This window comes from Schistocerca cancellata, chromosome 2 (genome assembly GCF_023864275.1).
Source record: "Schistocerca cancellata isolate TAMUIC-IGC-003103 chromosome 2, iqSchCanc2.1, whole genome shotgun sequence".
NCBI lineage: Eukaryota > Metazoa > Arthropoda > Insecta > Orthoptera > Acrididae > Schistocerca > Schistocerca cancellata.
This window is the reverse complement of record NC_064627.1, coordinates 504,028,453-504,100,541: the sequence shown is the minus strand read 5'-3', so window position 1 is coordinate 504,100,541 and position 72,089 is coordinate 504,028,453. Positions and strand designations below refer to the sequence as shown.

The window sequence follows — 72,089 nt, the reverse complement described above, 5'->3', positions numbered from 1 at the left end:
AAGAAAACCAAATAGTATGATGGACGGTGGCTGATAAGGAGCTGCTAAGGAGCCGCTTAGTCGTAACGGGCGGAATTAGCAACATATCCCTACTGGTATGGAGAACGTGCTGGGACATTCGACTAAAAACAGAGAATTTGTGTAAACGCTACAAAGATCGTAGCATCTACATATATTCAGGCAGCCAAACTGGTCTGAAAGTTCTATCAGCCACTGCAACAAAAGCAAAAACCATTGCAGAATGCTACAGAGCCATTATAATGCAAGCAAATAGACAGGTGCAACAACTACCTTTATTGTACTGGAACCTGTCCTAACCTTCACTAAGGCAATGGTTAAATCAAAACTACGAAGCTGGATGAGAAGGTCGCATGTAGAATACTGGACTATGATCCGAAAACAGAAACGTAACAAGCTAATCATGGCAAAGCCATTTTCTAAGAGAAGTTCTGTAATGGTGGGCTTGAACAGCAGACAAAGTAAACTTATGACAGGAATAGTGACAGGCATTGGGAACATTAAGAAACACTTACATACGATGCGATTAGAGAAAAAAGTCCCTAAGAGTAGTCTGTGTGATGAGAATGATAAAACCGCATCACACCTGATCTTCCTGTGCGAAGTGTTGGAGATCAAAAGAAACAGAATATACGGTTCATCAAGTCCTGAATAAATTGTGCCTAATAAAGAAGTAGTAAATGACCTTCTACTATTCTTTAAGGGCCTTTCTAAAACCATAGAGGGTGAAAGCGCACAGTAAACTCTGTTTCGGTGAGGGCAACAGTGGGCAGTTCAAGTCAAATCAAATCAAGTGAATACGTTTACTAAAGTGATAAATGTAACGTCCTAGACAAAAATTATTCAAGAAAGCTGAGGAGATGTTCTGGCAATGTACATCAAATAGAACGTGAAATATTTTAACAATAGTGAAATGCAGGAAATGGAAAACAAATTAAAATCTCTAAATGCTCTCAGATAAATGATTTTCAAAAACTAATGAAAATAATTGTTAGATCTATACAAGAGATTGTTTACGAGCAGAAACGTTATGTGTGTATTAGGAGATGAGAACATGACTCCCTTGTTTTTGTAAAAGTACTGACTTGAGAAAGAATTAAATGATTCAAGCATAGATTTAAATTATAAGTTAAAAGTAAACTGGATGTTATTAAGACTACACGGGTCAAACTTGAAGAAAGACTTATTTTCTGTTTGCAAATGATTATGCATAGATTTATAAAGATTTTGTATAAGAGCGTTTACAGTAATCTACATCTGTCATTTGGATGGTGACTTTGAAAAGTAGTTGAAAGCGGGTAGTTGGTTGACCTTATAAAGTGGCCTCAGTTACACCAGCCCTCCTGCGCCATGTTGGTTTTGTAGTTCATCCGCCGTACTGCACTTGGCACTACATTCGCGGAAGTTGAATTTACGTACATCACTAACTGCGAGGAGTAGAGGTATCCAAACCGGCAAGTAGAGTGTCTCGAAACTCGCTTCAAGCACGAATTAAAACTTTTACCTTCTCACTAGCCTCTAACGGCTCATTAGTGGAGAAGAAAAACCCAGCAGAGGAGAGGCAAGGAGGTAGCACGTTAGGATGATAACTTTACTGCCGGATATCGTGATAGCGAAATTACGTGGAGTAGTATCGTCACGCAGCTGCTTTTTCAGAGTTATTGCGTAAATTGGTCGATTATACATCAACTCTGATAACTTTCGCACTTATCATAGCAACTGACGCACCAAACCCGACTGTCTACAGTAATTCTTTTAGCTTGCCACCTGCCAAAGTCCAAGAAGCGAACGGAGCGCGTTCTCGCTCTAAAGTCGGTATTGAATTTGTACTCACGTGGAACAAACATGGCAAACTGGACATGTTGCTGATGCTCTGTGAACGCCGATAGGATGCCGATGAAGCATCCAAGAGATAATTCTCTCATAGAGTTCCATCTGCAACTACGTTGTTATGCGATGAACAACGATCTCAAGAATCAAGTAGACTGAAGAGGTCGGCGGCGGGATTAGCCGAGCGGTCTGAGGCGCTGCAGTCATGGACTGTGCGGCTGGTCCCGGCGGAGGTTCGAGTCCTCCCTCGGGCATGGGTGTGTGTGTTTGTCATTAGGATAATTTAGGTTCAGTAGCGTGTAAGCTTAGGGACTGATGACCTTTGCAGTTAAGTCCCATAAGATTTCACACACATTTGAACATTTGAGGTCGGCGGTAATGGACGAAGACCAGTAAGAAGTGAGGACGAGAGTGTTTGTTGTAGTTTCAGTACACCACGATACTCACGTCAGCGTGAGACAAGTTGATGCAGTCATTGGTACCAGGCTTTACGGCCAACAGTACACGGTCACAAATTTTACTCTTAGTACAATCTAACCAGGGAGTGGCTTCAAACAGCGCATCGAGAAAACTTGTCGCTCCCCGACACCAACTATTTTACATCTCGTCTGCAGGTCGTTTAGAAGGGCCCATTGAACTGTACAATCAGAAAAACGGCATTTGTTCAAACATTTCAATTAAATGAATATTCCGCCACAAGAACACCCGTCTCAGCACACCCACTGACGTGTAGCTTGTTTCATTCACGCATAAAGCTGAACGTTTCTACTTCCTCAACTAAAATCGATACGGATTTTATTTAAATTGGTTTGTACACAGTTTAAGTACACCAATTACAAGGCAGAAAAAATATTATTCAATTTAAAAAGTTATAACTCGTCACTGAAACTCTCTGTAAAGTAACTAAATAAACTACGTTAATAACTCCACAGAAAGAGTAAAGATTCCATGTTTACCTATCGATGTAAATACACTCCTGGAAATGGAAAAAAGAACACATTGACACCGGTGTGTCAGACCCACCATACTGGCTCCGGACACTGCGAGAGGGCTGTACAAGCAATGATCACACGCACGGCACAGCGGACACACCAGGAACCGCGGTGTTGGCCGTCGAATGGCGCTAGCTGCGCAGCATTTGTGCACCGCCGCCGTCAGTGTCAGCCAGTTTGCCGTGGCATACGGAGCTCCATCGCAGTCTTTAACACTGGTAGCATGCCGCGACAGCGTGGACGTGAACCGTATGTGCAGTTGACGGACTTTGAGCGAGGGCGTATAGTGGGCATGCGGGAGGCCGGGTGGACGTACCGCCGAATTGCTCAACACGTGGGGCGTGAGGTCTCCACAGTACATCGATGTTGTCGCCAGTGGTCGGCGGAAGGTGCACGTGCCCGTCGACCTGGGACCGGACCGCAGCGACGCACGGATGCACGCCAAGACCGTAGGATCCTACGCAGTGCCGTAGGGGACCGCACCGCCACTTCCCAGCAAATTAGGGACACTGTTGCTCCTGGGGTATCGGCGAGGACCATTCGCAACCGTCTCCATGAAGCTGGGCTACGGTCCCGCACACCGTTAGGCCGTCTTCCGCTCACGCCCCAACATCGTGCAGCCCGCCTCCAGTGGTGTCGCGACAGGCGTGAATGGAGGGACGAATGGAGACGTGTCGTCTTCAGCGATGAGAGTCGCTTCTGCCTTGGTGCCAATGATGGTCGTATGCGTGTTTGGCGCCGTGCAGGAAGGCGCCACAATCAGGACTGCATACGACCGAGGCACACAGGGCCAACACCAGGCATCATGGTGTGGGGAGCGATCTCCTACACTGGCCGTACACCACTGGTGATCGTCGAGGGGACACTGGATAGTGCACGGTACATCCAAACCGTCATCGAACCCATCGTTCTACCATTCCTAGACCGGCAAGGGAACTTGCTGTTCCAATAGGACAATGCACGTCCGCATGTATCCCGTGCCACCCAACGTGCTCTAGAAGGTGTAAGTCAACTACCCTGGCCAGCAAGATCTCCGGATCTGTCCCCCATTGAGCATGTTTGGGACTGGATGAAGCGTCGTCTCACGCGGTCTGCACGTCCAGCACGAACGCTGGTCCAACTGAGGCGCCAGGTGGAAATGGCATGGCAAGCCGTTCCACAGGACTACATCCAGCATCTCTACGATCGTCTCCATGGGAGAATAGCAATAGCAGCCTGCATTGCTGCGAAAGGTGGATATACACTGTACTAGTGCCGACATTGTGCATGCTCTGTTGCCTGTGTCTATGTGCCTGTGGTTCTGTCAGTGTGATCATGTGATGTATCTGACCCCAGGAATGTGTCAATAAAGTTTCCCCTTCCTGGGACAATGAATTCACGGTGTTCTTATTTCAATTTCCAGGAGTGTATGTCTTTCACTTACTGTTATGTATGTTACAGAGAGTAACGTATCCATGACAACTTACTGCTACGTCAACAGTCACTGCAGAGCCACTGAGCCGAACGAAGCTCTGGTTATAGAATTGGAATTTTACTCGAGGCGGACTGGGTTCAAATCCCTATCCGACGTACCGTCTATTCGCGTCAGGAAAATAGCAGGATGTTTTCTTTGTACTTGTTACGGCAGATGTCTCCTGACCGTTGCTGATGTTACGTCTTTAATTATTGACATCGAATTACGTTAAACAATGACTTTCGTTTTCTATTCCCCCGTTGCCCCCTCATGTAGCGCCAATAGAACTTGGAGCACTCAGTGGTACTTTTGCCTCATCTGGAGGTTAAGCTGACAGTATCTTTGCGAAGTCGGAAAGCAACTGTCAACGCGTCTTCCGCGATCTACTCCTGAAAACAATAAACGCCCATGCAAAGCGCGGTATCGATGGTTTCTCTTTATCTTTGCCTAACTTGCACGAATTTGTGTACCTTACGCCCCATAGGGGCAGCTGACGGCTCGCCGGCTAAGTCGGGACGGTCAAGCTCGCGGATGAGAAGTGTTCTGGAGTCAGTTGGGACGTTTACACCAGTGATGGGATAGTCTGCTTGCTACATCATTCCACGTCGTGGCCGAGTGGCGTCAGTTCCTCTTGCGATGCCGTAGGGGTAGGACGTTGTCTGCTTCGTCACAGCACTATGCGTATTGGAAGTTTTCAGTTTGCGTGAGGGTTTGTACTTTGTGAATGTATACCCTAAGTCGACATCGTACGTCTTTTGTTTCCATGGCGGCCGCGTCTATTCCACTTAAAGGCACAGTGAGTTTTCCTTTCGGTAAGTGAACCCGTCATGTGCAGCCCAGTATTCTCGAAATCTACGACTGGTTGGTTTGATTTCGGGTCACACTCACCGAATTTTACATTTTCTTTGCTAAATTGTGAATCCCTTGAAAGTAAAAAAATTACTTCTTGAACTTCCCAGGCTCCTTTTCGGCACAGAGATGACTCAGTTGGTGAACGCTGAAGTTGAATACGCGAATGTTCGTGTATATCTGATGTAATTAAATTTTCCTTGAGTTATATTAGTTTCAACTTTATCTACGACAATAACAGAAGCTGAAGAAATGCATTAAAATTTATCGAAGATAAATATGAGTCTCATATACCTCAAGGAAAATTTACTAACGTTTGATCTATCTATCACCTACTCCTGAAGTACAGACAGGATTTCCCTATTACGTACAAGCCGGGGTGCTATTCCAATACCGGAGAGCTTCGGTAGTACTCACGATGTAAGAAGGGGAAAATAGACTGAACGCATGAATGGAAGTTTGTGTTAAGGAGGGCATTGGACTAGGATAGTCCATGCAGCTGTATTACCTATACAGCTACGGTGGTGTAATGGCTAACATATGTCAAATAAAAAAGGGGACTTGGGTTCAAGTCCCAGCTGTGGCACAAATGTAATTCATTTCTTCAGCTTTTATCATTACTGTAGAACGTTCGTGTGTTCAATTTGCCTCCAGCGGTAGATAACGTACCTTAAAGACGTTTTGCTTAAATAAGGAGAGATTAAAAACATTCACGTAGAACGGTGGTTCAGGCAGCAAAGACTTCAGTGTTACAGTTCTCCAGAAACGCAAGTGAAACAGAATATCCTGTCTCATTTACAACTATGCGGTTACCGTAAACGCGTTACAACTCGCATAGTGGCCAGTTGGGGACGTGCTTTTTGTGCAACGAGAATGGTCATCACCGTGTCAAGTGTCCGAGAAGTGTTTTGTTTTGTGGTCTTCTCTTTAACAGCGGTATAAGTTAACGATGGTGGACCTCGTCCCTAATGGAACAGAAACAAGGGTTGGTCAGTATTTTGTTAATGTAGGACGAATTTGAATTCCACTGCCACGCGGTGTAGCCGATCGGTCTGAGACGCCTTGTCACGCTCCGCGCGGCTGCCCCCGTCGGAGGTTCGAGTCCTCCCTCACGCACGGGTGTGTGTGTTGTCCTTAGCGTAAGTTAGTTGAAGTTGAATTAAGTAGTGCGTAAGCTTAGGGACCGTTGACTTCAGCAGTTTGGTTGCATAAGACCTTACCACAAAATTACCAGTTGAATTCCACTACCAGTGATCTTCTGCCGTTACGACCGAAGACGGGATCTGATGTGACTGTCCATCACACGGATGGGCAAAATAAGAGGTGCCGTACAACAGGGTGGTGATACTGCTGATGTCGTTTGCCCTGTGGTGCTCGTTCAATTTCTGCGCATTTTTCAACTGGATCCCTCCAGAGGTCGAAACGCTTCGTGTCAATTCCCTTGCCGCCTGCTCCGTTAGTTCCAGTTGCTGAGTCACGGCACCCTGTCTAGTACTCACGATAGCATCTGCATCTGCTTGCTCTTAGAGGAGCCGGACTCTGGGGAAGTTTCAGACGATTTGTCTCCGGCGACTCCCGGTTGCCGTCTGACTGTCTTGTTGACGTGGGCCAGTCGCTTTCGCCAGGGGTTCCTCCTGCGCAGACAGCTTCCGATTCACGGCAGGCAATGATGAACATGGATGTGGCGGCGGAGGATAACTTGGACGACCGTTGTTAACAACGAATGCAGCTGGATGGTGCTGTTGAAAAGAAAAAACAGGAACAAATGGTTCAAAATGGCTCTGAGCACTATGGAACTCAACATCTTAGGTCATAAGTCCCCTAGAACTTAGAACTACTTAAACCTAACTAACCTAAGGACATCACACACACCCATGCCCGAGGCAGGATTCGAACCTGCGACCGTAGCAGTCCCGCGGTTCCGGACTGCAGCGCCAGAACCATTAGACCACCGCGGCCGGCTAAACAGGAACATAAAGGTACGACAGGAGAGGCACTTTCTCCCCTCCGTCAGATATGTCGATAGTTGCAGTGATGGATTACGGCCGCCGAGGGTGGAATGAGTTGTTTCTTTCCGTTTCCACCTGTTCTTATTCTGACTGATGGCTCAAACTTACACCTTTATTACCCTAAACGTTAACAGAATTGAATCAAATTTACGTTAGGCTTCGTTGCGTCCGTTTATTTATGATTCCTCTGCTGATATAGAACTTTTGTTATGAGTTTTATTTCCCAGGTTTGCTCGTTCTGGATTTCAGACTCTATTTAATGTGGCTCCTGAATGCGCGACGGGTGCCGCCCTTTTCTTTCGCGAGGTTGTTCTAATTGCCGATATTCAAATACTTGATTCTGATAGGGAGATTGAGTACCATCTGTTTGACCTCACCTTGTTTGTTTTATACGCACCAACTGGTTCAGGTCAAGGAGAAGGTTGTCTTTTACACAAGATTCCTCCGTGTCTCACCGTGTTTTAAGTCATCACGATCGGTCCCCATAAAATAATTTTTTGTTGCGAAATGTGTGAATTACTCGTAGTTCATAGGATGCGCTTGTGTGAGGTGTGGGAGCAGAAATATTCCGCCTTGGTTAGATACACATCTTTTACCGCCATCTCTTGTAGCCGTTATCGACAGATTACATTTATCTGATGTTTATGTCATCGGATTCTTGTGGTTGATGTTACTCCCATTCCCTTTTCTGACCAATATGCTGTAGCGGTTACTGTAAACCTCGAACGGCAACCTGTGAAACTTTTTCGGCTGCACTGGGTACTTAATGTCTCCTCCATCACGGATAGCGCGCTGGATGATATGATTGGCGCCGTGCGGGATGGTTGCGTCCGATCCGCTCTGCATTTATCTTCACTGTTGGATTGGTTGATAGATTTAGCGAAGCCGAAACTCCATCAGTCCTTAATATCATACTGTGCTGCTCGAGAAGGGGCTTTAGAAAATTTACGAATTTTATTACTCTTTTTTGTGTGAACTGTATGAAAGTGCGGGTAACACCCCTCTACAAATCCAAGACGTTCGCCGAATTAAAGCAGAGCTGTTGCAGCTCATGCGACATCAGGTGGGGGTAGGAGAGAGGGGGATAGGGTTACCCGTGAATTCTAAACTTTTGTCGCTTGTTGAAGGGGAACTGACATCATTGTATCTCTTCCTTCGCCATCAGTCGCGACGTCGTTACTCCTTCACTACGTCTCTCGCGGATGCCGCACGTCGCCAAATAACTGCGCAACGTCTACTGTTCGCGCTCTCAACCAATACAAAGCGGATCTGCACGCAGAGAATATCAGTGTAAGAGATCCTTTCCCAATAATCCTCATGGAACCCTAAGGACCTCGCCTGCTCAGAACGTTAAATTTTTGACCGACTTTCAAGCAGATGAGGTGTTAGCTCTAACTGCTCCTTCTTCCTCACGTACATCACCTGGCCCAGATACCCTCACTAAGGAGTGTTAAGTCCACTTTTGCCCCTCTTGGGTGCGACGGTTACGGCGATGTTACACGAGTTCATGCATAAGGGGAACAGCGCCCGCCGACTTTAAGGTGGATAAAATAGTACGGATACCGAAAGAGTCTGGCCTTGTCACTATGAATTCTTTTCGTACTATCACGTTGCTTAATTTTGATTATAAAACTGTTGCTAGGGCAGTGAAAAGCGGGTCATCTTCTCTGCTGGCGAATGTGATTTGGCAGTACCAGAGTTGCCTTCCTGGTCGCTTGAGTTTGACTCCAATGGCGGAGTACCGAGATGCGATTTCAGCTGCGGCAGTCACTTCTGTTCATTGTGCCCTTGTTTTTCTGGATTTTAAAAAGACGTTTGATTACGTTTGTCAGAGCCATTTTACCCACGTGTATACATAATCGGTTTTACTCCTGAAACTTGTGTAGTTCTTTCCCACATATTTCTGGGCATCGGTGCGAAAATACTTGTTCATGGACAGCTTACTCCGCCGATCGGGATCAGTCGAGATGTGCTCCAGGGCAGCCTGCTTTCAATATCCTTACTTGTTATCTCTTTGGTACCGTCGCTTCACCGTTTCCTACCCTGAAGCGCCAAAGAAACTGGTATAGGCACGCGTATTCAAATGCAGAGGTATGTAAACTCGCAGAATACGGCGCTGCGGTCGGCTGTGCTTATACAGGGCTATTACAAATGATTGAAGCGATTTCATAAATTCACTGTAGCTCCATTCATTGACATATGGTCACGACACACTACATATACGTAGAAAAACTCATAAAGTTTTGTTCGGCTGAAGCCACACTTCAGGTTACTGCCGTCAGAGCGCTCGAGAGCGCAGTGAGACAAAATGGCGACAGGACCCGAGAAAGCGTATGTCGTGCTTGAAATGCACTCACATCAGTCAGTCATAACAGTGCAACGACACTTCAGGACGAAGTTCAACAAAGATCCACCAACTGCTAACTCCATTCGGCGATGGTATACGCAGTTTAAAGCTTCTGGATGCCTCTGTAAGGGGAAATCAACGGGTCGGCCTGCAGTGAGCGAAGAAACGGTTGAACGCGTGCGGGCAAGTTTGACGCGTAGCCCGCGGAAAATTGGCTCACGCCACAACTGGAGACCGACAGCGCCGACTTCATCTTTCAACAGGATGGTGCTCCATCGCACTTCCATCACGATGTTTGGCATTTCTTAAACAGGAGATCGGAAAACCGATGGATCGGTCGTGGTGGAGATCATGATCAGCAATTCATGTCATGGCCTCCACGCTCTCCCGACTTAACCCCATGCGATTTCTTTCTGTGGGGTTATGTGAAATATTCAGTGTTTAAACCTCCTCTACCAACAAACGTGCCAGAACTGCGAGCTCGCATCAACGATGCTTTCGAACTCATTGATGGAGACATGCTGCGCCGAGTGTGGGAGGAACTTGATTATCGGTTTGATGTCTGTCGAATCACTATAGGGGCACATATCGAACATTTGTGAATGCCTAAAAAAACTTTTTGAGTTTTTGTATGTGTGCAAAGCATTGTGAAAATATCTCAAATAATAAAGTTACACTCCTGGAAATTGAAATAAGAACACCGTGAATTCATTGTCCCAGGAAGGGGAAACTTTATTGACACATTCCTGGGGTCAGATACATCACATGATCACACTGACAGAACCACAGGCACATAGACACAGGCTACAGAGCATGCACAATGTCGGCATTAGTACAGTGTATATCCACCTTTCGCAGCATTGCAGGCTGCTATTCTCCCATGGAGACGAACGTAGAGATGCTGGATGTAGTCCTGTGGAACGGCTTGCCATGCCATTTCCACCTGGCGCCACAGTTGGACCAGCGTTCGTGCTGGACGTGCAGACCGCGTGAGACGACGCTTCATCCAGTCCCAAACATGCTCAATGGGGGACAGATCCGGAGATCTTGCTGGCCAGGGTAGTTGACTTACACCTTCTAGAGCACGTTGGGTGGCACGGGATACACGCGGACGTACATTGTCCTGTTGGAACAGCAAGTTCCCTTGCCGGTCTAGGAATGGTAGAACGATGGGTTCGATGACGGTTTGGATGTACCGTGCACTATTCAGTGTCCCCTCGACGATCACCAGTGGTGTACGGCCAGTGTAGGAGATCGCTCCCCACACCATGATGCCGGGTGTTGGCCCTGTGTGCCTCGGTCGTATGCAGTCCTGATTGTGGCGCTCACCTGCACGGCGCCAAACACGCATACGACCATCATTGGCACCAAGGCAGAAGCGACTCTCATCGCTGAAGACGACACGTCTCCATTCGTCCCTCCATTCACGCCTGTCGCGACACCACTGGAGGCGGGCTGCACGATGTTGGGGCGTGAGCGGAAGACGGCCTAACGGTGTGCGGGACCGTAGCCCAGCTTCATGGAGACGGTTGCGAATGGTCCTCGCCGATACCCCAGGAGCAACAGTGTCCCTAATTTGCTGGGAAGTGGCGGTGCGGCCCCCTACGGCACTGCGTAGGATCCTACGGTCTTGGCGTGCATCCGTGCGTCGCTGCGGTCCGGTCCCAGGTCGACGGGCACGTGCACCTTCCGCCGACCACTGGCGACAACATCGATGTACTGTGGAGACCTCACGCCCCACGTGTTGAGCAATTCGGCGGTACGTCCACCCGGCCTCCCGCATGCCCACAATACGCCCTCGCTCAAAGTCCGTCAACTGCACATACGGTTCACGTCCACGCTGTCGCGGCATGCTACCAGTGTTAAAGACTGCGATGGAGCTCCGTATGCCACGGCAAACTGGCTGACACTGACGGCGGCGGTGCACAAATGCTGCGCAGCTAGCGCCATTCGACGGCCAACACCGCGGTTCCTGGTGTGTCCGCTGTGCCGTGCGTGTGATCATTGCTTGTACAGCCCTCTCGCAGTGTCCGGAGCAAGTATGGTGGGTCTGACACACCGGTGTCAATGTGTTCTTTTTTCCATTTCCAGGAGTGTATTGTAGAGCTGTGAAATTGCTTCAATCATTTGTAATAACCCTGTATATGTCAACAGGTGTCTGGTGCAGTTGTTAGACCGGTTACTGCTGATACAATGACATGTTATCAGGATTTAAGTGAGTTTGAACGTGGTGTTATAGTCGGGTAGGGGCCATGGGACACAGCATCTCCGAGGCAGCGATGAAGTGGGGATTTTCCCATATGACCATTTCATGAGTGTACCGTGAATATCAGGAATCCGGTAAAATATCAAATATCCGACATCGGTGCGGCCGGGAAAACATCCCACAAGAACGGGTCCAACAACGACTGAAGAGGATCGTTCAGCGTGACAGAAGTGCAACCCTTCCGCAAATTGATGCAGATTACAATGCTGGGCCGTCAACAAGTGTAAGCGTGCGAATCATTCAACGAAACATATCAACATGGACAGCACGATTCAAAGATTTACACCTCGCCTGGGACCGTCAACACCGACATTGGACTGTTGATGACTGTAAACATGTTACCTGGTGGCACGAGTCTCGTTTCAAATTGTATCGAGCGAATGGACGTGCACTGGTATGGAAGCAACTTCATGAATCCATGGAATCTGCACGCCATGAGGGAACTGTTGAAGCTGGTGGAGGCTCTGTAATGGTGTGGGGCGTGTGCAGTTGGAGTTATATGGGACACCTGATACGTCTATATACAACCCTGACAGTTGACACATATGTAAGCATCCTGTCTGATCATTGCATCCATCCATGTCCATTGTGCATTACGACGGACTTGGGCTATTGCAGCAGCCCAATGCGACACCCTGCACGTCCAGAATTGCTACAGAATGGTTCCTGGAACACTCTCCTGAGTTTAATCACTTACTCTGGCCACCGAACTCCCCAGGCATGAATATTATTGACCATATCTGGAATTCCTTGCAACTTTTTGTTCAGAAGAGATCTCCAACCCCATCCTACTCTTACCGATTTGTAGACAGGTCAATTCCCTCCAGCACTACTTCAGACGTTAGTCGAGTCCATACCACCTCCTGTTGCGGCACTTCTACGTTCTCGCAGCGGCTCTACACGGTATTAGGCAGATGTACCAGTTTATTTGGCTCTTCAGTATACATCAATTACGAGGAATGACGCTTTCTGAAGCGATCCTCACACTTTGGGCGTATGACGACTTAGTTGTTCTTCTTTGTCGTAGTGAGAAGTTTCTCTTGTTAACGGCACAGTTAGGTAATTATTGTGGACTGTCTGATGCACAGCTGAATAAGGGTAAAAGTAAAATTCTTACACTTCGGTTCTTCTATGATGTTGCGGTTCCTTGTGCTACTGATGCAGAGCGGCATACGTCATTGGGGGTTATTGTCGATCGTTGCCCTCTCAAAATGACGACGCTTAACTGGAAAATTGTAACTGACAAAATCCTGGAGACCATATTGGAACGGAAAATGTCGAATCAAATCACTTTCAACCATCCAGTCAAAATAGGAGCCAGCATTCAGTGACTGGTATCCGTAGATTTCTTCTTAGACAGCGATCCCTTACTTCATCAGTTGCAGAGAGTTAGACCAATAGAAGGCAGTTGATGATCGAGGAGGAGATTAGTGTTTAACGTCCCGTCGACAACAAGGTCATTAGAGACGGAGCGCAAGCTCGGGTGAGGAAAGGATGGGGAAGGAAATCGGCCGTGCCCTTTCACAGGAACCATCCCGGCATTTGCCTGAAGCGATTTAGGGAAATCACGGAAAACCTAAATCAGGATGGCCGGAGACGGGATTGAACCGTCGTCCTCCCGAATGCGAGTCCAGTGTGCTAACCACTGCGCCACCTCGCTCGGTAGTTGATGATCGAAAGGATCACTGTGTTAAGTAGAAATCTTATGTTGAACAGCCCAGACCCTGCAACCATTTGTATAAAGATGGATTTACAGATACTGGAAGAGTGGCGTTAAGTTACAATTCGTCACCGTGTATCTCCTGGAAGCCAGTAGGGAACAATGTCAGCCTCACATTTCATTCTATGTCAAAAGCCTCTTCTTGTTACAGGGGTGTAAATAATTTGATCCCTACTAACGTCAGTTTGCATCAAATTAGGGTCTGTGACACGGACAAATATGGGAAATATGCTTTAGAGATACCATCCGGCATCGATTTATCTACTGTGGACATTTATCGAACTGGTATTGGCTCCAGAAGCAGGTGACATTCCTTACCAGATATATTGACACTGCCTACACCATCGACATTGTTCTGTGGCCTACAGCTTCTGTTTTTTCCGTGAACTGAGATGGGTAGAATAATGTGGCTGCATTTGGAACACTTGGTGGTCGCTAGCAATGGGGGAGGCGGTCACCTGGCTTTTCGCCAGTACACGTCCTCTGCATACTGTTGCAGCTGGCGGTTGCTCCGCTTCTCCCGCGTCTTGTTCCCCCGACAGTGGCTCTATTTCGTATCTCTTATAGAAGCCGTTAGTTTCATGTAATTTGTCTCTCGTGAGTCCCGGTCTATCAGCTGATTGTCTTGTTGACTTGAGTCTGCCGCTTTCGCTAGGCCATCCTCCTGTGCAGACAGTTTTCGATTCAGGGCTGGCAATGACTGATATAGATGTGGTGAATGATCCCACCACGTCGCCAGCGGGGGGAGGATTACTTCCCATGCGGCCGGCGTAGGCAACGAATACAGCCGTATCGTGCTGTTGAAAGGAAAAATTAGGAACTTAAGGGTTCTACAGGACCCAGCACCCTTTTCCAACATGCTCCAGCTTTTGCCATGCTCAACCACATAAAACAAGACAACTTGACTTAAAGTACTGGCAGGTGGGAAGAAAAGTGGAAGCCTGCTAGGCTCATAACCCAGAAATCCGTGGTTCGTAACCATGCTCTGCTAAAACTATTTTGTATTCATTCTTGCTATTGAAATTCTGTTCCAGTAGTAGCAGAGACCTTTCGCTATATTGGAGGAAGACCTTTCAGTTCTTCCTGACGAGTTTTTTAATTTTTTCCTAAGAAGAATTTTAAACCTTCTATCGCTGGCCGGAGTGGCCGAGCGGTTCTAGGCGCCACAGTCTGGAACCGCGCGACCGCTACGGTCACAGGTTCGAATCCTGCCTCGGTCATGGATGTGTGTGATGTCCTTAAGTTAGTTAGGTTTAAGTAGTTCTAAGTTCTAGGGGACTGATGACCTCAGAAGTTAAGTTCCATAATGCTCAGAGCCATTTGAACTATTTGAAACCTTCTATCAAGAGCATAATTTTTTAGAAGGAGAGGTTCTAGTTACAAAGCTGAGTTTCTAGTTTATTCCGAAAAGGAACTTTAGCTTTTTATGGAGAAGAGTTTCAGTGCTTTTCTAGTAGAGTTACAGTTTTTTGACGAAGAGCTTTAATTCACAAAGGTATGTCATTAATTACAAAAAGACTTGCACTCCGCTGCAGCTTTTCGTGTCATAGAAGTTTGTTATCTACCTGGTGTATTGTGGCTTTGTGAGTGGTTGTTCATCGTTGCATAATCTCTTGTGCTAATTTAAGTCTGTCTCATACTGCCCATGTTGATGCCACGTAAAAAAGTGCACTCCAAGCCTTGGTGTTAATTCGTGAAGCGCCTTAAGAAGGAAGTTATCATAAGTGGATCAATTTTGGGCACACGACGTGGAGGTCTATGAAACCGTTACTCCAGGACGATTACAGAGTGAAAACATTACTTGGCAGAACTTTGTGCTAAAATTGTATCTGCGGATCTCATCGTGAAATTGCATTCAACATTTAATTACAGCGCTTGCCATGGTTAATATTGCTCAAAATCGTTCCTCCACTTACTTGGCTTCCACCTGTCACACAGTATCCTATGCTTGCAAAGCAAATTGTTGTCGCGTTTTATTCATCGTTGAAATTCTGTTACTTGATTTACTTTTGGGACACATCGTGTATATTGCTTATATAGTTGTGCACAGGGTAAGACAGCGCTGAACGACCTATAAGTGTGCAACATTTTGAAACGTGAAACGTAGCAATCTGTGAAATAACTCGAAAAAAAAAATAGACGAAGGACCATGTCACATTCATTGCTCCGCGACAGCAAAATTTTCTCCAGCGTCATTGAAATGACCAATGATAGTTATTTGCGTTGTCCAGCGTGTGTCTAGGACGTGTCAGAAGAGCTGCTTGAGACAACTGTCATCTCCTCCACTTACCCTTGGGAAGCCATGTAAGTGCAGACACTCAACTGACCAAAAGATTTTCTGGAATTCATCGGGCAGTTCTCCCTATAGCTTAGCTCCAGAAAAACAGCTGGAAAATCACGTAACGCGTTCCATTAATTTTCGTTTTTCAGTTGATTTTCTGTGGTATGTCATTTGTTTCAGTTTTACGCTGTATAGAGGGTGTGGCTTAAATCCGGACAAATTTCAGTCATAATTTCCTGCCATATCGTAGTTCCGCAGGATGTCGCGATTGGCGTTCTTGAAAGCCATAGGCATCTAGTAAACAGCTAGAACCTCAAAATGGCCGAGGTGTTACGGGCAAGTGCGGAGTACAACTGAAGAGCCACGATTATCCAAAGCCTTCGCTCTGGGGATTCGCCCACTGAAATATTCAGGTTCTTCGGGTACCGGAGATCAATTATGTACGATATTGTGGCCATGTATAATGCTTCGTAGAAGTCTGGGGTTCACGTCCTAGGTACTGCCTCCAGTCAGGTTGATATCATGCCACCAAATTTCTTTGAAAAGGAAGAAACTGTCGCAAAAGAAGTATATCTGCAAGTTTTGACGAATCTGATGAAACCGTGTATGGTATCTGTGGCCTTGGGGAGACAATATGTGTTTCAACAGGACGGTGCACCGGCTCATATGAGCCATTTAGCTCAAAACTGTCTGTCGGGTAACGTTAATATTCTGGTTAAAGGAGTTCTGACCCCCGAATAGCCCGGATTTGAACGCCCTCAGCTATTACGTATGGGGTGTAGTGGAAAGAGTTACCAATAATACGAAGCACCCTGACTTCTCATCTCTCCGCACCGCTATCGGAGCAGCATTTGCGGATATGAACAGCGCTGTTTTAATGAGTGTGTGCGATTGCTTCTGGACGAGACTAGAGGCGGTCAATGCGGCTGAAGGAGGTTACGTAGAGTAATGTTTCTCTTGAAAGATACCACTACTTATATGTAAAAAGATTTTCATTTTAATTTGTATTTTGCTTCAGTAAATTTGCTTTTTAAAGAAAGTTTCATTTGTCCGGATTTAAGCGTACACACGGCGTCCAAGGACGATGGATCTATTCCGGGAAGTCGTTTCAGAAGAACGTTTATACTGAGGTATGCTCCGTTCTGAACAGATTCTGGGATAAAAAACTTTATTTGTTCGTTAGTTTTTAACCTAGCGCGCGCAGTTTCTATCTGGCACATACTTCGCCCGTGTTCCGAACGTCTGGGTTCTGAACATGTTTGTTGCCTCGATATTACTAGTAGGATTCACAGCCGAATTCCTTTTGATAAGGCTGTATGGGTGAGAATCATCAAAAATGCATCAGGGTGAAGCAACACGTAAGTGTTTCAATTTTCATTCGGTCACTAGTGATGTCACGCATTTTCACCGGTAATCCGGGGGTTGCGTCTTTGATTAGTAATCAAAACGTCCTGAGTCACAGTTTAGAACTTCGCCACTGCGTAAATTTTGAATAAAAATCATGATTGATGGTGGCCGAAGACTTCCGGCGCAAGAAGTCCCTCTCGTTATGCCAACGGCCTAATCAGATGGGACAGAAGAATGGATAGAGGTTCAGGGCACTCCCTTCCGCCTGGGGTGGGAAGCTGCCCCTAAATGACGAAAGAATCAGCAATTATCAACGGCATTAGGATGGAGAAGGTAAGAGACAACACTGGATTAAAGATACATATTGTTCATTCACAGGACATGTCGACTGTAATTGAAGAAATGTCGTGACGATCTCTCCATTGGCAAAAGATACCGGAATAGTCACACATTCAGATCTCTGGGAGGAGACTTCCGTGGGTGAGGTGGTCATGAGAACAAGATTGAATAAGCAACGAAAGGGTAGCGTTCTACGAGTCGGGGCGTAGGATGTCAGAAGTTTGAACGAGGTAGGTGAGCTAGAAACTTTGAAAAGGGAAACGCTATAGCTCAATCTAGGTATAATGGCAGTCAGTGAAGTGAAATGGAAAGAAGACAAGGGTTTGTCAGACGAGTGCAGAGTAATATTAACGTCAGCAGAAAATGTTATAACCAGAGCAGGATTCGTTATGAATAGATAGGCAGGGCAGACACTGAGTTACTGTGAACATTTCAGTCACAGTGTTGTACTCTTCAAAATCGACAGCAAACCAAGACCGACACCGAAAGTTCAGGTATACGTGGCGAGTCAAAAGCAGAACACGAAGAGAGAGAAAAAGTATGTAATGATACTGAACGCATAACTCGTAAAGGGAGATGAAAGTCTAATAGTCGTGGAGGATTGGAGAGTGGCTGTTGGGGAAGGAGTAGAAGAAAGACTCACGAGGTAATGTCGCCTTGGTAATAGGAATGAGAGAGGAGAAAGGCTACTTGAAATCTGCAATACATTTCAGCTAGTAATGGTGAATACTCTGTTCAATCACAAGAGGAGGAGCTGATCACGTATCACAGGAGGAGGAGTTCCACCTCGAGAAGGCCGGCAGATACAAGAAGATTTCAGTTACATTACAACATGGTCAGTCAGAGACACCAAAATCAGATAGTGGACTGTACTCTGGAGCAAAGATAGTCTGAGGTCACAATTTAGTAATGCTGAAGAGTAGGCTGAAGTTTAGTAGATTAGACAGGAAGAATCAATGCGCAAAAAAACTGGGATACGGACGTACTAAGGAATGAAGAGTTACGCTTGAAGTTCTCCGAGACTGTAGATACAACGATAATGAATAGCTCAGTAGCCAGTTTACATGAAGAGGAATGGACATCTCTAAAAAGGGAATCACAGAAGTTGGAAAGAAAAACATAGGTACAAGGACAGGAAAGTAAATGCGAACAAACCAGGGGTAACAGAAGAAACACTTTGGTGATCAACGAAATAAGAAAGTACAAAATTTTGAAGAAAGCCCGGGAATACAGAAATACAACTCATTTAGGAATGAAATAAATAGGAAGTGCGGGGAAGCTAAGCCGAAACGGCTGCATGAAAAATGTGAAGAAATTGAAAATGAAATGACTGTCGGAAGGACTAACTCAGCATATGTAAAAGTCAAACAACCTTCGGCAAAACTAACAGCACGGGAGATAACATTAAGAGGAACATGGGAGTTCGACTGTTAAATGCAAGGGAGAGAGCGGATGGGTGGAAAGAGTACGCTGAGGGCCTTTGTGAGCGGGAGGACGTACATTGTGTGATCAAAAGTATCCGGACACCTGGCTGAAAATGACTTACAAGTTCCTGGGGTCCTCCATCGGTAATGCTGGAATTCAGTACGTTGTTGGCCCACCCTTAGCCTTGATGACAGCTTCCACTCTCGCAGGCACGCGTTCAGTCAGGTGCTGGAAGGTTTCTTGGGGAACGGCAGCCCATTCTTCACAGAGTGCTCCACTGAAGAGAGGTATCGATGTCGGTCGGTGAGGCCTGGCACGAAGTCGGCGTTTCAAAACATCCCAAAGGTGTGCTATAGGATTCAGGTCAAGACTCAGTGCAGGCCAGTCCATTATAGGGATGTTACTACCGTGTAACCACTCCACTACGGGACGTGCATCATGAACAAGTGCTCGATGGTTTTCAAAGATGAAATCGCCATAACCGAATTGCTCTTCAACAGTGAGAAGCAAGAAGGTGCTTAAAACATCAATGTAGGTCTGTGCTGTGACAGTGCCACGCAAAACAGCAAGGGGTGCAAGCCCCCTACATGGAAAACAAGACCCACCATAACATCACCGCCTCCGAATTTTACTTTGGGCACTACACACGCTGGCAGATAACGTTCATCGGGCATTTGCCATACCCACACCCTGCCACTGGATCACCACACTGTGAACCGTGTTTCGTCGCTCCACACAACGTTTTTCCACTGTCCAGTCGTCCAATTTTTACGCTCCTTACACAAAGAGAGCCGTCGTTTGGCATTTACCGACGTGATGTGTGGCTTATGAGCAGCTGCTCGACCATGAAACCCAAGTTTTGTCACCTCTCGCCTAACTGTCATAGTACTTGCAGTGGATCCTGATGCAGTTCGGAAATCCTTTGTGATGGTCTGGATAGATGTCTACCTATTGCACATTATGATCCTCTCCAATTGTCAGCGTTCTCTGTCAGTCAACAGACGAAGTCGGCCTGTACGCTCTTGTGCTGTACGTTTCCCTTCACATTTCCACTTTGGGATGTTCAGGAGTGTGGAAATCTCGCGTAATGACGTCCAGTCGCCTGACCACGTTCAAAGTCCGTGAGTTCCGCAGAGCGCCCCATTCTACTCTCTCGCGATGTCTAATGAATACTGAGGTCGCTGATTTGGATGACCTGGCAGTAGGTGGCAGCACAATGCACTTAATATGAGAAACGTTTTTTATTGTGTCCGGATACTTTTGATCACATAGTGTATTTAATGACGTGATAGAAGAATAAACTGGAATCGACATGGAAGAGGTAACGGATCGAATATTAGAATCAGAATTTAAAAGAGCTTTGGACGACTTAAATCAAAGAAGGCAGAAATTATAGATAAAGTTCATGGGGAATTTTTAAGATCAAGGGGAAAGTGGCAACAAAACGACTACTCTCATTGACGTGTAGAATCTAAGAGCCCTGGCGATATGTCACCAAAGATTCTGAAAAATATCATCCACACAATTCCGAAGATAGCTACGATACATAAGTGTTCAAACTATCGCGCAATCAGCTTTACAGCTCATGCATCCAACAACGTAACAGATAATTCACCCAGATTGCTGACGAGAATATAATACAGAAGAAAGGAAAAGAAAACTGAGGATCTGTTGGACGACGAGGAGTTTGGTTTTAGGAACGGTAAATGGGCCACAGAGACAGTTTTGACGTTGTGATTGATAATGGGCGCAAGACTGAAGAAGAATAGAGGCATGGTCATTCGATTTATCAACCTGGATAAAAACATTTGACAATGTAAAAAGGTGCATAATGGTTGAAATTATGAGAAAAATAGGAGTAAGCTAGAGGGGTGTTACACGCTATGTACAAGAACCAAGCGGGAACAATAAGACTGGAAGACCAAGAATAAAGTGCTCAGATTAAAAAGGGTGTAAGACACGGACTTAATCCTTTACCCTATACTGTGTGTGCCTGTGTGTCACTGTGTGTGTATGTGTCTTTTATCTCTTTGTACAAGGTATCAGTTTGTTACGTTTGGAACCGTGGATGAGAATATTTATGAGTCGTGACTCGAATGTATTTCGCATACTCGGAGTAGCGGTAAAATATACGCTAACGATCATCATTGTAGCTACGTAAATAAAAAATTCTGAGTAAAGGTACTAGAAGGGGTTGTATGAATTAATATATGTTGTAAAACCACACAGTTAGCTCAGAAATACGCGTGGTTTGTTTAAAACTGTAGTAGTTAATGATCCATAAATAAATATGGTTACAGACACGATGTAATCACCTACGTAGCTGCACTATTATTCTGAACGTTACGGTAATTCTTTGTTAAACACTGACCTTTTATACTGTTAATTATGATTTGAATAATATTTACAGCAGTGAAAACAAGATTTTTACCAGTCAGTGTTTTACTCACAAGGAAACCTGATCCTCGTATTGTTAATTATTATCTTTGAATTTCCCGTGTATATCTAATACAAACTTTTCTGCAAAAAATATTTTCTTTCCCTGACAGAAAAATATTTCAAGCACTTTTCTCTGTTAGTTTGTGAGTGAAAATCGTGTGATTAATTGTATTTCACATATCGACTGCTAGTGCGCCATTACGAAAAAAGAGTGGCGGATGGCTAATGGCAAAACTTAAATTCTAGCCATAATGAATAATTGCTACTTAATTATATTTACATGCAGGTAGAGGTATGAAATGAGATTAAAGGGATGTATATATGGTGAAAAATTTACGTGCAGTTAACAAAATCGTGCGTTCAGAAGAAACCCCATACCAAAACGTCAAACAGGTCCGGGAGCTGACACCAGAGTGATCATTTTAATCATCCAGGTCTTCATCCCACAATTATATAGAAATTCCATCACATGATACACTCATTGTCTTTGTTATTCTTAGTATCTGATACACAGAAATATGTTTATTATTAATATTTTTAATTAACTTAAAGGTGTAGAGTTTTCTCCATCCAAAACAACATATCATCATTGATAACACATTTACATACATAAACACGAGTATTTATATTCGTTATAGACACATTTTACTTGTGGTTATCGTAATATTTTACTTCGATAGAAAGAAGGCTTCCTAGGAAACAGTACACCACCTACTTACACGCTGGTGACATAGTTACCCTCAGTGAAAGTGAAGAAGAATTACAGAATCTGTCGAATGGAATGAACAGCCGAATGAGTGCGGAATAGGGATTGAGAGTAAATTTAAGGAAGGTGAAAGTATTGACAAATAGCAGAAGTGTCAACACAGAGAACTGAGGATCGCGAAGTAGAAGAAGTGACGGAGTTCTGCTACCTAGGTAGTAAAATAACCCCTGAAGGACGTAAAAATCAGACTAGCACTGGCGAAAAGGACATTCCTGACCAACGGAAAAACAGGATTTAATTTGAAAAAGAGATTTCTGAGAATGTACTTTTGGAGCATATCACTGCATGGTAATGAAACTTGGAGTGTGGGAAAATCGGAACAGAAGAGAATGGAAGCATTTGACATATGATGCTATAGAAGAATGTTGAATATCAGATGGACTGATAAAGTAGGGAATGAGGAGGATCTCCGCAAAATCGGAGAGGAAAGGAATATATAGAAATCACAGCCAAACGAGTCAGAAGACACAAAATAATGGTTTTGATGACGTTTATGACTTCTACCGTAACAGAAATCTTTATGTAACCATTTTTTCTTGTATTAGTGTACCCTGAATACTATACTTGTTTAGGATATCGTCAGCATTTATCGTTTCTCAAAACAAATAGTACGTACCGTCTACGGCGACACGAAATGTTTTTTAATGATCATCCTATTCAGCTAATTAAAGATGTATTTAACGTAGTAACCCACTTAAAAATCGTCTTTTATCGTATTGTGGTCTCTGAAAACAATTGCAATTGAAAAAACACATCGGAATGCTCCCTCTGCTAAAGATACCACCAGGCATTGAGGGATTTAATTCTTCAAGTGTTTGAACGTCAGTCATTTTCCACCACTCTACTTGAAAATCATCAGTTTATTGAACTGAATGAAGCACTACATTTCGTACCCAACTACTGCCGTTAGATAACCTCTATCATATTATGCTTCAGGCTGTCAAAGCTATAAAAAGCATGTTAGTTCGTCATTAACGCCACATAAAAACGTGAAAAGCACACTGCACAATATCAAACACAAACTCATGAAGACAGCTAAATTTTTAATTTTGCCTGGAACAATAGACCACATTGTCGCAGAAACAAATACAGTCCCAATCTCCTGAATTCGCTCAAGTGTTTCGGGAAGTTTCCTCGATTATTAGGCGAGTGCCAGAACAGCAGTCTCCTCCCGAACATTCACACTCCCAGCTGTATGGTTCCACATCCGTTCGCTGGATGAAACATGCAAAATAGGAAAAGGCAAATCGTAAATACGCAAAAATAATAATAATAATAAAATAATAATGTAAATCAAAGTGATTCTGGGACTGCACCTCACAAGTGAGGGGAAAGAGGATGTAGAGAAGTAACAGCCTCCTCCTTATTTTCAGAATTTGAACCATAAACATGCAATGACCAAGAACGGCTAAATTAATCATGTAAGAGACGAGATAAAAGAAGCATCAGGATTCTAGCCTTGTATGAAACAAAATAAACAAAATATAAATCAGAATGGTGGCCGAGTGGTTCTAGGCGCTTCAGTCTGGAACCGCGCGACCGCTACGGTCGCAGGTTCGAATCCTGCCTCGGGCATTGATGTGTGTGGCGTCCTTAGGTTGGTTACGTTTAAGTAGTTCTAAGTTCTAGGGGATTGATGACCTCAGATGTTAAGTATCATAGCGCTCAGAGCCATTTGAACCATTTTTTGAATAAATCAGAATGCAGAAGGAAGGACAAACGCTATGTCCTTTGGTGTATTGTAGTTAACAGATACGAGGAAGGCATAACAAAGGAAAAATAATGCATGCAGGACTAAACAGACACGCTCCGACTAAAGATAAGATCCGAAAGGGGTTGACATTTTCTGCAATGAGCTAGAAGACACACTGAAAAGCATACGACAAGGACAAGATACTCATAGCTGATAATTAAGCACTGGCTGGTAGCGAGAAACAACATACGGGAATGATAGTGCAATATCTGACAGAAATGAGAGATAGCGGTGAAAGGTCAATTGAACTCCGCCGAACAGACAAAATGAGGCTTATGACAACACTTTTCAGCGCGACCAAACCGATAAGAAAAGGCACGAGCAAGCTGACGTACCAGCATTGGGGAATTCCTGCTGAGCAAGACATAAGCACAGATTCCGATCGTAATCTTAAAAAAGAATCAAGGTCAGTTGTTTTCCTAACAGGTGTAGTTAGTTATAGACAAATACACTGAAGAGCCAACAAACTGGTACACCTGCCTAATATACTGTAGGGCCCCTACGAGCACGCAGAAGTGCCGCAACACGACGTGGTGTGGACTTGACTAATGCATGAAGTAGTGCTGGAGGGAACTGACACCATGAATCCTGCAGGGCTGTCCATAATTCCGTAAGAGTACGAGGTGTTGGAAATTCTTTTTAACAGCACGTTGCAAGGCATCCCAGATACGCTCAGTAATGTTCACGTCTGGGGAGTCTGGTAGCCAACGGAAGTGTTTAAACTCAGAAGACTGTTCCTGGAGCCACTCTGTAGCACTTCTGGACGTCTGGCGCGTCGCATTGTCCTGCTGGAATCTACCAAGACCGTCGGAATACACAATGGATATGAATGGATGCAGGTGATCAGACAGGGTGCTTACGTACGTGTCACCCGTCATAGTCGTATCTAAACATATCCACGTGTCCCATATCATTCCAGCTGCACATGCCCCACACCATTACAGAGCCTCCGCCAGCTGGAACAGTCCCCTGCTGGCATGAGGTTGTCTCCATACCTGTACACGTCCATCCGCTTGATACAATTTGAAACAACTCGTCCGACCAAGCAACATGTTTGCAGTGATCAACAGTCCAATGATGGTGTTGAGGGCCCAAGCGAGTATACACGAGTGGGCCTTCGGCTCCGAAAGCCCATATCGATGATGTTTCGTTGAATGGTTTTCACGCTGACACTTGTTGATGGCGCATCATTGAAATCTGCAGCAAGGTTGCATCTACCACTGGAGTTTGTTGAGCATCTCTGTAATGAATTCACCAACGAAACGATCCCATGACGAAACGTGCTACACATCGTTGGATTTTCTCTATCTGTTTCATAACTTATACCCGGTACGGATCCCAGAATGATGAACAGTACTCAAGAATCTGTCGAGCAAGCGCCGTATAGCCGGTTCTTTCGTGGATGAGTTACATTTTTTTTTTTTTTCGCCCGCATCTCGTGGTCGTGCGGTAGCGTTCTCGCTTCCCACGCCCGGGTTCCCGGGTTCGATTCCCGGCGGGGTGAGGGATTTTCTCTGCCTCGTGATGGCTGGGTGTTGTGTGATGTCCTTAGGTTAGTTAGGTTTAAGTAGTTCTAAGTTCTAGGGGACTGATGACCATAGATGTTAAGTCCCATAGTGCTCAGAGCCATTTGAGTTACATTTTTCTATGATTCTTCCTATGAATCTGTCAGGAGTCTTCTTTTCCTACTATTTGTTTATGGAGTCATTCCACTTAAGATCTCTCCGGATAGTTATTCCTAGACATTTGACTGTCTACACTGTTTCCAACAATTTGTTGTCAAAAGCTTAGGTGTGCAGCAGTGGCTTTCTATTCCTATGTATGCACAATATGCTATATTTATTTATGTTCATGGTCCACTGTGAGAGACTGCACCACACACCAATCCTCTATGGGTCATTTTGCAAATCGGTACTGTCTTCTGACGTTGCTACTTTCTTATAGACAATCGCATCAACTGTGAACAACCTTAAAGATCATTCGACCATTTCTATTAGCCCATTTACGTACATTGTGAGCGGTAATGGTTTACCAAACTTCCTTGTGATACTTCGGATATTACCTTTACTTCTCTCAACTTTGTTCTCTCAACAGCGCCGGACGTGGTGGCCGAGCGGCTCTCGGGGCTTAAGTCTCGAACCGCGCGACCGCTACGGTCGCAGGTTCGAATTCTGCCTCGGGCATGTATGTGTGTGGTGTCCTTAGGTTAGTTAGGTTTAAGTAGTTCTAAGTTCTATGGGACTGATGACCTCAGATGTTAAGTTAAATAGTGCTCAGAGCCATTTGAACCATTTTGAACCGTTAACAGCGACATGTTGACTTCTTTCTGCTAAGAAGTTCTAAAACCAGTTGCAAACTTGCTCCGATACTCGGTAAGCTCGTATTTTTTTTCACTCGACGGTGGTGCGGGACGATGTCAAATTCCTACCTGAAGGCATCAACTTGAGCGCGGTTGTCTGTAGCGCTGTGTATCTTATGGAGGGAAAGAGCGATTTTTTTTTTGCAAGATCTCTGTTTACAGAATCTATGTTGACTTTTATGCACAAGATTTTAGTTTCCCATAAAGGTCATAGTTCTCCAGCATAAAAACATGTTCCATAATTCTACAACAAACTAACGCCAACAATATAGAGGGTGGTCCACTGATAGTGACCGGGCCAAATATCTCAAGAAATAAGCATCAAACGAAAAAACTACAAAGAACAAAACTCGTCTAGCTTGAAGGGGGAAACCAGCTGGCGCTATGGTTGGCCCGCTAGATGGTGCTGTTATAGGTCAAACGGATATCAACTGCGTTTTTTTTTAATAGGAACACCCATTTTTATTACATATTCGTGTAGTACATAAAGAAATATGAATGTTTTAGCTGGACCACTTTTTTGGCTTTGTGATAGATGGCGCTGTAATAGCCAAAAACGTATAAGTACGTGGTATCACGTAACATTCCGCCAGTGCGGACGGTATTTGCTTCGTGATACATTATCCGTGTTAAAATGGACCGTTTACCAATTGCAGAAAAGGTCGATATCGTGTTGATGTATGGTTATTGTGATAAAAATTCCCAAAGGGTGTGTGCTATTTATGCCGCTCGGTATCCTGGACGACATCATCCAAGTATCCGGACCGTTCAGCGGAAAGTTACGTTATTTAAGAAAACAGGCAGTGTTCAGCCACATGTCAAACGTCAATCACGACCTGCAACAAATAATGATGGCCAAGTAGGTGTTTTAGCTGCTGTCGCGGCTAATCCGCACATCAGTAGCAGACAAACTGCGCGAGAACTGGGAATCTCAAAAACGTCGGTGTTGAGAATGCCACATCAACATCGATTGCACCACTACCATATTTCTATGCACCAGGAATTGCATTGCGACGACTTTGAACGTCGTGTACAGTTCTGCCACTGGGCACCAGAGAAATTACGGGACGATGACAGATTTTTTGCACGCGTTCTATTTAGCGATGAAGCGTCATTCACTAACAGCGGTAACGTAAACCGGCGTAATATGCACTATTGGGAAAGCAAAATCCACGATGGTTGCGACCTGCGGAACATCAGCGACCTTGGCGGGTTAATTTATGGTGCGGCATTTTGGGAGGAAGGATAATTGGCCCCAATTTATCCATGGCAATCTAAATGGTGCATTGCATGTTGATCTCCTACGTAATGTTCTACCGATGTTACTTCAAGATGTTTCACTGCATGACAGAATGGCGATGTACTTCCAACATGATGGATGTCCGGCACATAGCTCGCGTGCGGTTGAAGGTCTATTGAATAGCATATTTCATGACAGGTGCATTAGTCGTCGAAGCACCGTACCATGACCCGCACGTTCACCGGATATGACGTCCCCGGATTTCTTTCTGTGGGGAAAGTTGAGGGATATTTGCTATCGTGATCCTCCGACAACACCTGACAACATGCGTCAGCGCATTGTCAGTGCATGTGCGAACATTACGGAAGGCGAACTACTCGCTGTTGAAAGGAATCTCCTTACACGTATTGCCAAATGCTTTGAGGTTGACGGACATCATTTTTAGCATTTATTGCATTAATGTGGTATTACAGGTAATCACGCTGTAACATCATGCGTTCTCAGAAATGATAGGTTCACAAAGGTACATGTATCATATTGTAACAACCGAAATAAAATGTTAAAACGTACCTACGTTCTGTATTTTAATTTTAAAAACCTACCTGTTACCAACTGTTCGTCTAAAATTGTGAGCCATATGTTTGTGACTATTACAGCGCCATCTATCACAAAGTGAAAAAAGTGATCCAACTAAAACATTCATATTTCTCTATGTACTACACGAATATGTGATAAAAATGGGGTTCCTATTTTAAGAAAACGCAGTTGATACCCGTTTGACCTATGGCAGCCCCATCTAGCGGGCCAACCATAGCGCCATCTGGTTTCCCCCTTCAAGCTAGACAAGTTTCGTTCTTTGTAGTTTTTTCATTTGACGCTCATTTCGTGAGATATTTGGCCCGGTCACGATCAATGGACCACCCTGTATTATTAATTATGTGCATCTGCTCTACTATTCTTCTTGAAACCGGGAAAGACCTGAGCTTTTTTCCAGTCGCTAGGTACTCTTCGCTGCTCCAGCGAACTGCTGTAAACTTCTGCTAGAGAGGAGCAAGTTCTTTCGCATAATCTTTGTAGAATCTAATACCATTCTATTACCAAGCGATTACATGTGCTTTTCTGTTCCGCGATCGATTATCTCAAAATCTACCATTTCGATGTTCATACGATGATTGAAAAGAGGGACAGTATTACGATTTTCCGCGGTGAAGCAATTTCGGGAAACCCAATTCACTATTTTGGACTTCTTTCTGTTATGTCCTGGTTCGATGCCTGTATGGTCACTCAGTGACTGAATTGAGGATTTCGACCCAATTACTGATTTTACGGAAGACCAAAACCTCAAAGGTTTTTAATCAGACCGGCATACAAAGTTTTACTTTCAAAGTCATTCAAAGTTTCTTTCATTGATCATTTTAAACCCATTTCCACTTCATTCAACTTTTGTTTGTCTGCTAGGTTTTGACTTCTCTTGAATCTGCAATGAAGCTCTCTTTGACTATGTAGAAGGTTTCCATCATGACTATTAAACCACGGTCTGCCTTTCCCACCCCTAAGATCTTGCTTGGAACACGCTTGACTAAATTCTATTGACGGATGCTTTTCAGTTTTTTTCCGTTTCTACTCCACATTTTCATCCTCAGCTATGAATATTTGTTGTTGACTACTCGATATTCTGCAATTTTCCTACGTTATGTAACATTACTTGTAAAACACGCAGTCGTAGTTGCTGCCACAGCCTTAAATTGAGTTGACAAAAGTCAATGGACTGTGATATGTACATATACAGACGGCTGTATTATGGCGTATACAAGATTTAAATGGGCAGTGCATTGGAGGAGCTGTCACTTGTTCTCAGGAATGGCAGATTGAGCTAGATGCATAGGGCATTCCATTTCGGAAATCGTTATGTAAATCAATATTCTGAAATCTACAGCGTCAAGAGTGTGCCAAGAATACCTAATTTTAGGTATTGCCTCCGACCGTGGACCACACAGTGTCCGACAGCGATCACTTAACGACCGAGAGCAGCGGGGTTTGCGTAGAGTTGTCAGTGCTAAAAGACAAGCAACACTCCTTGTAATAGCCATAGAAATCAAGGTGGGACATACGACGACCGTATCTGTTAAGTTAGTGAGGCGAAATTTGGCGTTAGTGGGCTACAGCAGCAGAAGACTGACGCCAGTGTTTTTGCTAACGCTACTGCATCGCCTGCAGCGCCTCTCCTGAGCCCGTGACCATACCATATGAGCCCTAGGCGACTGTAAAACCATGGTCTGGTCAGATGAGTCCCGATTTCAGTTGGAAAGAGCTGATGGTAGGGTTCGAAGGTGGTTCAGATCCCATGAAGCCGTGGACCCAAGTTATCAACAAGGCACTGTGCAAGATGGTGGTGGCTCCATAATGATTTGGGCTAGGATTACATGGAATTAACTGGGTCCTCTGGTCCAAATGATCCAATAATTAACTGGAAATGTTTATGTCTGACTATTTGGAGACCATTTGCAGCCATTGACAGTCTTCATGTTATCCTGCAACGACGGAACTTTTATGGAAGACAGTGGGCCATGTAACTGGGCCCCAACTGTTCGCGATTGGTTTGAAGAACATTATGGACAGTTCGAGTGAATGATTTGGCCACCCAGACATCCCGACATGAATCGCATCTAACATTTTTGGGACATAATCGAGAGATCAGTTCGTGCGCTAAATCCTGCACCGGCAACACTCTCGCAATTATGGACGGCTGTAGAGGCACTTGGCTCAATATTTCTGCTGGGGGCTTCTGACTATTTGTAGAGTCCATGCCACATCGAGTTTCTGCAGTACGCCTGGCTAAAGGAGACCGGAAATGATACTAGGAGGTACCCCATAACTTTTGTCACCACAGTGTATGATCACTAATCCGTTCCTCTACTTTAACTGAGCTAGCTTTTCAGCCTACTATGATCAGTCAACACTAAGCAAAATACCAAGACAACCAGATCATCTGACCAATATTGCTTGACAAAAAAGTCGTCTCGTCGTTGTAAAAACCAAACCGGCATTCACTGCTTCAGAAACGATTTAATATTTCTATTCAGCCGACCTGAAGAATCTCACCTCTCGCAAATTTCGTCGGATGATTTTTCATTTATGAAACTGATATGAGTTAGACTATTCTGATTCTTTTATCATAGCGTGCTGTACGTCTTGGGTGAAATGAAATGACGGAAAGTTAGTTAGAAAGAACACACTTTTCCATGAAGTTCAGAAGAAACTAACGGTGTATGACGTCAAACTGGTGAGTGTCACAACTTTCTCACAAAGAATAGCCACATATGTTAATAGTTAACTGTTTTCTGCAAGCTTCATTCGCACATCTTCGTGTGAACGTCCTCAGCACTGAATATTTGTTCTTGACTACTCTGGAACGCTATAATTTATACTCTTGCTAAGCAAAATATTTTCCTACATTATTTAATATTCCTTGTGATACCCAAAGTCATAGTTGCTATCGCAGCGTTACCCTGAATGTGAAAGGAAGTCATGGAATACCGATACGTACATATACGCATGGCAGTAGTAACGCGTACACAAAGTATAAAAGGTCAGCGTACTGAAAGATCTGTCATTTGTACTCAGGAATGGTAGGTGGAGCTAGACACATGCGACATACATTTTGAAAATAATTGGGGAATTCTATATTCTGAGATACACAGTGTAAACGGTGTGCCGAGATTACCAGACTTCAGGCATTACCTCTCATAACGAACAACTCTGTGCCCGACAGCCTCCACTTAACGACTGAGAGCAGAGGCGTTTGCGAAGATTTGTGAATTCTAACAGACAAGCAATACTAGGTGAAATAATCCTAGAAATCAATGTGGAACGTACGACGAGCATATTCGTTAGGACAGTGAGGCGAAATATGGCGTTAAAGAGCTATAGCAGCAGACGACCGGCCGAGCGGTTCTAGGCGCTTCAGTCTGGAACCGCGCGACCGCTACGTCGCAGGTTCGAATCCTGCCTCGGGCGTGGATGTGTGTGACGTCCTTAGGTTAGTTAGGTTTAAGTAGTCCTAAGTCTAGGTGACTGATAACCTCAGATGTTAAGTGCTCAGTAGGCCTTGGTCACCGAGCGGTTCTAGGCGCTACAGTCTGGAACCGCGCGACCGCTACGGTCGCAGGCTCGAATCCTGCCTGGGGCATGGATGTGTGTGATGACCTTAGGTTGGTTAGGTTTAAGTAGTTCTTAGTTCTAGGGTACTGATGACCTCAGACGTTAAGAGCCATTTGAACCATTTTTTTGTTAAGTGCTCAGAGCCATTTGAACCATTTTTTTGTTAAGTGCTCAGCGCCATTTGAACCATTTTTTTGTTAAGTGCTGTGCTCAGAGCCATTTGAACCATTTTTTTGTTAAGTGCTCAGAGGCATTTGAACCATTTGAACCAGCAGATGACCAACGGGAGTGCCTTTGATAACGACACGACACCGCCCGCAGTGCCTCTCCTGGGGCTCGTGACCATACCGGTTGTATCCTAGACGACTGGAAAACCGTGACCTGTTCAGATGAGTCCCGACTTCAGTTAGTAAGAGCTGATTGTTGGGTTCGAGGCTCCGGGAAGGCAAAATATTTTCCTACATTATTTAACATTCCTTTTAATCCCCACAGTCATAGATGCTATCGCAGCGTTACACTGAATGTGAAAGAAAATCATGGAATACCGATACCCAAGTTATGAACAAGGCAGTGTGCCAGCTTTTGGTGGTTCCATGTTTACATGGAATGGACTGTTTCCTCTGGTCCATCTGAACCGATCATTGACTGTAAACGGTTATGTTTGGCTGCCTGGAGACCATTTGCAGTCATTCATGCTCTTCATGTTCCCAACCAAGAATGAAATTTTTATGGTAGGTCATATTTATTCGCTACTGGTTTGAAGAACATTTTGGACAATTTGAGCGAACGATTTGACCGTCCTGACCCTACATGAATCCCATCGAACATTTAAAGGGCATAATCGAGAGGTTATTTCGTGCACAAAATCCTGCACTGGCAACTGTTTCGCAATTATGGACTGCCATAGAGGGTGCATGGCCCGATATTTCTGGAGGGGAGCTTCCAACGACTTGTTGTATCCCTAGCACGTCGAGTTGCTGCACAACGCCCATTCAAAAAGAGGTCCAACACGATATTAGGAGATGTACCATGACTTTTGTCAAGTCATTATATGATCACCCGTATATTCCTCTACGTTAACTGAGCCGTCTCGATATTCGTACTGTAATCAGTCAACACTAAATTGAAGATAAAGCCAACCAGATCAGCTGAAACAGTCGTCCCGTCATTGTGAATTCGAAACCGGCATTCACTGATTCAGAAACGATTAATTGTTTCTACTCAGGCAATGTAAAGTGTCTGACTCTTTGCAAATTTCTGCGAAATATTTTTGAAGTACGAACATGGTATGAATTCGACTATTCTGGCTCCATTGTCAAAGAATGTTCTATGTCGTTTCGGATGAAAGATAGGAAGGAAAGTTAGTCCGTGAAATACGGAGCAAATTAACGATGTATGACGTCAAAGTGCAGTACAGCACAACTTTCTCACGAAGAATAGCCACATTAGTTAAACGTTAACTGTTTACTGTAAGCTTTCCGGTCTCGGTATTGTGAGAGGGATTTCAATACTTTACGGTCTTCTACTTAAACTTCTTATATGTAAAGTTCAGTTAAAGGAGCGTTATTTCAAACACGCCTAAGCTCAAATACGTTGGAATGCTTCTCATTAGCTGCGCACAAGGAAATTTGAGGCTAGGTGCCAGCTGTTGACTGTCAACAGCCTTCCCGCTCCCCAGTACAAAGGAAGGAAGAGTTGCATTTCACATCTCGACGGCGACGAGGTCATTAAAGCCGGAACACGCGCTCGGCTTATACTACTGGCCATTAAAATTGCTACACCAAGAAGAAATGCAGATGATAAATGGGTATTCATTGGACAAATAATTATACTAGAACTGACAAGTGATTATATTTTCACGCAATTTGGGTGCATAGATCCTGAGACATCAGTACCCAGAACAACCACCTCTGATCGTAATAACGGCCGTGATACGCCTGGACATTGAGTCAAACAGAACTTGGATGGCGTGTACACGTTCAGCTGCCCAAGCAGCTTCAACGCGATACCACAGTTCATCAAGAGTAGTGACTGGCGTATTGTGAAGAGCCAGTTGCTCGACCACCATTGACAGACGTTTTCAGTTGGTGAGAGATCTGCAGAATGTGCTGGCCAGGGCAGCAGTCGAACATTTTCTGTATCTAGAAAGGCCCGTACAGGACCTGCAACATGCGGTCGTGCATTACCCAGCTGAAATGTGGGGTTTCGTAGGGATCGAATGAAGGGTAGAGCTACGGGTCGTAACACATCCGAAATGTAACGTCCACTGTTCAAAGTGCCGTCATTGCGAACAAGAGGTGACCGAGACGTGTAACCAATGGCACCCCATACCATCAGCCGGCCGTGGTGGCCGAGGGGTTCTAGGCGCTTCAGTCCGGAACCGCGCTGCTGCTACGGTCGCAGGTTCGAATCCTGCCTCGGGCATGGATGTGTGTGATGTCCTTAGGTTAGTTAGGTTTAAGTAGCTCTAAGTCTAGGGGACTGATGACCTTAGCTGTTAAGTCCCATAGCGCTCACAGCCATTTGAACCATTTTGAACCCATACCATCACGCCGGGTCATACGCCAGTATGGCGATAAAGAATACACGCTTCCAATGTGCGTTCACTGCGAAGTCGCCAAACATGGATGCGACCATCATGATACTGTAAACAGATCCTGGATTCTTCCGAAAAAATGACGGTTTGCCATTCGTGCACCCAGGTTCGTCACTGACTACACCATCGCAGGCCCTCCTGTCTGTGATGCAGCGTCAAGGCTAACAGCAGCCATGGTCTCCGAGCTGATAGTCCATGCTGCTGCAAACGTCGTCGAGCTGACTGTTCGTGCAGATGGTTGTTGTCTTGCAAACGTCCCCATCTGTTGACTCAGGGATCGAGACGTGGCTACACGATCCGTTACAACCATGCGGATAAGATGCCTGTCATCTCGACTGCTTGTGATACGAGGCCGTTGGGATCCAGCACGGTGTTCCGTATTACCTTCCTGAAACCACGGATTCCATATTTTGCTAACAGTCATTGGATCTCGACCAACGCGAGCAGCAATGCCACGATACGATAAACCGCTACCGCGATAGGCTACAATCCGACCTTTATCAAAGTCGGAAAAGTGATGGTACGCATTTCTACTCCTTACACGAGGCATCACAACAACGTTTCTCCAGGCAACACCAGTCAACTGCTGTTTGTGTATGAGAAATCGGATGGAAACTTTCCTCATGTCAGCAAGTTGTAGGTGTCGCTACCCGCGCCAACCTTTTGTGAATGCTCTGAAAAGCTAATCGTTTGCATATCAGATCATCTTCTTCCTGTCGGTTAAATTTCACGTCTGTAGCATGTCAGCTTCGTGGTGTAGCTATTTTAATGGCCAGTAGTGTACATACGGATGGAGAACGAAATCGGACGTATGCTTCTAAGAGGAATCACCCCAGCATTTGCATTAAGTTATTTTAGAGAAGCCACGTAAAACTTAAATCTGGATTTTTCTAAATGGACAATGTCTGTGTAAATAATTGGGTGCTTATATGTTTCACTGGTCACATTCAGACACTGCACCTGCTCAGTATTCATCGTAAGGTTACTACCTTAACGTTTACGTCCCTAAAACTCAAAGGAATTTCTGCATCACGTCGCACACTTCTAATTTTGGAGAGCGAGGTATACTGTGCGTCACTATCACCAAATGAGTTAGTTTCAACTACCGGAAATCCCCTCATTCGACTAAAGACACTTGAGATTAGTTGTTTTCGTTATCGAACGGATGACTTTGTATATATTTATCAGATTTCTTTTATCGAGCGTGGATGTGGAATTTACAAAGGTCAGGCTACATGTGGTGCCCGAAGCTTTTGACTGTATAAAACCGCTACACATCGCGTCTTTGGCACTGGTGACCACAATGAAGTGCGCTTTAGTTGTCATTTTGTTTCTGGCTTCTGCCTTGGTGAGTATCAAGTAAAATGATCTCAGCCATTCTTAAGGTTGTAACAATAAGCTAATAGTAAGTGGATATTGTTTCATGGGCAGCATAATTTTACAGGAAATTGTTATCTCATAGTCCGCTGCTGTTATGGGTAGAGAGCACTGAGTTCGAAACTGAGTTATTTATCACTCAAATGCCAGTAACTCGAATACAGCCACTTACAGTAGATCCTAAAAGGAAGAGACACTTTATAGCTATTTTTTTAAATTACATTAATGTGAGCCGGCCGAAGTGGCCGTGTGGTTATAGGCGTTGCAGTCTGGAACCGCGAGACCACTAAGGTCGCAGGTTCGAATCCTGCCTCGGGCATGGATGTGTGTGATGTCCTTAGGTTAGTTAGGTTCAACTAGTTCTAAGTTCTAGGGGACTAATGACCTCAGAAGTTGAGTCCCATAATGCTCAGAGCCATTTGAACCATTTTGAACCATTAATGTGAAACTCTATGAAAATACGTACTAACAATATTATTGCACTCTGACCGTTACTACTACCGAACCATACCAGATGCAGTTCATACAGATTATTATCCTCGCTGCAATTTATTGTTCGATGTATAAAATTGTTAAGGCTTTGGTGGCCCTTGTTGACAAACTGCCTGTCGGCTCCTGTCTCACGTTCTTCAGCCGACGTTTGTCTGATGATTTTTCTGACGATTCGCCAGCGCCAGTGGCTGGCATTGTCAAAGCTTCCATTGCTGGTCGTGGATTGGAATCGAGCTCGCGGCCGCAGATTGTGTGTACCTTGCGTACCAACATTCAAGGGCTTTTCTGTGGTCATTTCTAGAGTGATTCTCCTCTTGCTACGGTTGTTCACTGCAGTACAGGAATACGGGATCCGTTCACTTTGAGGCTTTCTTTTTTCTTGTTGAAGCTATTCTCATGATTGAGTATTTTTATAGCTTCTCTGAACAAGGTGTGATAACTATTCTCTAAAACCAGAACTTCCATGTCAGCGAATTTTACTGTGTGGTCGGTCTCACACATCACCAATTGGGATATTTTGTGATCTCTCAAAGGCTTTTGATTGTGTTAATCATGAAATTCTTCTAGATAAGCTTAAGTATTGTGGTATGAGTGGGACAGTGCACAAATGGTTCAATTGATACTTAACTGTAAGACTGCAGAAGGCTGAAATTAACAGTACAGACAGTCTACAAAAACCAGCAGAGTCCTCTAACTGGGGAGTATCAAGAATGGTGTCCCACAGGGTTCAGTCTTGGGTCACTTATTGTTCTTAATATATATTAACGACTTGCCACTCTATATTCATGAAGATGCAAAGTTAGTTCTTTTTGCTGATGATACAAGTATAGTAATCACACACAAGAAGCAAGAATCAGCAGAGGAAATTGCAAATAATGTCTTTCAGAAAATTATTAAGAGGCTATCTGCAAATGGACTCTCACTAAATTTTGAGAAAACACAGTTTATTCAATTCTGTACAGCAAATGGCATAACGCCATTGATAAATATGGACTATGAACGGAAGTCTGTTGTTAAGGTAGAATACTCAAAATTTTTTGATGTGTGCATTGATGAGAAATTGAATTGGGAGAAACACATCGATGATCTGCTGAAACGGTTAGGTTCAGCTACTTATGCTATTAGGGTTATTGCACAAAAGCGTGTAATCAGAATAATAGCTGGAGCCCACCCAACATCATCTTGCAGACATTTATTTAAGGAAGTCGAGATATTCACAGTACCTTCGCAATATATATCTTCACTTACGAAATTTGTCATTAATAACCCATCCCATTTCAAAAATAACAGCGAAGTGCTTAGATACAACACTAGAAGAAAGAATGATCTTCACTATTCTGGATTAAATCTCCCTTTGGCACAGAAAGGGGTGAATTATGCTGCCACAAAAATCTTTGGTCATTTGCCAAATAGTATTAAAAGTCTGACAGATAGCTAACCAACATTTAAACCAACATTTAAAAGCAAATTAAAAGAATTTCTGAATGACAACTCCTTCTACTCATGTATGTTATGTATGAAGTAGTAACTGTAAAAAAAAACCAATTAATTAATTAACTAATCATTTTGTGTAAAGAAAACTTATGTTAAAATGACACGTTCCACATCATTACGAAATGTCGTATTCATGACCTATGGAACAAGGATTAATGTATGTGGTATGTATGTACGTATGTATGTATGTACGTGCTCTGCCACGGCCGATTTCTCCACCTGCTCCAACCTGAAATGCCGCTTATATTCTGTGTTGCATTCTAGTCATACATGGAACGGAGAAAAAAGAGTCGACTGACAGTGCCGGCTGAGAGACCTGCGGAGGTTGTTTAGCCACTTAATCGGGAAGTTGTTTCTTTCCACATAATATGTTGGAGTTATGTTTCGATTGTGTTAATTGCGGTGCCACGATTCTCTTGCATGAAGGTGCGAGAAGGGCTAGGGTGATGGCACATAGCCCACCATTCTCTAAATGCACAAAGGGGACCGTCAGATTTAATGTCCTCATTCGAGTGACGGATGAGCAGCGGTCACCATCAAGAATTCCATAGGGACTCATTTTACGTTAGGTTTCGAATTTAATCAATGAAAATGATGTAAAGTGGTGGTTATGAACTTTACGGCACCACTGGTGAAAAAACGGTGCTGAAAATTCACCTAGAATTCTGATCACCTGTTTCCCGCTCGAGCACTACCACAAAAGAATGCGTCAAAGACCTCATCTACGGAAGCGGCATCACGTACATAACTGTCACTAACTGCTTCTTACAGTTAACATGGAGGGGAAAGTGTTGTTCCTGTATGATACTGTACTTGGGAACACATGATGTTCCCTGGTCGGTGTTTCGATCAAGTGGCTGATTCTAGAATCACTTGATTGAATGCACACTAGAACCAGCAATAAGCAGTTTCCAGCATTTTCGACAGTTTTTGTTGTTGTGAGACATGAGGCTGTGTTTTGTGGAGAGTTTGTATTCTGAGTAGTACGCCTCTGAATGCTGTATAATATATGAAAGATATTTAGAAGTTGCTGTTAACTCGCCAGTGACAGACTTTTATCGAGAGCAAAACTCAGTATACTTTCAAAATTAGTTACATAACCTAACTTCCTGGTGGGTTGGAGACTCGAAAACTCGGGACCTTTGCGTTTCGAGAGCAAGTGCTTTACCGACTAAGCTACAGAACGGTGACTCAGGAGCAGTTCTCACGGTTTTATGTCCACCATAAGTGCTAGTATTGCAAGTTTTTCAGAAGTGCTTCTTTGATGTTTGGAAGTTGGGTACGAGGTACTGGCGGACGCAAAGCTGTGATGATAGGTCCTGAGTCTTGCTTTGGTAGCTCAGTCCTTACAGCACTTGCCCACGAAAGACCAAGGTTCAGAGTTCGGGTCTCGTGTGGTATATAGTTTTAATGTTCAATTGTGAGTGAGTCCTTAAGGGACCAAACTGCATAGGTCATCGGTCCCTAGACTTACACACTACACACTACTTAAACTAAAACTAACCTATGCTAAGAACAACACACACACACCCATGCCCGAGGGAGGACTCGAACCTCCGGCGGGAGGGGACGCGCAGTCAGTGGCATGGCGCCCCTCTAACAGCGCGGCCATAGTTTTAATCTGCCAGCAAGTTTCATATCGGTGCATACTCGGCTGCAGAGTGAAAATTTCATTCTAGTTACATAACGTGTGGACGGTTAAGCCATACTGCATCGGGAGTGTAACTTCTCCTACCTTGAAACGGAAGAACTTTTTCTCCTACTCTGTAACATGTGATATTTGCAGATGTCTTAACAGTTTTCCTGTCTTGAAAATGGATGTTTGTATGGATTCTATTTTAAAATGCTTTTAAATTGTAACTTATTTTTGATAATACTTCCTAATTTGATTCCAGGTATTCATTATTGGTGTGCAATCAAGAAATAATGTAATGAATACACCATGAGATGTAGAACTGACAAGCTTTTCTCGACTGCAACATTTTAAAATGATAATAGAGTATTTGCTCCTAGGTACATGAACATGTTGTACCTCGAAACGGTTTTTCGCGTTTGGAAACAGCCTACTCTTTCGGAGTAATTTTTAAATTTCAGAAACATTTTACAGCACACATAAAGCGAATCTTATCATTTAAAAATGGAAAAAATAAATGTATTTAACTTCTTTTATAAGGCTCGCTAGAGGCAAAAGTTTGAAAAGTGCTCCAAGTTACAAATCTCTCCCCTATTGTGTTACGATTTTTATTCGGTTTTGCATTGTACACCCTTAGAAGTTTCCTACTGAACACAATGTCGAAAGATAACTCTGTAAAGGGAGGACATGAATATCGGAGTACAATGATCAGCAACTGAATAAAAGGTAGCTGCTCGTTAGAGAGATAACGCTTGCCACACATTGTCTGCAATTAATCACCGTGATTTTAGATTATTTCGTACTAACAGTCCCCATATAAGCTAAGAAAGACATTATATCATACCATATTAACGCACACTATATTAACTAAGTTGTGTGGATGTTTTGCGCTCAGTTGCCTCTATGACAGACGATAAATTGAGTACAGTGTAGCTACTCATTTTCAATTCAGTGTTGGATGACTACAATCCATTCCATGCATGATCATTTATAGCGGTACTGTCCGTACCAGTACCATGCGTAATCTAACTTCAAGTGAGAACAATGTTGCCACAGAAACAGTGCCAATGGCACCGAAGTCACTGAAACGTGGATTGACGAGCGTGGTATATTTGCAATTTTACCAGTGGCATGGTGATCGCCTATCAGCGAACATATAAGGTACTGGACCGCTATTGCCATAAAAGTCAAGGATCACTTGTTAGTATCCTAGCAGAGGAAATAAATGCAGGGGTCGAAATTAAACGTCCACAGTCGATCCTGATAGTTAAGATATGCAAGATTCTGCTGCTGATTATGTTCACGTGTGGCAGCCTTGCTGACAATTGTATATTCATCAATATATCACTTCAGCAGACTGGACGCAACAATATTTCCCTTTGCCAGAACATTACTTGATATCCTTACTATTAAACACACTATGAAACATAAGGATTAAAAAAACAAAAAATACTTCATGACATCGATGTTATTGTAACAGCAGCTTGAATCGTCATAGACAGTTGAGTAACGTAACTGGGTCGTTGTGTAGAAATTTACTACGTAAACGACATCAAAGCTTGTTTTACGCCACACATCGTAAAGGAGGATGACAAATACACTCCTGGAAATTGAAATAAGAACACCGTGAATTCATTGTCCCAGGAAGGGGAAACTTTATTGACACATTCCTGGGGTCAGATAAATCACATGATCACACTGACAGAACCACAGGCACATAGACACAGGCAACAGAGCATGCACAATGTCGGCACTAGTACAGTGTATATCCACCTTTCGCAGCAATGCAGGCTGCTATTCTCCCATGGAGACGATCGTAGAGATGCTGGATGTAGTCCTGTGGAACGGCTTGCCATGCCATTTCCACCTGGCGCCTCAGTTGGACCAGCGTTCGTGCTGGACGTGCAGACCGCGTGAGACGACGCTTCATCCAGTCCCAAACATGCTCAATGGGGGACAGATCCGGAGATCTTGCTGGCCAGGGTAGTTGACTTTCACCTTCTAGAGCACGTTGGGTGGCACGGGATACATGCGGACGTGCATTGTCCTGTTGGAACAGCAAGTTCCCTTGCCGGTCTAGGAATGGTAGAACGATGGGTTCGATGACGGTTTGGATGTACCGTGCACTATTCAGTGTCCCCTCGACGATCACCAGTGGTGTACGGCCAGTGTAGGAGATCGCTCCCCACACCATGATGCCGGGTGTTGGCCCTGTGTGCCTCGGTCGTATGCAGTCCTGATTGTGGCGCTCACCTGCACGGCGCCAAACACGCATACGACCATCATTGGCACCAAGGCAGAAGCGACTCTCATCGCTGAAGACGACACGTCTCCATTCGTCCCTCCATTCACGCCTGTCGCGACACCACTGGAGGCGGGCTGCACGATGTTGGGGCGTGAGCGGAAGACGGCCTAACGGTGTGCGGGACCGTAGCCCAGCTTCATGGAGACGGTTGCGAATGGTCCTCGCCGATACCCCAGGAGCAACAGTGTCCCTAATTTGCTGGGAAGTGGCGGTGCGGTCCCCTACGGCACTGCGTAGGATCCTACGGTCTTGGCGTGCATCCGTGCGTCGCTGCGGTCCGGTCCCAGGTCGACGGGCACGTGCACCTTCCGCCGACCACTGGCGACAACATCGATGTACTGTGGAGACCTCACGCCCACGTGTTGAGCAATTCGGCGGTACGTCCACCCGGCCTCCCGCATGCCCACTATACGCCCTCGCTCAAAGTCCGTCAACTGCACATACGGTTCACGTCCACGCTGTCGCGGCATGCTACCAGTGTTAAAGACGGCGATGGAGCTCCGTATGCCACGGCAAACTGGCTGACACTGACGGCGGCGGTGCACAAATACTGCGCAGCTAGCGCCATTCGACGGCCAACACCGCGGTTCCTGGTGTGTCCGCTGTGCCGTGCGTGTGATCATTGCTTGTACAGCCCTCTCGCAGTGTCCGGAGCAAGTATGGTGGGTCTGACACACCGGTGTCAATGTGTTCTTTTTTCCATTTCCAGGAGTGTATATGAGGAACCGTCCTTCCGAACCCAAGTTCAACACGGTAATTACTTCGTCGCTATCGTGAGAAGATGTGCTCGTTTTGAGCTGTACTCTAATGTGGTGGACGTCAGTCCGATGGTTAGGCGGCCCCTTGTGGCCGAGCGGTTCTAGGCGCTTCAGTCCGGAACCACGCTGCTGCTACGGTCGCAGGTTCGAATCCTGCCTCGGGCATGGATGTGTGTGATGTCCTTAGGTTAGTTAGGTTTAAGTAGTTCTAGTCTAGGGGACCGATGATCCCAGATGTTAAGTCCCATAGTGCTTAGAGCCAAATGGTTACAAATCGAGGTGCTTTACCAATTTTTCTGGGCCATATTAAATTACTAGCAATGCTGTAACCTGGCCACTATCACAGGTGCTTGCTTTCAGATCGGCCATCAACAAAGTACAAACGATGAACAGTACGTAAGCTACTTAATAGCGGCATCCCTTAATATTTAGTGGTACAAATCAACTTCCGAACAAACTGACGGCGTTAGAATGCAATACATAACGAATATTGATATCAGTAGTCTCCAAGATTTCACTATCCACGTCTTTTTTTTTCTTTTGCATACCAGAAGAGGCTAAGAAACACTGGTTTTGCAACGACAGAGCGGGTTTAAGTGGAAGCGTAGACGAGAAAATCCTGACAGTGGTGTTCTTTATGAAACACTGTTTGCCCCTAACCGTTCTCAAAGATCTGCTGACCATCTCCTACAACCCTTTGGTACACTCACTTTTTCTTTCACTAGCTGCTCATTTTTTATGACGCACCGTCGAACTTCTTATGGTGCGTCGTATGTTATCACTTCGCCGCTGTGACTGGGTCCGGGGTCCGGAGTGACTGAAAGTAACACCACACCGGCTCCCGTCCCCACTCACACCGTTGCCCGTGTCCCGCCACGTGGAGGCGGGCTCTATTTGTTTACATCCATTTGATATATTTTTTGTGCAGCATTAGAAAAAACTTATAACTAATACAAAATCGAGCGAGATATTAATAAACAAAACGAAATTAAATATTTAGAAAGAAGGAAGGAAGAGAACTGAATAGGGAAGAGATATGTATAATATTGCCCGTCACCTGGTTGTGGGTGGCGGCCCGGGTCTTGGAATGACCCTCAAGACGCTGGCCATTGCTCATCATGCCTTTAACATCTACCATCCTAAAAACTAACTTAACTAGAAGAGATTAGGGTATGTTAAAGCTAGAAACTAACACTAAAACCTCCATGTCCAGCCTGATAAACGTTTTACGAATTACAATAGACAGGTAACTGATTTTGTGCTTTGCTCAAAGTTGCTAATGAAAGGGTACTTATGGTAAAAGTAATGAAGGTAATGACGCTAACGGTTTGTGTTGAGCCTACAATGCTCCTAGTAGAGTACATCAGGCGCAAGCACCTCCCGGCCCCGCCGACAACACGACCTGAACGTTGGTTTTCCCCGATCTACCATAGGTATCCGTCGGGTTGGGCTCAAAAGAGAGGAACCACAATTAAGATCCTTCCATCCAGGCCGTGCGCCGCCTCTTACCAGGAGGCGTAGGTCCCTTGAAGAGGTGCCTAACTTTAAGCTTCAGATCAGAAGTTATTAGTGTAGTGGAGGTTGAGGTATAGGCTGTGTAGGTTGGTTGTACAAACAATTCATGCTGAGCCAATGAGACTTATAATGATACGTGGTGTGGCAGTTAGCACCTTCCGGTCCCGCCAGCAACACAGCCTGAACGGTGGTTGTGTTGCTGGCGGGGCCTTTGGTACACCAGATTTCTGGAAGCAGCGGCCATGCAATAGTTAAATCACATCTGGGGACAAGACGGTCCCCTGCCTGGTTACGTATGTCCTGTGCTGAGCACTGACTTGTCTTCCAGGCAGCGGACCTGCGGCGGTCCGGCAGGCTTCGCACCCTGCCCCGCCTCAGGAAGCTGCCGCGTGCGCCGCCTTCTCCCCCTGCAGCCAGGAGGATCCCTGGTAAGTGTATCAGAGAACACAAATCAGTGAATATATCTTTACAAATAATGTGATAAGTCGGGCAACCACCGTTAAAGAATTTGTGCATAATGTGACGGACAATCAAAGAATTTAAAATCAAAGATGATAAAACAGTCTATATTAAACTGAGTGAAAGTCCAAATCCGCATTACCTGTTTACTGTGTGTTTCCCTGTATGACGACCGGTTTCGTACCGTGGAGGCGTAACTTCAGGTCAACTCTGACTATAGAATGAAACGTCATAAGTAAAAGCGTTATTAATCAACATAACCTACCGAACAAAGTCGACAGTAAAGCGATGTACTCACAAAACTAATACCTCATGTGCTACGACTTCCAAGGTGCAAGTTCATATAAAAACATGTCGCTCCTTGATTGAACCATGGATGAACCGGCAGATGGGCATCCGATCCGGACCGTGGATAATGAGTAAAACATCTGCAAAACTCTGTCAAAAGACGAACCTGGACAGCACATGACCATCAACATCTGATAGAATAAAACCATGGTCGAAATCCTTTGGAGAAACAAAGAATTAAAAGACAAACAATCCTTGGGAGTTGTCAACGTATTAAAATGTATTAGCAGACGTCAAATAGAACTGCACGCTTGCCAATATATTTTAGTACGTTGACTACTCCTAAGGATTCTTTCGACCAGTGAGAAATCATTTATGGGCTGCCCCAAGGCTCTATGCAAGGTCCTCTATTGTTTCTCATATATGAAAATGACCACCTGTCTAATTACAGGGAGAAATAATAAATGACACCACTATTGTAATTAATACAAACATAACCCCCCCCCAGCAACAAAAGAAATGATAAGTAATTATCCTGACAGTAGTACTAAGTGGTTTTCTGCGAATGATCTCCCTTTCAATTTCAGAAAAACACAACATACTCAGTTTTGCACATCTAGAGGTAATGCAGCGATGATAAGTATAACGCGTGGTCAGTAATTAATAACTACCGAGGAAACTTCAAATTTTTTTCGTCTCCATACGAGGGATTAGAATTTAAACGGGAAACACACAATTTGGAACTCCTAAAACATCTTAGTTCATTCACGTTTGTACTTCGAACCATTGCAATTCCTGAAGAGGAGACACTTCAGTATATTGATACACTTCGCATATTTTCAATAACGTCTTAAGGAATAATGTCCTGTGGTAACATATATTTAAGAAAAAAGACTTCATTGCTCAAAAACGTGCTTTAAAAATAATAAAAATGATACATGATGCTTTTTCGCAATGTCATAGTCTACTGTTGAGGGTCGGTGAACTCAGAGGCTACTCTAAACTCTAAGAATAATACTGCATACAGAGAGCTGTTTCGCATCGTCATGTCTGTTAGAAAGGCTGGTCATCTCCACCGTCTCTGCTACTCTCCGTTAAAGTTCAAATACGTCATCGCGGCTCAGACGATAACCATGCTCGGCCATAACATGTACCCAGTTACATACTGTACCTCGAAGTTGAAGTGAGGTCATTCCATTATTGATACACTTTGTATTGTTATACAACAACAAACTACGAAGGATGATAAAACTAAAAAGTTAGTTTTTCAAACAGTGGATCAGTGACCAAAAAAGTTAGAACTTGCAAAGCGAAGTTTAGGTTCAATGTTAAAAAAAAAAGTTATGCCTCACCCTGACTTCAACTACAAACGTGAACTACAAATGTGACTCAAGAAATTTCACAAACATTTAGGTTCTAGTCATAGGTGGTGGTAGTATCGGGGGCGTATACTTCTGTTTCTTCTCCCTTCATATTTATAAAAAGTCAGACAGTCTTTAAATTACAGTCATTCTAAGTCAAATTATAAAACACGATTTAAACGAGTCTAGTCTCAAATTCGTAAATTTTGTTCTTAAATGGCTACACTTAGTCCATCTGGAGTTCATCTGAACTTGACAACAAGTATTCCTTGAATCTGCTACACAATAATATCTTACACAACAGCCGCATGAACTTAACCATGAAGTACATTATCCATTAACATGATGTTCCAGTTATAAAATGCTTGCTTTTATTAATACGCGTGTTCTATGAAAAGAGAACTTTCAGATTTTTCGTCTTGTGTAGATTGGCGCTGTATAACAAACGCCTGTCGCTAGTCACGTTCCTTTAATCTTTGCTGCCGATAACTGATGACAGCAGTAGACGGAGCAATGTTATAAACAAAGACATTTATTAAGCGAACTAGCCGGTTTCATCCACGAAATATTCACAATAATTGTGGACACACACAGGACACTTCATTAATAAGTTCGACTGCTTGTCTAGCACATTGTTTTAATATGCTAGAAAAGTTCACAACGGCTGCAGACGGCACGATTCCCTCTCCGATGGCTTTCTTCCCGCAGCGTCCGCAGAAGACCGCATCGTGCAAGGGTCGCTGGCGGCGGAGGGCCAGTTCCCGTACCAGGCGGGCCTCATGATCGACACCTCCGGCTTCTGCGGCGGCTCCCTCATCTCCACCACCGCCGTCCTCACCGCTGCGCACTGCGTCGAAGTGTCAGTATACAAGTATTGCAGCAATAATGGTTTGCTGAGTATAGTTGGTTGGTTGGTTTGGGGAAGGAGACCAGACAGCGTGGTCATCGGTCTCATCGGATTAGGGAAGGATTGGGAAGGAAGTCGGCCGTGCCCTTTCAGAGGAACCATCCCGGCATTTGCCTGGAGTGATTTAGGGAAATCACGGAAAACCTAAATCAGGATGGCCGGACGCGGGATTGAACCGTCGTCCTCCCGAATGCGAGTCCAGTGTCTAACCACTGCGCGATGCTGAGTATGTAAAAGAAATTAATATAGTTACCAAAGTACGGAGTAAATAATAGTATTCCCCGATTGCACTTATTCAACAATAGCCTCAAAAATTTCTTACCTTTCAGATAGTTTTCTTTTCAAAATTAGCAAATATTTAGGTAATATTTCCCTTAAGAGACCACATACCTTACGAGATAGTGCTGAGGTTTCTGTTATTGGACTAATAAACTGAGGAAGCTGGGATTTAAAGAATATGCCGGTATGTTTCCTTCTATAGTGTGAGCAAAATAATACTGGCTTGGAAAGTGTTTACAATGAGACTAACTCTTGCTTCAACTCTTTTACGGGATAGCTATGGTTTCTATTCGCCACAAAGTCCGTTTCGCGTCATTTAGCCACCACCTTTTGCGAGGTAGACGTCATTGTTTTACGTAGACAGTTCCTCACAAGGTTTCCACCAACTGCTCTCCGCACAACACTCGACAATAAACAAGTACTACTTTATCGAAGGCATCATTTTGTGTTGCACTCAACTGGTCGCTAAATACGTCTGCTCCTCTCACTCACTTACTCAATGTCACACCGAGATTCTTAGGACAGAGCATTTGGGAGAATCGTATTAACAATAGAAAATTCCGTGTGAGCCTTTACGGACCAGTTTTATTTTGCACACTCTGTACAAGCCCTGCATCAGTTTCCTATCTCACCATTACGAGTTATTCCAGTGCCAACACAACTTTAGATGCTATGTCACTCAGATTAACTGAGCGTTGTAGAGAAATGGGCATTTCAGAATCATCTCCTTGCGAGATTTCGACTGTTATTGAGGCTCTGTTTGGTCGGTTCCTCTCTCCGACATGTAAATGCGTCCGAGGTTCCTTGATGAACTGCAGTCGGAATGATGCAATGGATATGTCCCCAAAGAAGCGCTACAAAAGTCAGTACTGCAGCATGATAGGCAGCCAATTTGACAATCTAAACCACCGTTTTGTACACATAATTTGTTGTCAGACACGCATTTCGGATTTAAAAAAAATGATACGTGTAAATGAAAATATCGGATTCCCGGCTATCGTATGGACCCAGCAGTAGCTCTAGACGCCTGATAGGGCGCCGCAGACGTATATACCGAGTTAAAAGTAATCGGAGCGTTTGGAACAATGCCAGTGGAAGCTTTAATATCTTGCGAAAAAAAAAATGCTTCAAATGGCTCTGAGCACTATGGGACTTAACATCTCAGGTCATCAGTCCCCTAGAACTTAGAACTACTTAAACCTAACTAACCTAAGTACATCACACACATCCATGTCCGAGGCAGGATTCGAACCTGCGACCGTAGCAGTCCCGCGGTTCCGGACTGCAGCGCTTAGAACCGCTCGGCCACCGCAACCGGCTCTTGCGAATACATGATCTTTTTCATCACGATGATAAACGTCCTACGGGTCACAGGCCTGAACGAGTCTGTTTTCTCGCACTCTTTCTATCTTCCGGAGCCACGCTGCATAGTGTCTGATTAGAGATGCTGACGTTAAACATGCCTAATCCGCCGCCCGCGCCTTGTTGCAGCGGTTCGTTCTTCACGGTGCTACTCGGGGGCTTGGAGCGACTGCCCACGTCTGGAGACAACACCCAGTCGTTCTACACCTATGACGCCGTCATGAACGACGCCTACTACACTACAGACGACGGCGCCGCCTTCAACGACGTCGGCCTCATCTTGTGGTCAGATCCCATCACCATCACCGGTGAGTGTCTTCAGTGAAATATCGTCTATGTTTGCGAGAAGCGATTCAGATATACTTACATACTTCTGTTCCAAGTATGGATACGGCTTCCAAGTCCCGATTTTACGTAGCACTATCTGTGGAGTTAGCGTATAGATACGTGGAACGAAAGCTTAGAAATTTTATTTCAGGCAAGCGTTGTCTTCACAGTCATGTGGTTATGGTACACAGTGAGGATCGCCTGTAAGCCCCCTGAAGATTTTGAATGCCATCGCATTGTTAGTACAGATTGGTCCCGTTGAAAGTATAACCGACTTTGTACACCCGAATCCCATCGGCAATGAACGCGGCTTAAAACTTTAAAGAGATAAGAACAAGGGTTGTTTAGTTGTTTGCGACAAGTGTCACACAGCTAGGAAGACCTGAAGAGACACCGTTATTTTTCAAGCTTTTTTACTGAGTACACTGCACCGCAAATTGTTCCGTCTGCGGAACAGCTGTCTGCTCCATTACGTGAAGATATATCGGCATTTGGAAAAGAAGACAGAAGAGAGGCCTCCAGTCCTGCTAACTTCTGACTACAGGAAACCTTCTACTTTAATAGATCTGCGCTTGAGTTTCCCATCAAGTGACTGTGTATCTGCTGCAAATACGGTACTAACTGAAGAAGTGTATAGTATGTGTTTGTTGTTAGATGAAGGAATAAAATACCTATACCAAAGTCGATTACAGCACTATATGGTTGGGATTCCAACAACTGATATTAACAAAGAATGATAAAATATAACTGCAGCAGCAGAGACATCAACAAACGGAGCACTCTGAAGAAATGGAAATGGAGGGGCAAAGTTGGGTTATAAAGGTGGAATGCAGACGTTTCAGAAGATGTCAAGCTAATACGAGTAGCTTACATAAAAATGATACGTAATTGGAAGCACTAAACTGAAAAGGAGTGTAAAAGGTGGAGCAGTGATGTTAAGTCTGTAACATGGAAACTGTAGCAGGAATCTTGGTATATATTAACAAATTCAATAGAAGACAATAGTCGACTTAAAAATTTATGAAATATTTTAATGACAATGAAAGAGAAACGTAAATTATAAATGTAACTGAAGATGACTCATGGACACAGCATTATAAAGCATTATGGCATAATGAACGCCATAGAGAGAGTCAAGAAGACCAAAGCATAGATACGGGAGCTGCGGGAATACCTCCTGTAAAGCCCTAGGATGAGATAAAATGAATTTGGAACTCTTCAGAAATTGTCAGATGATTCGTAAATTTAGGTAGTTGCATTTATTTACCCATTGTTAGAAAGAAAAATCACACCGGAAGAATGAAGAAAATATGAGGAACTCTCGCTTTTTAGGAAAAGTGATAGAAGTTCTTCTAATAACTGACGTGGAATAAGTTTGATACATGTTGGCTATAAAATATATGCAAAAATATTAATCAGTAGGCTTACTGTTGTTACACAGTCTGTTTACTGGAAGAAAAGGATTTAGAAAAGGGCTATCTGGAACTGCTATTACAGGGTGTTTCAAAAATGACCGGTATATTTGAAACGGCAATAAAAACTAAACGAGCAGCGATAGAAATACACCGTTTGTTGCAATATGCTTGCGACAACAGTACATTTTCAGGCGGACAAACTTTCGAAATGACAGTAGTTACAATTTTCAACAACAGATGGCGCTGCAAGTGATGTTAACGATATAGAAGACAACGCAGTCTGTGGGTGCGCCATTCTGTACGTCGTATTTCTGCTGTAAGCGTGTGCTGTTCACAACGTGCAAGTGTGCTGTAGACAACATGGTTTATTCCTTAGAACAGAGGATTTTTCTGGTGTTGGAATTCCACCGCCTAGAATACAGTGTTGTTGCAACAAGACGAAGTTTTCAACGGAGCTTTAATGTAACCAAAGGACCGAAAAGCGATACAATAAAGGATCTGTTTGAAAAATTTCAACGGGCTGGGAACGTGACGGATGAGCGTGCTGGAAAGGTAGGGCGACCGCGTACGGCAACCACAGAGGGCAATGCGCAGCTAGTGCAGCAGGTGATCCAACAGCGGCCTCGGGTTTCCGTTCGCCGTGTTGCAGCTGCGGTCCAAATGACGCCAACGTCCACGTATCGTCTCATGCGCCAGAGTTTACACCTCTATCCATACAAAATTCAAACACGGCAACCCCTCAGCGCCGCCACCATTGCTGCACGAGAGACATTCGCTAAGGATATAGTGCACAGGATTGATGACGGCGATATGCATGTGGGCAGCATTTGGTTTACTGACGAAGCTTATTTTTACCTGGACGGCTTCGTCAATAAACAGAACTGGCGCATATGGGGAACCGAAAAGCCCCATGTTGCAGTCCCATCGTCCCTGCATCCTCAAAAAGTACTGGTCTGGGCCGCCATTTCTTCCAAAGGAATCATTGGCCCATTTTTCAGATCCAAAACGATTACTGCATCTCGCTATCTGGACATTCTTCGTGAATTTGTGGCGGTACAAACTGCCTTAGACGACACTGCGAACACCTCGTGGTTTATGCAAGATGGTGCCCGGCCACATCGCACGGCCGACGTCTTTAATTTCCTGAATGAATATTTCGATGATCGTGTGATTGCTTTGGGCTATCCGAAACATACAGGAGGCGGCGTGGATTGGCCTCCCTATTCGCCAGACATGAACCCCTGTGACTTCTTTCTGTGGGGACACTTGAAAGACCAGGTGTACCCCCAGAATCCAGAAACAATTGAACAGCTGAAGCAGTACATCTCATCTGCATGTGAAGCCATTCCGCCAGACACGTTGTCAAAGGTTTCGGGTAATTTCATTCAGAGACTACGCCATATTATTTCTACGCATGGTGGATATGTGGAAAATATCGTACTATAGAGTTTCCCAGACCGCAGCGCCATCTGTTGTTGAAAATTGTAACTACTGTAATTTCGAAAGTTTGTCTGCCTGAAAATGTACTGTTGTTCCAAGCATATTGCAACAAACGGTGTATTTCTATCGCTGCTCGTTTAGTTTTTATTGCCGTTTCAAATATACCGGTCATTTTTGAAACACGCTGTATATTCATCTCAGTTATTGGAGAAGACAATTTAACTTAAAAGCTACAGTGCCTTCGAAATTACATAAAGGCTCTTGATATGGTAGAAAGGGGTTAGCTATCGAACATAATGAAAAAGAGTGGCTACCGCAAAAACTTGAGTCGGAATACCCAAAACGTGTGCAAAGAGTAAATCTGCCTCTAGAACTAAGCCACCTCCGAAAAGTCTTCCGGAAAAATGGCAGTAATCACCGCCGGGTATCGAAGGTTATTTCACGTGAGACGCGCAGGAAAAAGACTATCGAAGAACAGAGCGGGAAACTTTTACCTTTCTGTGACACAGTGTCGGCAAAGATCAGCCGGCTCCCGAAGAGTTCATGCCCCCAGAAAGGCTACGACCCCTCATGAGGCCTGTGAAGGACGGTCTAGGGCTCAGAACGCCTGAAGTGGACGAGTTGCCATATCAGGATAGTGGCTGCTGCTACGTCGGCCAAACAGTTAGCAACGGCAGACGGAACACGAGAGGTGCTTACGCATACGCTATCCGGAAAAATAAGCTGTGGCAGAACACGCTTTAGATAACTAACAGGGAATTCTAGTCCTTTAAAAAAAGAAGCTGCAGAAATAAAAATTTCTGAAAACACCATCAATAAAGACAGTGTTTTTCAGCTCAGCACAGCCTGGGATGCGGCCATCGCGATGTTGAAACGGACGCAACGGACGCGGAACGAAAATGTTATGATATTTGACGAGGAAGAGAGCACCAGTGACGTCACAGTCAGCGGTACGGCTATGTAGCGGCGAGGCCGCGGCGATGCGGCGGTCATTTACCACCCGACCATGGCCGAGGTGAGCACGGTCGAAAGCTCGTGGGATTTTAACCACCCAACGAGGCTGGAAGCCCGAGAAGATTTTGTTAATTCATACAGCCGCGAGACCATGCATTCATACAAAACAAAATGTATTTGATATCTGAGACATAAATTAACAGAAGATATTCTGATTAATGAAGTTTGTGGCCTCTCTCTAACGCTATTCAAAAATACATACATACGAAATAATTAGAAACAGAAAGGAACATATGCTTCCCGGATTAAAATTCAATATAAATACAGCACTTTTTTTCAAATCAGCATTTCATTCAAGCTTCAGAAATCATTACATATCATGCTAAGTATCATTTGTAAAAGCTATAGTTTTCAAATATGTATGACACAAACAAGAAGGGGATCCAATGAAGCTAAGATGATAACTGACGATCAACCAATAGAAAGAGTTTCAAGCTTCACTTACCCAGGTTGTAATTAATTCATTGACGATGATGACGAAGTGAGAAAAAAACTTCATCGACTTCAATAAATGTATGTAACAATTCGGCAAACATTTAAGCGTAAGGTGAGAGAAGAGATTCAAATTTTATAACCACGGCTGCGCCAACACTGATGTGTGGAAGAGAGACATATATGAATAAAAAAATTGTCGAAAGAAAATACAGTCATCTGAAATGCGATTTCTCACATCAGTGAAAAGATCTGTATCGCTAAACAACCAACGGGGAGCACGGTAGCTCAGTGCCAGTTGCAGGTTGCCTGTGTAACAGTTCCCAGAACCAACTAAAATTTTATTTACACTATTTCATGTAATTATTACTATAATATAAAAGTCTAAAATGCTGTCATAAACTACTATAGGTATAATCTTATGTTAAAGGTTTAACACAATAAGATAAATCTTACAGGTACAAACTCTCTGTATGCTTTCAGGCGACGTAACTCAGGGCTAGCAAATACTTCGACTTCACTCTCCCAAGTACTTGAGAATGACAGCGTATAGTGACTACCAGTCTTTACTAAGCGTTTTCTCGCTGGCACCCGCCACAAAACTAAAGGATAAAAGTTTTTCACTTACTACATTTTCGCTGTTCATGCAGTCAGACTTCAGAATCACGGAATGACGTTTTAATTTATGACTTCTTTACTAGTAAATCTATTCCAAACATATTTTGCAGCCAGTTCTATACATACCGGCAACGGCCTTGCCACAGTGGATACACCGGTTCCCATGAGATCACCGAAGTTAACCGCTGTTGAGTGTGGCCGGAACTTGGATGGGTGACCATCCAGCCACCATGCGCTGTTGCCATTTTTCGGGGTGCACTCAGCCTCGTGATGCCAATTGAGGAGTTACTTGAGCGAATACTAGCGGCTTCGGTCAAGATTACCATGATAACGACCGGGAGAGCGGTGTGCTGACCCCACGCCCCTCCTATCTGCATCCTCCTCGGAGGATGACACGGCGGTCGGATGGTCCCGGTAGGCCACTCGTGGCCTGAAGACGGAGTGCTTTCTATACATACCACATAGTTGGTCTGTGAAATTATATCACTGCACGACACGTAATTCAGCAGAGATTATGACGCCGTATGCATTGAAAGGCGTGAAAATTAGCTTTTCCTTAAAACGGAACGCAAATTACCCAGGCTATACTAATTCAGTGTTTGATAATGAGAGCACCTAGCTCTTTCTAACGACGTTTAAATTTCAAAAATTTTTCTAAACTTTTTCTTACCTACTTAAGGTCAAATATTTAACATACACTGAGGTGACAAAAGTCATGAGATTTCTTCTAACATCGTGTCCGGCCTCCTTTTGCCCAGCACAGTGCAACAACTAGACGTGGCGTGAACTCAACAAGTCGTTGGAAGGCCCTGCAGGAATACTGAGTGATGCTGCTTTTACAGCCGACCATAGCTGCGGAAGTGTGCCGGTGGAGGATTTTGTACGTGAACTGACCTCTCGATTACGTACCAAAAATGCTCGATGGCATACATATCGAGCCATCTGGGTGGCCATATCATTCGCTCGAATTGTCCAGAATGTTCTCCAAATCAGTCACGAACATTCGTGAACCGCTGATGTGGCACATTGTTATCCATAAAAATTCCATCGTTCTTTGGTATGATGAAGTCCATGAACGGCTGCAAATGGTCTTCGAGAAGCAGAACACAACCCTTTCCGACGGCCGGGGTGGACGAGCGGTTCTAGGTGCTACAGTCTGGAACCGCGTGACCTCTACGGTTGCAGGTTCGAATCCTGCCTCGGGCATGGATGTGTGTGATGTCCTTAGGTTAGTTAGGTTTAAGTAGTACTAAGTTCTAGGGGACTGATGACCTCAGCAGTTAAGTCCCATAGTGCTCAGAGCCATTTGAACGACAACCATTTCCAGTCAATTGTCGGTTCAGTTGGACCAGAGGACTCAGTCTATTCCGTGTACACACTGCCCAAACCATTATGGAGCCACCACCAGTTTGCACAGTGCCTTGTTGACGACTTGGGTCTATGGTTACGTGGGACTGCGCCACACTCGAACCCGACCGTCAGCTCTTACCAACTGAAACCGGAACTCATCTGACCTGAGCATGGTTTCAAAGTCGTCTAGGGTACAACCAATATGGTCACTAGCGCAAGAGAGCCGCTGTAGGCGATGTATTGCTGTTAATAAAAGCACTCGCCTTGGTCCTCTTTTGTCATAGGCTGTTAACCTAAAATTTCACTGCACTGTCCAAACGGATGCGTTCGTCGTAGGTCCTAATTTGATTTATGTGGTTTTCTCATACAGGGCTGCTTGTCTGTCAGCACTGACAACTCTACGCAAACGCCGCTGTTGTCGGTCGTTAAGTGAAGGCCTTCGGGCGCTGCGTTGTCCTCGTTGAGAGATAATGCCTGGAAATTGATACTCTCTGCACACTCTTGACACTGTGATCTCGGAATACTGGATTCTCTAACGATTTCCGAAATGGATTGTCCCATGCGCCTAGCTGCAACTACCATTCCTCGTTCAAAGTCTGTTAAATCCTGTCGAGAGGTACTAATCTCTTCGGAAATATTTTTGCTTGAATCACCTGAGTACAAACGACAGCTCCACCAACGCACTGCCCCTTTGTACGTGTACACGATACTACCGCCATCTGTATATGTCCATATCGCTGTCCCATGATTTTTGTCACCTCATTGTATAGAGAGGGTCATTAAACGTGTTTTAAAGCTTTGTTGTTCTTTTCATGTGTTCTGATTTTACCTGCAGCCCTTTTGAAAGCCGAGGATTACTACGTGGCCTGTATAGCGCAGTGTTGTGTACATAGTTCCGCGTAGTCAGCGCGTACACAACTTTCCCAATAGAGCGCGCCCCGCTAAGCACAACAGCGCAGGCGCAGGCTCGACCGTCTCCGCACTACGAGATGGCGCTGTCTTAGAGACAGACCAAATTCTGCTTCCGCCGATCAGCGTATTAATATGTCACGCAGCCAATGAGACTGCTGCTAACGTAGAACCTTTTCTCCTCGCGTGTCACACTCGCGCAGTGATACCTGAACGTGCGAGGTATTATAACGAGTGTACAGACCTCCGATTAGTCAGTCTGCATTAGTCTGCATTTGTCTGTAGTCAAGTTTCAGTCTGCGCCTAATAAGATTATCATATTCCTGTACATAGCCATGAAGGTAGATGAATAGCCACTCTGCCAAGTATCAGAGATATGTGTGAATAAGATTAACGTACCAAGGCCAAAGGAACTACAGATTGTCAATTGTAAACAGCATCCAGAATCAAGTTACGTAATGTCTATGATTTTTATTATTTTAATAAACGTGTGTGAAAATTAATTACGTTCTGTTTAAAGTTGGTCACCGTCAATCTGCTACTCTAAGCGTGCAAGTGGCATTTCTATCGTCTGACCTAACGGCAGAAGATAAACACGCCACGATAAGACCACGAGACATATTGCTGACACTCGCCTACTTCGTTAGAGTGACAAGTCAAATAATCTGATGGTGTGTGTATCGAAGGTCTTACAGTACGCTCACCACACGCAGGCTTAAGTGTCACCGTCTGATCTGACAGCTTTAACATGCTACGTACTCCTAAATTATGTCAACCTGCACCCAGACTCTCGCCGTATGTCAAACCCGCGCGGTGTTTGTTATTTCAGAACTGATGCCGACAGCATCAGTGACGTAAAAAGACAAAAACCTGCACACTGCTACAAACGTCTTTTAGGACACCGTGGACGATGGACCGTAGGACCTGGATGTTGACCAGATTGGAGAGGACTGATAGACTCAACAAACAGCATCCCTGCACTGAATTAACTTTTTAGTATCGCACTTCCCGTAAAGCAACTTGAGGAGAAGTAGACGACCTATGGACACTTTGCTTGTGTGAGACAAGTGTCACATACTGTGTGTGTTGTGGTGGGGGGCGGAGGGTAGCGGGCTAATTAAGAATAATATAAATCACTCATTAACATGGTAGCTATGTAACAACAATCATCCCTTTATTACAGAATGTACTTAGATATCTTGTACATAATCTGTCTATTACGGCCGGCCGGAGAGGCCGAGCGGTTCTAAGCGCTACAGTCTGGAACCGCGCGACCGCAACGGTCGCAGGTTCGAATCCTGCCTCGGGCATTGATGTGTGTGATGTCCTTAGGTTTGTTAGGTTTAAGTAGTTCAAAGTTCTCGGGGACTGATGACCTCAGAAGTTAAGTCCCATAGTGCTCAGAGCCATTTGAACCATTTTCTTGTCTATTACGAAATTAATTGCCTAGCTTGTTTCTACAAAGACGAAGCCCCGATAAAGATCGAAACAGACGAAATGAATTAAAATTTGTGGTGCGGCCGGGACTCGAACCCGGGTCTTCTTGCTTGCTAGGCATAAATGCTAACCATTTATCGGAGATAATAAAAAGAGACTTAAATATCCCAGGGAAACATTTAATTATAAAGAAGAAGCTATTATTACGTCGTTTCGCAGATGATGTTAGCTCTGTATACGTTTATTAAGTATTCTATAAGCCACCTTACGATAGTGCATAAATAATTAAAAACATTTGCTAAAACGTAACAGATGGATTCTGAAGCTCTACTTTATCTCTACTTATATCGTGTTTAAATTAACACTTAATGTTTCCCTTTCACTATTCAGTGACTCTGTAAGTGATAATCTTACAAGCATGACTAAAATGTGAAGCACCCAGAAAACATGGTCAGATGTCAGTGTAGCTTCGTATTTGTACACACCATCAGCAGTGTTACCCGTGGTGCATGGTGTGTAGAGCGACCGGGTGTGACTTCAGCTCAAGGCTGGTAGTGATCGGTACGAAATGGTCACCCTACGTCAATGTATTACCTCTCATGCGACTGTATTGTGATGATATTTTTCAACAGAACAATGCTCGCCCATACATGGAAAGTTTCTCTATGATGTCGAAGTACTCCCACGGTCAGTAAGATATCCAAATTTTTCCCCGTTGAAACATACATGGGATCAGATCGGACATGAACTCCGCCCTAGAGGCATTATTCAAGATATCAAGAATGAGTTACAATGGCTGTCTGTCAGCTCAGGAGACGATTTACTGGCTTTATGACAGCCTTCACGACCAAATCATTGCATTCGTCCAGGCCACAACGGGTGCAACACAAGCATCACATACCCTGTCATCTATAGAAGTATTATTTCATTTCCGCTCCCATGCTGGGTGCTTCACTCTTGGGCAGTGCATAAGAAGCTATCTGTTGTTCTGTTAATCTCTTGCAGTGATGACATTGCAAGTTATGTATGAACTAGTAGAGATGGAAGTATGCGTTGTCCAACTTTGGTTTATACCTCTCTCGTTGCAGACTACGTGAAGCCTATCAAACTGCCGTCGAGGTCGCAGGTCAGCGAGACGTTCGCCGGCTACGACGCCACCGTCACTGGATGGGGGCTCACCAGCAACGGTGAGCGGTCAGCAGCAGGCTGCTTTTGCATCTACATCTACATCTCCACCTATATCTGTAGATCACAGCGTATGATAACCCAGTTGTACCACGTATTAGTGCTTCTTCCCTGTTCATTCTTGTATGGATCGCGAAAAGAATAATTTTTAAGTGCCTCTGTGCCTGCTGCAGTTAATCTACAAGTTCCCTACAGTATCAATAAGCAGATGATTACCGTGAATTTCTGATTCCTTACTAAGTACTGGTTCTCAAAACTCCGTAAGTAGGCTTTCGCGGAACAGTTGACATCTATCTTAGAGAGTTTTCCACTTTATGTTTCTCAGCATCAGCGTGATGGTCTCACATGGATGAAAAAAAGCTTTGACCATTCTTGCTGCCTTTCTCTGTGTACGTTGTGTTAGCCCTGCCTCGGGCATGGATGTGTGTCATGTCTTTAGGTTAGTTAGGTTTAATTAGTTCTAAGTTCTAGGCGATTGATGACCTCAGAAGTTAAGTCGCATAGTGCTCAGAGCCATTTGAACCATTTTTGGTTAGCCCTGTCTCGATGGCTGCCACACGCTTGGGCCATATTCCATAATGTTTTCACCAGTACTTTGTAAGCAAATTATATGAATACTAAATGCACTTTTCCAAAGTCGTGCCATTTAGCCGAAGTCTGCAACCTGCATTCTATACGAATGAGTCTTCTCTAATCACCCAGAACATTATGACCACCTACCTAACAGCCGGTATGTCCACCTTTGGCACGGATAACAGCGGTGGTGCGCCGTAGCATGGAAGCAATGAGGCCTTGCTAGGTCGCTGAAGGGAACTGGCACCACATCTGCAGACAGCAGTCACCTAACTCCCGTAAATTCCGGGGAGGGGGGCGATGAGCTCTGACGTGACGTTCAATCACATCCCAGATGTGTTCGATCTGGTTCAGATCTGACGAATTGGGGGTCAAACATGTCAACTGGAAGTCGCCACAGTGTTCCTCGAACCACTCCATCACACTTCTGGCATTGTCAAATGTCGCATTATCTTATTGTCGCCGCCGTCGGGAAACATGATCGTCATGAAGGGACGTACGTGGTCTGCAACCACTGTACTATACTCCTTGGCAGTCATGGTGTCTTGCACTAGCGTCACTGGACCTATGGATGCTCACTTTAATGCCCCCCGGAGCGTAATGGAGCCGCCACCAGCTTGTCTCCGTCACGCAGTACAGGTGTCAAGGAGCTGTTCCCCTGGAAGACGACAGGTGGGCGCCGTCACATCGACATGGTGAAGAAGATATCGGAATTCGTCAGCCCTTGCAACGCTCCACCAGTGCGTCAACGTCCAGTGCCAATGGTCACAAGTCCACTTCAGTCGGAGTGGCCGATGTCGTGGTGTTAACATTGGCACATGCATGGGTGCGGTGGCTCATCGTTAGGAGTGTTCGGTGCACTGTGTGTTCAGACACACTTGTACTCCGTCTAGCATTAAAGTCTGATGTTAGTTTCGCAACATTTCGCCTCCTGTCCTGTTTTGCCAGTCTGCCCAGCCTACGACGTCCGACATCTGTAATGAGGGGTGGCCACCCAGTCCCACACCTGGACGTTATTTCACCTTGGTTTCGACACATGTCGAAGACACGCACCGCAACAGCACTGAAATGTTCAAATGTGTGTGAACTCCTAAGGGACCATACTGCTGAGGTCATCGTTCCCTAGACTTACCACTATTTAAACGAACTTACGCTAAGAACAACACACACACTCATGCCCGAGGGAGGACTCGAACCTCCAGCGGGAGTAGCAGCGCAATCCGTGACACAGCGACCCAAACCGTGCGGCCACTCCACACGGCACAAGAGCACTCCTGGAACACCCGACAAGTCGTGCAGTTTCCGAAATGCTCGTGCCGGGTCATCACAGTCTGCCCTCGGTCAAACCCAGATAGATCGTACGCCTTACCATTCTACACACGAGCACACTAATATTACACGCAGCGTGCGTGTGCATTACTAGCTGTTATTCGTCGCTAGGTGACGCTGCTATCGCCTGGACGGGTTTATTACGATAGTAGGACTTAATGCCTTGTCTGATCAGTGTATGTGATAATTCTGCTATGACCAACATCTCTAGTGACTTTCCAACAAATATTGAAATGCTGCACATAAGGCGTGGCAGCAAAGCGTTTTACTCTAGTAGAGTATCTAACCTGCAAATTCGTCCAGTTTCATGGCCCAATCCGATTTTTTTTTCAGATGGGCCCCAGCATGTCAATGAATAATACTGTATATTATTATACTTTTTCTGGCTCTCTGTTGCACAATGATTTTATTAATTGCTTATTTGCATAAGCAAAAATGTTTATTTTCGGCAGTTTGTCATTTTCAGGACTAATTATATATGTATATGTATACCGTATATGTATACACAGTACATGGAGGCATAGAATAATACGTTCTTTGTACGCAACTGTTATCGCCGACATTCTGCGAATGTGAAATGTAAAGACATTATGAGGGTATACGTCTCAGTGGAATGGATTTTGCTCTCAAACTAACATAACTACAAATAAAAACGTGCACAAAATTCATAAAATTCTATCAAGCGTTAACAGCACGGGAACTAAGACACAATCCCGACAGACACTCGAAAACTGTATTGTGACAATAAAAACCTAAATATCTACAAAAATAGATGTAAGAAGTCTACCTTCTGTTTTATAATTTTATACGAAGAAACTGTAGGATAACCTGTGAATGACAATCTGCTGAAACAATACTCATTTCTTACGTAAATAATAGCCAATAAAACCTTTGTGCAGCAGAAAACACAGCTTGAGTCATTTTTAATACTTTTGTTGCGCCTGTGTAATGCAATTTTCCGCTGCACTAATAACCAGACGCTTACATAAATTCATACTAAAAGAGTTCTTGGGTAACGCACATTTGCCGTCAGTTCCCCCAGAATCTGCAGACTCCATATTCGGTTGAGTCTTAAATATTCCTGTATTCACGTTCGTGCATCATCCACCACCATAGTCCTGCAGACCATTAGGTAGTGACCTCCCTCACACATACCGGATAGTTATACACTCATGCTCATAAATTAAGGATAATTGAAGAATGTGGTGCCACACACTGGGGCTAATAAAATAGGCACATAGGGAACACACACGGCACAGATCTGTAAGTCCACGGTATTGGTGATAAGTTGAGAAAATCGTCCTGAAATACATGTGCTACAAGACGTCACTGTTTCCTGCGCATGTACCCCGACATCAGTATGAGATATAGCCATCAAGCACACGTACACAGGCCGCACAACGGGTTGGCATACTCTGGATCAGGTGGTCGAGCAGCTGCTGGGGTGTAGCCTCCATTCTTGCACCAGTGACCGTCGGAGCTCCTGAATTGTCATAGGGTTTGAAGATGTGCAGCGATACGTCGACCGAGAACATCCCAGACGTGCTCGATGGGGTTTAGCTCTGGAGAACAGGCAGGCCTCTCCATTCGCCTGATATCTTCTGTTTGAAGGTACTCCTCCACGATGGCAGCTCGGTGGGGCCGTGCGTTATCAACATCAGGAGGATGGTGGGACCCACTGCACCCCTGAAAAGGCGAACATATTGGTGCAAAATGACGTCCCGATACACCTGATCTGTTACAGTTTCTCTGTCAAAGACATGCAGGGGTGTACGTGCACCAATCATAATCCCACCCAACACAATCAAACCACGACCTCCATACAGGTCCCTTTCAAGGACATTAAGGAGTTGGTATCTGGGTCCTGATTCAGGCCAGACGAAAACCCGGCGGGCTTTAGGGGCTCTCCTGTGACCAGGGGTCAGTGGAATGCACCTTGCAGGTCTCCAGGCGAATAAAACATGTCTGTTCATTCGTCTGTAGACTGTGTGTCTGGAGACAACTATCCCAGTGGCTGCAGTAAGGTCCCGAGCGAGGCTACCTGCCGTACTCCGTGGCCGTCTGCGGGTACTGATGGTGAGATGTCGGTCTTCTTGTGGTTTTGTACACTGTGGACGTCCCATACTGTAGTGCCTGGACACGTTTCCTGTCTGCTGGAATCGTTACCATAATCTTGAGATCACACTTTGTGGCACACAGAGGGCCCGTGCTAAGACCTACTGTGTTTGACCAGTCTCCAGTCGCCCTAGTATTCTACCCCTCATAACGTCATCATGTACTCCTCATAATGTCATCAATATGTGTTCTTTGAGTCATTTTCAACACACAGTGACCATTAGCACGTCTGAAAACGTCTGCACACTTACTCGCTGCACCACCTGACATGCACCAACACACCTCTGCTTATGTGGACTGCTGCCAGCGCCACCCTGCGACGACCGTAGGTCAAATGCACTGCACAACTGTGCATGCGCTTCACAACTGTTGCTTGTAACAAAGATCTTGACAGAAGGATATGGCATAGGCCTACTTTGTAAAGAGATGTAATTTGTTGTTCTTTACATGCTGGGTGCTGGAAAAGTCTCGCTGTCAAAGTGTAAATTAATATAGTTTGTGTGGAAGTGTGCGTCCATATAACCACTGGACATCAAAATGGAGGCAGACAGATGGACACTAACCGCAAAAAGCCGCCTATAGTGTCGCAGTAAGTGAAAACTAAATTTACATCCATATCGACAGATAAGCTATAGTCATGGCGATACATTAAAGTGTGACCCGTCTTTCCGCCATAGATCCAGCACCCAGCATTATGCTACTACCAGTAATGATGTAACTTCCTGAAACCATCTGAAGATGAACCTGAAAAGGTTCGAAAACCGGTTCATGGAATAAAACATAATTATTCAAAAAAGTGACTGGTTGCAGTTCTGTATAACTTATTTACATTCAATATACAGTCACGGTTCTAAAATATCCGTAATGGATAAGCATAATTAATAAATTGTTTAACATAGCGGCGATCGTTAGAAGATTCAAGTTTAAACGAAGCATCTTCTTCGTCTTGAGGCACACACGAGCACAGAACATCCAGTCGTCCAACCGCCGAGGCTGCTCCAGGTTAAGAAACTTCTTGGGCAAAAAGGAAGCAGCCAGATGTATACGCCACAATAGGCGGCAGCTAGACGCTTGAGCACACAAGAAATTGGCATCGGAACTACTGTTTTCAATCGTAGACACATTACCGTAAGGTACCGGTCACCTAACTAAACTCCTGATCACCCCGCTCCAGCCCCCTTCCGGAATGTCTTCTTGGAAGTTCCAACAGCCACCTCCTCGCCCGCGACCGCCCGTTGTTCACAGGTACGCTCCGCCATGCTACACTAAATTTAATTTTTCGTGACTTCGAGCGCAGTCTAAGGACGATGATCGGACTCGATCGTCGTTTTGGTCGTTTGGCAAATGCGAGTATTTCGCAATATTACGAGAAAGAAAAGTTTCTTGATTCATTTACTGCAGTGCGTTTGAAAGAAAACGCTAACTAAACACATTCAACATGAAACATAAGTGATTACAGGATCTCTAAATTTCCGCTTACGAAAGAATGTTTAGGTAACAATTCCATCCCTAGTCCTAAAAATGTAGATAACTAAAGTCGCTGTCAAAATGAAAACATAAGAGAAGCGTTGTGCTCCAAATAATAGGCGAACCTCCAATGAGTTGCTGAAACGTTAAAAGCCGGCCGTTGTGACCGAGTGGTTCTAAGCGCTTCAGTCCGGAACAGCGTTGCTGCTACGGTCGCAGGTTCGAATCCTGCCTCGGACATGGATGTGTGTGATGTCCTTAGGTTAGTTAGGTTTAAGTAGTTCTAGTCTAGGGGACCGATGATCCCAGATGTTAAGTCCCATAGTGCTTAGAGCCAAATGGTTACAAATCGAGGTGCTTTACCAATTTTTCTGGGCCATATTAAATTACTAGCAATGCTGTAACCTGGCCACTATCACAGGTGCTTGCTTTCAGATCGGCCATCAACAAAGTACAAACGATGAACAGTACGTAAGCTACTTAATAGCGGCATCCCTTAATATTTAGTGGTACAAATCAACTTCCGAACAAACTGACGGCGTTAGAATGCAATACATAACGAATATTGATATCAGTAGTCTCCAAGATTTCACTATCCACGTCTTTTTTTTTCTTTTGCATACCAGAAGAGGCTAAGAAACACTGGTTTTGCAACGACAGAGCGGGTTTAAGTGGAAGCGTAGACGAGAAAATCCTGACAGTGGTGTTCTTTATGAAACACTGTTTGCCCCTAACCGTTCTCAAAGATCTGCTGACCATCTCCTACAACCCTTTGGTACACTCACTTTTTCTTTCACTAGCTGCTCATTTTTTATGACGCACCGTCGAACTTCTTATGGTGCGTCGTATGTTATCACTTCGCCGCTGTGACTGGGTCCGGGGTCCGGAGTGACTGAAAGTAACACCACACCGGCTCCCGTCCCCACTCACACCGTTGCCCGTGTCCCGCCACGTGGAGGCGGGCTCTATTTGTTTACATCCATTTGATATATTTTTTGTGCAGCATTAGAAAAAACTTATAACTAATACAAAATCGAGCGAGATATTAATAAACAAAACGAAATTAAATATTTAGAAAGAAGGAAGGAAGAGAACTGAATAGGGAAGAGATATGTATAATATTGCCCGTCACCTGGTTGTGGGTGGCGGCCCGGGTCTTGGAATGACCCTCAAGACGCTGGCCATTGCTCATCATGCCTTTAACATCTACCATCCTAAAAACTAACTTAACTAGAAGAGATTAGGGTATGTTAAAGCTAGAAACTAACACTAAAACCTCCATGTCCAGCCTGATAAACGTTTTACGAATTACAATAGACAGGTAACTGATTTTGTGCTTTGCTCAAAGTTGCTAATGAAAGGGTACTTATGGTAAAAGTAATGAAGGTAATGACGCTAACGGTTTGTGTTGAGCCTACAATGCTCCTAGTAGAGTACATCAGGCGCAAGCACCTCCCGGCCCCGCCGACAACACGACCTGAACGTTGGTTTTCCCCGATCTACCATAGGTATCCGTCGGGTTGGGCTCAAAAGAGAGGAACCACAATTAAGATCCTTCCATCCAGGCCGTGCGCCGCCTCTTACCAGGAAAATGTAGATAACTAAAGTCGCTGTCAAAATGAAAACATAAGAGAAGCGTTGTGCTCCAAATAATAGGCGAACCTCCAATGAGTTGCTGAAACGTTAAAAGCCGGCCGTTGTGACCGAGTGGTTCTAAGCGCTTCAGTCCGGAACAGCGTTGCTGCTACGGTCGCAGGTTCGAATCCTGCCTCGGACATGGATGTGTGTGATGTCCTTAGGTTAGTTAGGTTTAAATTGTTCTAAGTCTAGGGGACTGTTGACCTCAGATGTTAAGGCCGATAGTGCTTAGAGCCATTTGAACCATCTGAAACGTTAAAGATACTTGAACAGACCCTTACAGAGCTGTTCCAAGACGTATAGCGTTAATTAAGATACTGCAATAAAGAATATCAAATCCAAATTTGAGTCCACGATAATCATTTGGTCCTCTTATTTCAACGTACCGTCTAGATGGCACATTGTATTACATACTTCACACATAATAACATTCTTTCAGAGGAAACACACTACTGACGTAGTCACATCATTACTACGATGCACAAGTGCTGACATTTTGATACAACTTTCCCCTTTACGCGACGCTGAATGATATGGTTCACATCTAAGCGGCAATGAAGAATTCTTTCAAATGTTTGCAATCACATGGTACACCTTACGTTGTTAATTAATTTCTCATTTCATCTTCCCTATTTTATTTTAAGGAATTTAATGATGGTGTGACTCACACCGTCGTCTAGAAGAGATACTCAAATGAAATCAATCAACCAAGTATTACCTTTCCTCTCACATTGTAATGATGTAAGCGATTCTGCATGCAGGAAACAGCTTAGATGTAAATAAAATTTATGTACACGAATTTAATACTTGTTTTTATTTGTCTACAATTAGTGTTATTTTACTTAATTTAGCTGTAAGAACGTAAAGATAGTTTTGAGCATAATCTGTAAATAAGACTGTTTTACAAGACGTAACCATGTAATGAATACTCTAGAGAACTAGTTTGCACTATCGCTTAGAGAAAAAAAAGAAAAGCACAATTTAAGAAGTTATATATTCGTAGGCTCTAGAGGTTAAAGTCAGTTTGCCGACGTAATCACACAACGCAACCTTGCTTTCAGATGACTGGCTGCTTCCCGGGTACCTTTCGTTCGCTGATGTGAAGATCTGGGACAATGCAGACTGTCAGGAACAGTACGGCGAACTTGTCGATGCTAACGCCGTCTGTGCAATGGGCACCAATGGTCAGCATATATGCACTGTAAGTATGCATTATGTGAAGATAACGCGGAAAGGAAGGAACATTTTATCAAGCCAGTAAGTTCATTGACGACACTACCAAAACAGATTCCACACCACTCGCCTCATGTTCTCATTAACTTCTTCACAAAGTCGCTTTGATCCATCAAGATAGTCGTTGCCTATTTAAGTATCCTCTGATATAAATTAAACATGTGGTGTTCAAGTGATCCAACTAGTCCCGATATCGTCCTAAAGTTACTCAATGCCCTTTAAACGTTAAATTTTCGAAAAAGCTGAAAGTGCACTGTTGCCTATTTGAATTGTAAGGAAGATCAAATTATTTCCGGCACAGGGCATCATGGAGCAATTTCTTTGAACTCCTGACAGAATGCGTGCGTGCGTTTATGTGGGCATGTAAGACAACCTGTGGCATAAAATGTTACGATTAGGGAAAATACATAAATAGTAATAAGGAGTCCATAATGAGGAGGGAGAGATGGTTATGAGCACTATGGGACTTAACTACTTTAGTCATCAGTCCCCTAGAACTTAGAACTACTTAAACCTAACTAACCTAAGGACATCACACAACCCCCAGTCATCACGAGGCAGAGAAAATCCCTGACCCCGCCGGGAATCGAGAGGGAGAGATGTAGAATCTAAAATGGAGCTGAATTATTTGGATAGGTTGACTGTAGCAAATATTATCGACGGTAAATGCAAGGGAAGTTATTTTAACTGCCGAGAGGAAGAAGCGGACTTACTGAAGAACTAAATGAAACAAGTTTACTGTTACCAGTCACTGTTTATTTATGTCCACGACGCGTTTCAAAGATTTAAACGTCCATCATCAGGTGGATTTACATTTGTTAGTATGACATTTGTGTGTGTGTGTGTGTGTGTGTGTGTGTGTGTGTGTGTGTGTGCGTGTGTGTGCGTGTGTCGTGTTACGATTTTTTGGAGGAACTTATGTCACTGTCTCCAGTGGTCACAGGTTCCATTCACTGTCGTAACACATCTCATCTAGACTGTTATGACAGTATCGTGTTACGATTTTTTGGAGGAACTTATGTCACTGTCTCCAGTGGTCACAGGTTCCTTTCACTGTCGTAACACATCACATCTAGACTGTCATGACAGTATACATGTCATGTGTTACGACAGTGAAAGGAACCTATGACTACTGGAGACAGTGTATAACACCCCCCTGCTTCCCGGGATTTGCGAAATTACTAGTTGACAATGACCGTGAATTATGAATTTTGACCCGCGTCGGGATAAGGCATCCGAATCCGAAGTAAATAATGATTACTCCGCGGGAAACAGGAGACGTTATAACTTGATCTTTATTGAATGAGTAATTTTATTTAATAACGATCGCTAAATGAAATAATAGAAATAATTTGGAAATAAATTTTGCCAGTGGAAATTTTATCGAAAGAAAAGATTTAGTTGTAAAAGCCATTGAAAATCGGTCGCCAGCTCAACTTATGAGCGACAGTACTGTTAAGTACGTGAATAATTGTGTCACAAATAAGTTTACCTGTTTGTAGCGCAGCAGGTGGAACGGGGACTTTTCCGTAAGTGCTGTGTCAGGCTCAGTAGTCATATAAAACAATGTCATAACAATCTAACTACACTTATTGTGTTCATAATTTGTCAGCTAAGTTCAATGCTGACAACACAGATAATTGTCTATCGAGATTTTGAATAATGGACTGTCATTCTGTCTTTAAAATTAGGTGCTTTACACAGTTTAATCTACTGATAATGAAATATATTGCCAATAATTGATTAACTATGTTTTGATTGATAATAATTCATTAATTGGGGGATTCTCAGGTGGAATAAGCTTTATAGTTTCATGAAATATCCTTGAATTAACTTCAGCTGAATATGCATTGAAATAAATGTTAATAATCAAATTTATTACTTCAGTCTATTATTAAGTTACTACGGTTAGCGTAAGCTTATTAAGTGCAACAATTAACTACGATAACCAGTCTGAAATTTTCTCTTCACCGTCTATGCAAATAATTTGATAATTAACATATTTTCTCTTGATAATGGCGTGACACACTCGGTTCAATAAGATAAGGATTCGAAGGAACCTACTTGGTGTTATTGTCGGGTGGAATGTAACTGCAACACTTTGATTATAAAGTGCTTTTTCAACTTCAGAGAAAATCACAGTCACTGGCAAGCCTTCTACAATTTTATCCTTCAAAAATTACGTAGATCTTACTTGCCCCGTTGTCGGTGGATCGACGGAAGTCCACGGCAGCGACACAATGTGGCATCGGGCTTTTACTGTTGCGACTTGGGACCACACTGCGCGTCACATTTATGTCCTCGTTTCTTCAGCACTATGCCCATTAATCCATAATAACTTGCCCGACCACGCTTCCAGATATGCCGACCATTACTTTCAGGTCGTACTTAGATCCACACACTAGCCGTTAGATGTAACACAGCTAGGACTAGCAGCAGAGGCGTGACAAAACAATCTCTCTGACTTCAACGTTAACTAAATATGCCCTGACTTGCCAGTGTTAAATATTACATAATTTAAACATAGTATTTACAATTCATATTTACACTAGAGAATACATAGTATACAAACAGTTTCATGTGTTCAGTAAGCGAAAAACTTCATAGCAAGCACTGCGTTGTAGCGTCACAAGTGACATAAGTGCCTCCAAAAAATCGTAACACGACACACACAGAAATGTCATACTAAAAAATGTAAATGCATCTGATGAGGAAGGTTTAAATTTTTGAAACGCATTGTGGAGAAAAATACACAGTGACTGGTAACAGTAAACTTGTTGTTTCATTTAATGTCAATAACACTCACGGTAAGCCTAACCTAAAATGTTCGCATTCAAAGTTGCTGAAGAATGTTTTGGCTTCTGACTGAATAAATGATGAGAGATATATTGAGGTTATAGTGGATAATTTGCTTCGATAAGAATCATAGTTCATGCTTTGGCATTATGTGTTTCCAGGTAAGGTGACTGCTCAGAGCTAATACTATGGATTTGGCAGTGTTCGGTCGTGAGAGACGAGTATCATACAATTCAATTAGTGTAGCATTGATCTTTATTGCAGTGTATATGTGACAGCTTCAGTTTTATTTGTGTTGACTTCGATCTTTCATTGCGAACACCACTGTGTGTTCCTCCCAAGATTCCGGATTACATTCAGTTTAATACAATTTAAATTCGCATGAGAATTATCAATAACTGCCGGCCGAAGTGGCCGACAGTTTCTAGGCGCTACAGTCTGGAACCGCGCGTCCGCTACTGTCGCAGGTTCGAATCCTGCCTCGGGCATGAGTGTTTGTGATGTCGTTAGGTTAGTTAGGTTTAAGTAGTTCTAAGTTCTAGGGGACTGATGACCTCAGAAGTTAAGTCACATAGCGCTCAGAGCCATTAGCCATTGTCAATAACGGGTATCGCCAGTAGTTGTTAACTATGTGGTTGTTAATTCTGGTTTAGATGTCATTAGAACTAGTGGTACATAGGAAGGAGCCAGAGAAGACCTACTGAATTCTAGCTTCTTATGATTTAACTTTAAAATTTGTTGACAGAGATGCAGAATTGTCTGGTAGACGCTAATGAGAGAATGTGGATTATAGTGAGTACACAATCAGTGTTACAGAGTCTGTATTTTCAGAACTGAACAGTTCACTGTTTTTGGGTACAGGGCGATAGCGGAGGCCCATTGGTGGTGACGGACTCGGACGGCGAGCCACTGGTGGTGGGAATCACTTCGTGGGGTCTGCTCGACTGCGAGTCCACCTGGCCGGACGTCTTCATGCGCGTCAGCGCCTACCTCGACTGGATTAGCGAGAACGCCGGCGTCACCATCTCCTGAGGCGGGGCTCCAACATTGGCCCTACATGCTGCCAACAATTGAGCGTGGCGCACGAAATGTTGTTGATGAAAATAAATAAATTCATTTTTTGTACCTGTTTGTGGTTGTATGAACTTTGTTCCACATTAGCTAGTAGAGACTCTGTCTGCCAACAGCGCAGCTTGGTATATTTACAGACTTCAATGATACCACTAGTAAACACTTACTAAAGAAATTTGCACAATAATACGTTGGTCGTTACAGCTCTAACGCCATGAAGGATAGAAAATAATGAAATTCTACTTATTGTGATCACATCGTATAATAAGAAGAAAAGTGATTTACATCTATAGGTGGTTAGTGGGGTCATCAGTATTCTGACAGATTTGATGCCGACTGCCACGAACTCCTTTCCTGTTCGACAACTTCATCTCATAGTAGCACTAGTACTCAACTTTCTCATTTTTGGCTGTTTACCAACGTCTCTCTTCCCCTACAATTTTTACGCTCCACAGTTCCCTCAGGTTCCATGAAATTTGTTCCTTGAAATCTTAACTCATGTCCTATTATCTCTTCGCTCCTCTTTCTCGCTGTTTTCCACGTTGTCCTCTCCTCGCCGCTTCTGTGGGGAAATCCTCACTTATCGTCTCATCTCAGATTTCCAACATATTTCTATAACACCATAAATTAAACGTTTTCATTCTCTTATTTTCTGGTTTTAACTCCAACCAAGATTCGTTTCCATACATTGCAGTGATCCATAGATATTTCTTTTCGCTAGCGTTTATCCCAGCAGTCTTCAAACTGCGTCCAGCAATCAAATGTTCCTCCGACCCTCGATTCTCAGACGTGTTTTAAAATAATACTATCTGAGTACCCGGAGTTGCCTGGGTATGTATTTATTCCAGTCTTTTGTTGGCCCGATTCCCTGCTGATCTCATCCTTCACCCTTTCTCGTTCCATCTATTCCTTCTTCCTATTTCCGTCCATTTCCTTTTTCCTCCCCTCTCTCTGTTCATCTTCTCTTTCCTCTCTCTATCTCCCTCTCTCTCCCCTCTTTCCATCAATCTCTTCCCTTTCTCTGTACATTTCCTCCTCACCCTCTCACTGTCCGTCTTCTCCTCCACTCTTTCGCTGTCAATCTCTTCCCCCCCCCCCCCCCCCCCGCTTGTCACTCCTCCTCGGCGTGATTTAAAGCAAACTCTACAAACCAATGAAATACCAAGCAGCTGCAGCAGACCGTTCTCAATAGTACTTTTGCATTATTCCTAATGTTACAGAACAGAGACAATATTAACTAAAATATCTTAATTAATTAGAAACTGTGTAACGCCGGAAATGCATATCCTCCTATTTCCATCTATTGTACTATTTTTTTCC

The 72,089-nt window shown here is 44.1% G+C and overlaps 1 protein-coding gene across 1 annotated transcript; it reads left to right on the top strand.

The window, feature by feature from the left end:
- The first annotated feature begins 35,493 nt into the window (after window positions 1-35,493).
- On the top strand, window positions 35,494-70,730 carry LOC126155771 (brachyurin-like). The gene is made up of 7 exons (XM_049916251.1): window positions 35,494-35,538; window positions 44,093-44,192; window positions 46,581-46,731; window positions 48,550-48,728; window positions 58,451-58,549; window positions 66,731-66,870; window positions 70,560-70,730. The coding sequence occupies exons 1-7, from the start codon at window positions 35,494-35,496 to the stop codon at window positions 70,728-70,730; spliced, it is 885 nt and encodes a 294-aa protein (XP_049772208.1).
- The last annotated feature ends 1,359 nt before the right edge of the window (window positions 70,731-72,089 follow it).

Bases quoted from the DNA above. Each gene is read 5' to 3' on its own strand.
- LOC126155771 (XM_049916251.1), top strand. From the start codon at position 35,494: ATGAAGTGCGCTTTAGTTGTCATTTTGTTTCTGGCTTCTGCCTTG. The intron at 35,539-44,092 runs GTGAGTATCAAG...CTTGTCTTCCAG, and splicing joins TGTTTCTGGCTTCTGCCTTG to GCAGCGGACCTGCGGCGGTC. The intron at 46,732-48,549 runs GTCAGTATACAA...GCCTTGTTGCAG, and splicing joins GCTGCGCACTGCGTCGAAGT to CGGTTCGTTCTTCACGGTGC.